We start from the raw sequence: 72089 nt of genomic DNA, 5'->3' as shown, positions 1-72089 counted from the left end.
TAATTTTTCTTTTAAAACATTTATATTAATAAAAATGTCAAACTAATATTAGTTTTACATTATATCACTAATAGTACCTTTGAATATTTATAGTTATAGAACATAATTAATTATCTGTACTTCAGAGGTTACTTAGATATATTACTTTTGTTGTTAGTTAATTTTTTTTTGTTTTTTGTCTTAATTAAATTTTAATTTATATTTAGAACTTCATATTTTATTAATATAAAAGTTGTAAAAGGATAAATATATTTGATTTAATTTAACAAAACTTTATAGTAACCCTTTTAAACTTAAGTAATAGTAACTATTACTCTGTTAATATAACAAATTCAGCACAAGAAAAAATATCTTTAAAATTAAAAACAACTTTTAATTTTTAGTAATTATTCGTAAATTAATCCCAATGCCAACAAATTTAACTTTTCTGAATTGACATTTCAATTAAATTGCTAATTTCTAAAAACTTTATCAGTATGAATTAAAAGTATATATACTTATTAATTACTACTTAAACGTGTGGCGGGATGGTTCGAAGCATTACTATGTTGACTGCCACTCACGTAGAACGAGCACTCGTGGGTTCGAATCCCGCGAGCGTCAAATTGCGATCCTTCTTTGAACACAATTCTTAAATATAATGACGCTCGTTCATTTTTGACAAAATAAAGAACTTTACACACTTCAGACTTATTATCACGACTTCCACGAATGATGCTTAATACAGGCAACACCTTCTGTAGAGGTCAGATGCCATATAATTATAGTTTATTAAAAGTTGCAACCATATAGAACACAATTGTAAGACTTATTACAAAATATTCAACAAGCTGATGTTCAAGTTTAATTATTCAAAATATATTTTTGTTATAATCATTCAGCTTTTAAATCTTTTAAAACCTAACTTTTTAAAATCTTTATTAGCTTGTTATCGTTTACACTAAATTTTGCACTCCTGAGAGATAGTTTTTGAATTTATTTTACTTTTAAGCACTTTTAGTGTCGTAAAATATTAACGAAATGAATACATCTAAATTTCATATATTTAGGTTGTGTCAGATTTGGTTTAACAAAAAGCAAGGCATTGTAATATCTTTTTCAAATCTTAAGCATCATTTTCCATGTGAGAGAATGAAAAAAATTAAAAGTGAGATAGGTTATTGTATTACTGAAATGTTTCTTTTGATTCAATCAGAAACTTTTTTTTGAAAATTACATTTTTTTGTCTCACAAAAGAACAAACACACTTAAAATTAATTTATATAACAAGATTAAGTTTCAAAGTAGATGAGGTTCAAAGTAAACTTACAAAAAATATCATCTTTTGTTTTAAATTAAATTGGCTATCTGAGTTAAGTGTTGCATGATTGAAAACTTGTGGTTGACAAATATACAAAAAACTTTCTAAACTGTGATGATATAATTTTCTGAAGTAATATCAATAAGATTTAAATATATAAGATCAGAAAAAAATACACAATAAAACAAATAGTTTGTCACATGAAGAAAAGTTGAAAAGTATAATAATATGAATATATTATAAAATAAGATAAACAAATTATAGTTTTTTTATGTTGTATTTGAGAATTTTATTTTTTAGCTTAACTTTTGTGATTTGACATTTCAATTAAGTTGCTAATTTGTAAAAAATTGATCAAAATAAATTAAAAATATATATATACTAACTAATCACCACTCAAACGTGTGGCAGTATGGTTCGAAGCATTACTATGCTGACTGCCACAATCATCCAGAACGAATACTCGTGGGTTCGAATCCCGCGAGCGTTTAGTTACGATCTTTTGAACACAATTCTTAAATTAAATGATGCTCGTTCATTTTTTACAAAATACATACTATGGCTGAAGTTACCACGACTCTCACAGTGATGCTTAACACAATGCTCTATGTAGAAATGAGATACCGTAATTTTATTATTTGGTAAAAGCTACAAACAAATGAAACACAATGATAATATTTTTGTATAACAAAACTAGTTTACAAGCTAATGTTGAAGTTAAAACATTCAACATAGTTTTTAAGTAGTACTAATAAAAGCTGTTTGAACACAAACTTTTCACTACAGTTTAAAAAGTTTTTTTTAATTATATTAAAATCAAAAAAAATTAAAAATACAGTTTTAAATGAAATAAATATTTATTTGTAGTTTTAAAATTTGTTTTATTTGTAATTATAATCTAAACAAGTCCTTTTATTTTTATAATCTTTTAGTTGGGCTTATAAACTAACAAGCTTTAAATTCTAAAAGTTTAACAATTAAAGTTTAACTGGTTTGTTAAAAAATACTTGAGGACTATTTTGAAAAACAAAATTTTAACAGACCAATGCAAAATGAACCTTTAGATAAAATATAAACTATATTACTGGCCACTGTACTATTGACTAACATATAAAAGAAAAATATTAGTTAAAGATTATACAAACCTAATAGTTTAAAAGTACTTAATTAAAAAACATACAACAATGCAGTGTACTCTTTTATTGAATAATATTTTTGTTCAGTAATCTAAATTGTTTTTTCTAGTATCTACTGCTCTGCTTCTGTTCCTTGGCCGCTTCCATGATCATGTTCTTCAGTTGTGTCTTCACCCATCTCCTGTCGTGGAAGGAGTACCTTCCTTCGCTCTGCCTCACCATGATCTTCAGCTCCCGGTACCTGTCGCAGAACTTGAGCAGTTGCTCCGACGTGTAAGCGACTTTCTGGCCTTTCGGCGTCTTGGCTTTGGTTTCTTCCTCAAAGAAGCTTTGCAGAGCTGTTTGTAATAAAAAATAGTTTGTTACAGATGTTTTGATTTTATATATTTGTTGTCCTTGAAGTAGCTTTAATGAAATATGTTATTTTTAACTTAAAATGAAAATTTATCGTTCAAGTTTGTACTTTTGCTTTTTAGAATACGAGTTTTTACTACTCTCAAAAAGTTTTAAATCTATTGTTATTCAACTTAAACGTTTATTTATATCGTGAATTTTATTGAATTAATTCTTTTAAAGTTTAAAATTTAAAGAACAAAATTTTTTTTTCACACATTTTTTATTAATTTTTACTGTTGTTTAGCTTTATGTTATATATTTTTTTTATGGTAGAAAAACATCAGACTTCCTCTTCCCTCTACAACGATAAACGTTTTTTGAAGGTCAGGCAAGCAATTTGTCGTCAACAGTAATTCTACCTCCCCTTTAAAGATAACCCTAAACTAACAAAACTATAAAAAAAATTAACTATATATTTGAATGAAAAAAATCCCTTGGTGATACATCATTTGGCAAACACTCACAAAGTTAAAATCTCAACACTAAAAATTACAAAGTGTGGGAAAATGATGAAGCTCAGATCACCAAGCAAGTATTTGTCGACACTGCATCAATAATATATCAACGATCTAATTGTAAAATCACAATCAGCCGTTTTAAATTTTAAGTAAAATAATTTCTAACATTACTATCAAGCTCTATAAAAAAATGTAGAAAATACAAAAAAAAAACATGTATATATGTGTAATATTTAAGAATATATATACAAACAATAAAAACAAATTGTAAAGTAATCTTCCTTTATTGCACCAATAACAATTAATGAGTTATCTTTCCCATTAAAAAACCCAGTTGAAGTGTGTTGACTCGTTAACACACAGAAACATTTGTTGGTGCAATAAAGGAAGATTACTGTACAATTTGTTTTTATTTATATTCCAGTGAAGTTACTTCACTAGGATCTTTTATTAGCAAACTATTTAAACCTATATTTTGAACATTTCTAACATATATAATATAAAAGTGAAAAATTTGTAAATTAAAAAAAAATATATTATAAAATGTTGTTACCAATATCTTAACAAAAACTTAGGAAAAAATATTAAAATTGATTAATCAAAATTAAATTTGAATCAGCATTTTACTTTTACCTTTAACTTGTAAAAAAATATTTTTTTTATATTTATAAACAAATAAACAAAAAATAAAATCAACTATCTCAAAGTGTAACACAGTAACAAAAACAAAATAATTAAAACATAGTATAATTTATTAATTTAATCTGTTTTAACAATTTTTTAACAATCATCCTTTTATTAAGCAGAAAACCACAAAGTAAAAAGCATAAATTTGTGTACATATAAATGCATCAAATTTTAGTACACATTTAACATACATTTAAAGCACTCTAGATCTACTCCTTGTAGTGATTTAATAAAAGTAATTTATATTTAAAAGTATCTTTATCAAAGCTTCTAAAAGTTTCTTGGACACCAGACCGAAACTTTGTACCCAAATACTAATAGCAGTTTCGACCAAGTCTTATTCTAGGTCTTTTAGTTATAAAAATTAGTTTCTTTGAAAACCTTGTGTTGTTTGAGTGAACAGAGCTAGCAAGTGTAAATGTATTGTGCTCCACATAAAACTCTGTTATAGTATAACGCATCAATTTACAAATAAGCAATTTATACATATCATTTAATTTGAGGCACACCAGTTTTTTTTCTAACAAAGGGTTTGTTTTGGTCAAGGCAGGCACACGACAAACATACCTGATTACTCTTTTTTGCATACAAACAATTGGTTTTAAGTAACAGTCAGCAGCACCACGCCAAGCAAATATACAGTATTGGATGTGCAGATAAAACAAACTTTAATATAACATTTGAGTGTAATTGTGTCCAAATAACATCTCAATTTTGACATAAAATAGCAACTCAAGAAATTTTTTGATTTGAGAGTTCAAAAGATAAAATTTCTTCCTTTTCAGCTTATCATCCAAAACCACAACTAAGTGTTTTATACTATCGCTCAACAAGAAAACTATTAATCTTAACAATAAATTCGAAATTATTTTAAGTTTATTAAAAAACAAAAATTTTGTTTCTGAATAGTTAATAGGAAATTTATTACAACGAAACCATTTATCAACTTAAACCTATCTCTAAACAACAACTGTATTTAAATACTCAGGATCACCATGTTGATAGCTTAAGCAGACATCATGAGCAATCAATCTAATATTAATCTCAACAGAGAAAAAGTATCATTAATATAAACAAGAAACAACAAAGTACCAAACCAAGAACCGAAATTCCAACATTCACAAATTCTAGCTCAGACACAATATTATTTATAACAGTTAATTGCCTTCTATATTTTAAAAGTATTTTGGTAAATTTGACATTGAATTTATTTTATATTTTGATTTTTTGAAAACAACTTCTAGAGGAGAAAAAATACACTTTTTTAATTCTTTCAATACTTTTTAATGCAAACTCAGTTACGGTAAAAGACCTCGTCAGTAGCTCATATATAAGCACTTTTAACTGAGCCTTTTGTATTAGAGGTTTTAAGTTTTGATGCTAAAATTTTTAACCTCATTGTTTGCCTTGGCAAAATCCAAAAGTACAGACAAACTTATCAATTGTTTCTCACCAGCGTCAATTAACTTATCAGCAATCTGATTCACAGCTAGTTCAGTTGTACTATTTTCCCTAAACCATATTGTTTCTTATATATATATAGTAATATAATCAAAATAATGAATTTTTTCAATTTCTCAAACACTAAAAACTCAAAAAGTTTCGAAAATGGGGATAAAAGAGAAATATTTCGGTAGTTTTTAATGTTATTTTTTTACCTGAATTATAAATTGAAGTTACCGCAGCAAATTTAAGCGACTTAGTAGCACACCATACTCAACAAATTTATCATATAGTTTAGAAAGATACAATAAAATTATTTTTGCTTTAAGCTTCTCATAACGAATACTAAGGACTAGGGAAATCAAAACGCACACTTTTATTTGGATTCATAGTTTTAATCTAGTTCTGAATCTCACTATCAGAAGTTTTGTTAAAAACAAAATTTATTTTTTTCTGAGCCAGAAAAATACTCATCATTCTTTACATCAACAACATTTTTTCTCTCGTTTAACAATTTGGCAGCACCTCCGAATTTTGGGTCAGTCACAATTAACAACACTCATCAAGCACACCTTTAATTCTATTACTAGAAGTTGGTTTAGGATAAACGATATTATTCAAAATTTTCTATATTTTTTTTTTACTATTTTCTTGATTTTTTAAAATACTTGTTTATAATAAAGTCTCTTGCAGCATTCTATTACTCTTTCGATACTTTTGAAAAGAAACAATTTTATCTTGTTTTGTCTTCAATGGCAAACTTAAACGTTAAGTTTTTTAAATTAATTGAGTTAATTATACTTTTTTATTCATGGTCTAGCTTTTAGTTTTTGTTCTTTTTTACTTAAAATTTTGATTGGAGCATGATGAACACCGTCTCTCAAAAATACCCTCAAATTCATCCCAACACTTATTAACATCTTCACAATTTTCAGCACACAAACTCATATTATGCAATTTCTCATTGTTGTTCAAAGCTCTTGCTTATAAAACTCTTAAAGTTTTTTTTGTATGAAGTTTTAAAAAACTTGTAAGAAATATTTAAACTCTAAACTTTGAACTGTATTAAACAACATCTATGAGAAGTATTTTAGAAATAACTAATAATCATTAGTTTATATAAAAAGTATCCAAACTTATGTGTTAAGCTAATAAAAATATAATGTTTATCTTATTACGCAAATTATAAGTTAAGTGTATATAATTTGTTAAGACTTTTCAGAGTGTTTCCTCTAAATCTTTGTATGAATTAAGAACAACCATTTTAGATCAAACACTACTATGAAATTATTATACATAAAAATACACTTTGACAACAGTCATGTTTTAATTGAATTTTGCTTTTTAATATCTTAAATGTAGTAATAAAAGCAAAAATAATAATCAGTATAGTTCAACTATTACATATGTTCCCAAACTAAAGAAACATTTTTCAAAAGAATTTTCATAAAAAGTTTACAGATTTTAAGTTATATATTAGAAATCAAACATTTATTAAGACAGATATTGTAAACAACTCTTTTTAGTATTAATTTAACTTCAGTTAAATCAACATAATATTCTATGTGTAAGTAAAACTTAATGTTGTTTAAATATTTTTTATTATGCTCTTGTGTTTAAAATACAAAGCACGACTTACTAGATAAAGCAGTTTTTACATCAGGAAATTCCAAATAGCTTTGACTTTCTTGAGACTGGTTTGTCTTTAGGAGCATTATTGCAGAATCTGCTTTTTTAGGAGCCTCCATTTTTCTGAAACTAGATGTCGTTTAGGATAATTCAAAAATAGATTACTGGGCACAAAAAAAGTTTTGCTTATTGATAACACATTTAAAATAAGTATATATTCTTTCTTTTCAAAAGAAGTCTGAAACACATTACATACGAACAAATTAAACAAAACTATAAAACAAGCAGTTTTTGTACTAAAAAACTATAATTTAACGATCTTATGTCCATTTTTTTCTTTTGTTGTTTACTTTGCAAAACCTTTGAAAAAATATTGAAAACTGCTGCTTAAAATGAATGTTTCAATAAGAATAGCTAAAACTCACAAGTTTTGTTGATTTTCCAAACGTTAAATTTTTAAACTGAAATTTCGTTTAAAAAGAATTAATGTACAAATATTACAGTTTTATGACGTAATAATTGTTTTGTACATATTTTATGTTTTATTTAAGTTTTAGAACCGATTAGAATTGACAACTTTTGAAACTGAAAGTCTTGAGTTTAGATTAAATTGCTTGTAGATCTTTTATTGTTTTGAGGTAGCTAACTTGATAAAAAACTAATGAACAATAAAGCAAGTAAAATTTTTAAATGCAATCGATCTTTAAGCATTAATTATGCAATTATTAGTTTTATAAGACAAGTTTAAAGTCTTAGGTTATTTATAAAAAATACTTAAACACATCAAATGCTAAACAGAACATAAGAAACAAAATAAATCCAAGTTGACTGTTTTTTGAGAGCTTATTTTGATATAGAACTATGAACGGTTAAAATTTTAGGCATTTTTAACTTTAGTTTAAACTTTCTTAACATCGATGAACTTTACCACTACTTTATACAAGAATTGAAAAAACTAAATGTATCCACATTGTTCGGACTTGTTTTTAAATCATCAAAAAAATTAATTGGTATCAAAAGGTGTATTTATACTTCAACTTAATCCACTTGTCGTTCAAAATCTTTATTAAGACTTTCTATAAGTAATACTTAGTAAGCTTTATTATTTTTTGAAGATTTAAAACTTTATGAAGCTAATAGTATGGAAATAAATTATTAGTAAAAAAAAGGTATACTAGTTATATCAAACTTTATTCTTGCTTACTTTGTAACTTTTGAGAAATTGAAGTTAACTTATTTTCCAAACAGTTATACTCTCCCCTCTTTTACAATAAACATTATGTAAAAGTCAAGCAAGTTTATCTTTTTTACGTTTTACCCTTTACTATTCAAAAGTAAACAAAAAAAAACTTTTTTTCTTTAATAAATAAAAAAGTGGCCCTATAACTGAATTTTGGTGATTCTTTTAGTTGTATAATTCAGTTAGTGAACATGGTGTGGGAATTCAAGCTTTATAAGATGTTAAGTGACTAAAGCTGGGTCATTGACTAAACTATAATTTGAAACTTATACTGGAAATTGTGGTGTTCTAAGAAAGAAAGAAAAGTGTGAACGCTCACAACTATGGTCAATGGACTGGTGTGGAGAAAAACCTTTCGGTCATCGAGCCTCACACCATACACGTTATAACTTTTTTGAGCAGTTTTAATTAAAACAATAAACAATCAATGTTATTTATTAATTGTTTTTTTTTAAGTATTACTAGTTAAATAAACTCAAACCAAAATTATTTTTAAAAGAAAAAATTGGTGTGCACTCTTTTTTATACCCATTTCTGCCAGTATTGACTATGGAAACCATAGTCTACCACGGGCACCACACCGTCTCCTCCCAAAGATTTCGATTTTTACGATCATGTACGCTCACATTTTTCTTGTTGCGCTTTTTACAAGTACAACTACGAAAAATAGTTTGCTTATATGTTTAAGGAACGCTGCTGTCAAAGTTTCCACAGAGCTCTTATTTAAAGTTTATGTTTGAAAAGTTAAACAAACTGAGTAAAACACAAACTGGCAGTAGGCTGGTTACTTTTGGGGTAAGAGTATCATCACAAAATCAGTCAAATAGAACAAAAGCATACAGCCGATCAAAACTGAATAAGATCAAATCTAAGTTAATTCTTAGCTTATTATTAGTTTTAACAATTTTCCGTGTCCGGATATATGCAATTAGTTTTCAAGACTAGTCTCAATGTTCATTTGAAACAACAAAATTTTCAATTAATTTTTAGTGACTTAACTTCTTTTAACTGTCCAAACATGTTCTGTTTTTTTAATATTTTCTAACTAAGTATGAAACTTGTACATTGTAGCTTTCTATTCAGTAAAAGTTTTTTTTTTCTAATGGGTAAATTTGAAATCTTGTATAAATAGTACTTGAATAAAAAAAATAAGTTGAAATTTATACCTGATTTATTTTCCTATTTAAAAAAAATTATTTAGGCTAATTTTACAAACCTGACTTAAAGTTTACAACCAACAAAAAATATTTAAGGATTATTTGGTTTTCCAATAAACAGTTTTCAATGGAAATTCTGTTTTTTTTCATATATATAAAAACTTACAAACACATAATTATAAAGTTCGTAGGAGTTAGTAGATTAAAACTAAGTTTGTACGTTTAAGATATTTTACATTGTATTGTTTTGAATAAATTTGAAAAGTAATATAAATTACAACATTAATATGCAAATTTATCAAAATACTGTTTTCGCACTCTTTAGAAAATTCCCACTTGTAGAAATTAAAACTAGTCGGAAAACCCAAATGCTAAAGAGCATAGTATACTTAGAATAAAAACTTGCATCACCAATATCCGATTGTTATTTTCCCTTTTTCAAAACTAGTGAAGCGAATAATCGATGCTAATTTTTTAATTTGAAAAGAAAAACTTAGTAGCGGAAATATGTAAAAGAAAATCGCTTTTTAGTCGGTAGTAAATATAGTGCGTTTTTTTATTTTTATTTATGTCTTTAAAGCAGTCATGTTATAATCAAGATGCCAGTTAATTACAGCTGTTAATATCAGCTGTTTACTATAGCAACTAAAATGCTAAAGTAACAATTTGTAGCTAACTTTTTCACATTTTTTACCTTATATTAAAATTTCTTTAGTTATTTTTTTTTTTACTTTTGTTTTAATAAAATTAGTAAATGTTAACTTTTAAAATTTTTAATTTACATTGTACTTTATTATTATAACATTTTGTTTGTAAAATTAAAACAGTATATCATATTAATTTTATACATAAGCTCTTTCTTTTATAACAAAAATAAAGTTCTTTAGCTTAATGCTTTAAAAAAAAAAAAACTTATAAAGTACAAAAAAAAATTTTCTGTGATTTTAAGTTTTAATTAACATTTTTGTTTATTGACTATAATTTTTTGTATCATGTGTTTAAAAAAAATACATAAGTTCTTCAAGGTACCACAAATTTAAATGTTTCAACATCTTAATATATTTATAAAAGTTTTTAAATTTTAAATTTTAAAAATTTTCAGGAAAAGTTCTTTGAAATATTAATGATATGGTTATACTTAATAGAAAAAACAAATTAATATCAAAATGTTAAAAAATATATTCATCCTCCTATGATCTTAAAAATCTTTTTTTTTTTCTTTTATTTCTCATTAACAACAATTTTTAATGTGCCATAATAATTTTGGTTAAATTCAATCTATAAAAATAGAACAATTAAACCAACGCCAGGCTTTAAAAACAAGTTTATTGTTAATGAAAAATTGTTTTTAGATTTTTAAATGTAGTTAAAATTTAATAATATATATTATTTTTATAAATAAAATTTTCAATATAATGGTGAAACTATTTTTCATCCTTGTTATTAGTGCAACATAAACCTTGGCAAATTATTAATTTTAAATTTAAATTAATTTATTTTTAAACTACATTTTAAAATCTAGAACAGTTCTATTTATTAGAGAAAAGATTAAACATTGCATGTAACATATTGAGGTGAATATTTTACCCTTATATATGTAAAAATATTAAAAGACAGCTATTCTAGAATATACTATAAATAATTAAACTTAACTATGAAATTCACCTCTTTTATAATTTTTTTTTAAATATAAACAATTTTGAAAAAATTATAAACAGGTAAATTATACACATAAACTTATTACCCAAAACACTAAACCTAGTGTTAAATTAAAATGAAATAATTCATTCACCTAAAAAAAACAATTAAATTTTAAAATATGCTAGATAAACTTATGTGTATTATCATTGTTTTACTAAGAAATGCTACAGATTATCAAACTGCATACAAAAACTGCTTGTTCAAGTAGGGTAGTTTTAGAATATTTTAATAGAAACATTTAGCAGTTTTATAAAGGATATCAATTTAATTTTACACGATGAAGGCATTGATAATTAAGTAATTTTGTAAAATTCTTGTAAATTTTTTCAATTTTAATCACACTTTAAAGAATTTTAATTAATTCTTTACCATTCAAAGACTTGTTTTTGAATATAAGGAATTCAGTAAATTTAAACTGACAAAATCTGGTATTTTTTAATATTTAGTTAAACTTCCTGATTGTTAAAAAAAAACCTTACTATTCTTGTTATTTGTCTTTTTTTTCTGCTTTTCCTGAGTTTTCTGACTTTTCCTGACCTTGTTTCAACTCTGCTTAATTTACAAAACTAGTTGTAAAAACCTTGAGTTGTACACTAAAACTTTCAGGTATAATTTTTTTTTAGATAAATTACCTAATTATAATAAAAAAAGACTCAATAAATTTGCCACATTAACAATTTTAAATAGATTTCTACTTAGCAAATAGTAGTTTCAAGTTTGTAAACAAAAATAATAAATTATATTCAAATTACTTTTAAGTGAAATCTATGTCTTAATAAAATAATTTATAATGAATCTTAAAAAATTATAATAATCAAACTTTATTTTCAAGTTTAAAAATTCAAATAATTTGATAAAAGTAGGATATAAGAAAAAAAAAATTGTCTATTTCATCTAATTTTTGGAAAAAAAAATCAAATAATAAATTAACTTAACATCAATTAGTTCCAAAGCTACAATGTTTTTAGTTTATTAACCATTTAAATAAGTGGAAGATACTTTTCTTTAATTTTTCTAACCAAACATTACCTACAACTATAAGGTTAAAAGGTAGTTATGATTAAATTAACAATAAAGTGACTAAAATTAACCTTAGGAAAATAAAAAACATAAACTTACATTTAAGGCATTCATATTTATAAAAACAATATGGTTTTAAATATGTTGGTGTAATTGAATATATGAAACTTTTATGTTCTCAACTTGTAAAATACAGCTTTTTCTTTCATAAGAAATTTTAATTCTATTGCCGGGGATTTTATTTTTTTATTCTACTGCGGGGATTTTGTGCTCTGCGATTTAACATCTCTGCTTTAAAGTTTCGTAAACGGATATAAATTAATGTTAAAATATTATTTAAGTCTGTACGTAATAAAAAATAAATGTTCTTTGCTTTTTATATAAAACGGACGACGTTTTGAAAACATTGGCATTTAGGTTAAAGTTTTTTAACTTAAATATTTCAAACGTTTGTTTTTAAGATGTAGCCTGTTCGTTATCTTAAGGTTCAATTGTGTGCTTATTTGTTATCGAACTGTATATTTGTGATCATTTATGTTTGTTTTCAATTTGTAAATAAAAACAATGAGTCTTTTGATTTGTATACTAATTTAATCTTCTATAAACAATACACATCTCCATCTATCTAACCCGTAAGTACTAGTTCACGTATTACTAGAATGAAAAGGTTGAAGAAGTTTCTGAATGATTTGATGTCTTGGCAAAATATATTTCTTATCATGCTTAAGGTGATAGGAACACAAAAATGAATCATTTTTTTAACTTTTTTACAGTTAATTACTGTAGTACTGTTAAAGTTTAATAAATACTTTTAGTTTTTGCTAGTAAAGCTAATCTTGTGAAAGTTTTATAATTTTATATACATTTAAATGCAAAACATACTACATTTTAAATGGGAATTATTTTTTACAACTCATCTAAATTTAGTTAAAACATCTATGTCCAAATACTTTAAGAACACTTTATGAAGTAAAAGATACATAAATTGCACAAGTTAATAAATAATTTACTTATATAATATTCAAGTTAGTCAGTTTAACTTGAATACACATAAGTACTTTAATGATAAAAATAACTTTGTAAACTTACAGTTAAAATAAGATACACACTTTTTTACCAAACGGGTCAAAAATTTATTCTTACGAATTAAAAATTTAAAAAGGTCAAAGTTAAAATGAATAAAAACAAAAACAACATGCTTTTTTTATTTTATTTATGAACTAAACTAAATAAATCTTCTAAAGTTCCTTACATGCTTTATGCAGAGGTCAATTAAATCAAAAAATTGTAAAAAAAAACGCTTTTAGTGGTAGGCAAAAAGAACTCTTAAAAATAAACTTTGAACAATTTAAAACAAAATAGAACAAATACAAAAAATAACTTATAATATATATATATAGTAGTAGAGTTAGATATACCTTAGTTATGTATGCAGAAGAGAAAAGAAGTTAGAAAAATATGCATAATGGTTCGTATAGCCCCCTATAGTATTTCGAATTTTGGAGTTCATTGTTATTCGTGCTTTGTGGAAGTTAAATTGTGACGTAACACAGCTCAGTAAATGGTGAACATAAATATATAAGAAGTGACATGAAAAATTAATAGTGCTTCACAAAAACTGCATTATGAATTGACGGTGTTTTTTTTCATTCAATTTTTCTGTAGCGACGAAAATAAGCGAAAAGTTGGAGTTATTTTGGGGTCAATTTAAGACTAAATTTTTAATTACAAAGGTTTTTATCTAATGTACTGAAGTTTTAATATATTTGTAGCTGAAATAGAATGAAAGTGTAACATTGAAAAGATTGTGCGTCAAGAAAGTGTATTTTGTTTTTGTGAGCTTGAAAGTCGTTAAAGCTGGTGAATTAGAAGAAAAAATTAAACACTCGAAAATGAAATAGCACACTTAAAAAATCTCAACAATAAAAAGTTAAATAAAACACTCTGTCGAAAAAACAACGAAAATTTTTGAGGTTTTGGACAAAATTCAAGCTGTTTTTCCGAAAAGCATCTTTGTAGACAAAAATAAAAAACTGCGCATCAATAAAATAAAACTTGAGTCAAAAAAGCTGTATAAGTGGTAACATTGAGAGTAAATCTATTTTTAAACTATGTATAAAATTGTGTAACCTAATAAAATGGCACAATATTTCTTTTACTTAAAATGGGACTAAAAATTGATGATTCTATAGTTTCATAAGAAGGGGTGACTTTGTAATTTAACTAAACAAATATAAGAAATTTCACTTTTTTAAAACAATTTACCATCCCAATACTTTGAATTTATATTTTTTCGCGCCGGAAACACAAAACGCCCGCCAACACATTTGAAACGCCAAAATTCTTCGAAAAATCTTCAAAAAACTTCAAAGTCCTCCCAAGTTGTGTTAATTGTGACGTCACTGCTTGTTGTTCGTGACGATTTCGTCGTCGTCGTCGAGGGGGCCGGACTTTTGGGGTTGGAAGCGGTGGATGTTGTTGACGGTGGACTTGTTGCGGTTCGAAGACATCTCGTACAGCGACGATCTGAACGCGTTGACCACTCGGATCTGTTGGAATTAATATTTTAATTAATTTGATTATTAGAGAAATTATAATTGCAAAGTTTTTATATCTAAATGTAATTAATTTTATTACAGTTTTGTGCACATTAGAGTTTTTTTATTTTTTCAAGTCTAAATACTTTAACTTATATACACATTTATATGGGCGGCTGTAAACTTTGAAATCAAAAGAAAAACTGTTGTTAGGTTAAGATTTTTTAGATTTTTTTTTCTCTAATTCGCTAAGCTGCTTTTTAAAGCTTAGATTTGCCCAAATTATTTTATTTTGTAAACTACTTACAACAACAAACTTATACAATTATTACAACAATAAGTGTTAGAACTTTACATTAGTTAACTTTGGTGTTACTGTAAGTTTTACAGTAAAAAATAAAAAGCTGTACACAAATTATTAAATTTTTAGTTTCTTTTTACCTTTTATAAATGTCTAACTATTTTTATAAGACTGTGACCTTATGTAACAAGTTTAATGACTTAAACAACATTTTTAGTAAAAACAATAACTTAATAACAGCTGCAATTTATAAATATTAGTTATCAAATTTAATTATGTAACTCCCCTGAGTAATTTTCACTTAATATTACATAATATATTATAGTCAGTTAAAAAAAAACATAAGAAGAAAAAATTAAGAGATAGTTTTAAATTAATATTTAAAAAAAGTGTAGCATAAAAAAGTTAAAACCAGAATTTTTTTTCACTTCATAATAAAAAATAAAAAGAAAGCAGGAAAAGATATAAAATAGTTCAAGATTAAAAAGTAAAGAAACTTCAAGATTGCTGTCGGAGGTTTTTGAATTTTCTGACGTGTTGAGGACTTCCTTGTGGAGATGGCTGCGGTGTTACGTCTGGTGTTATTAATTGCTGGAGTTGCAACCAGTTGTGGTGCGAAACCTACGGGGAGACAACTAAGAGAAGAAATTATAAGGATGAATAGAAAGCTGTGTGAATGAAAACAAGCTTGGCGAAAATATTGAACAAGTTGTAAAAATCTCTGGCAGTAAAGTCTTCAGAGGAAAAATAAATATAATATAAAGAAAGTTAAAAAAAATAATGAGTTTGCAACCAATTGTAGTGTGATACCTTTGAAGTTTCACTAAAAAGTAATTGATAGTTGTAAAACTCAAGTTTCAAGCACAGAGAGTGTTAAAAGGTATGAAAAAGCAAACTCAAAGTGAATTATTTAGAATCATGACAATTCGAAAAGTCAAGTCACAAGAAAAACGAACAATCCTCACATGAAAACAGTTGAAGAAAAGTTTTAAAACTTAAAAAGTGCTAAAAGTACAAAGAAACAGTGTAACATTTCAGGTTGTGAAAAATTCTATCTAAAAAGCAGTAACACAAAATTTAAAAGTGTATTGAAAGAAACTCTTATTGAAAGTAGGAGAGAAAGTAGACTCGAAAAGCATCACAACAATTTTTTATTAAAAATATAAAACATCAACAGTTGAACTCTAAGCACCACTTGCTGAAATATAAAGCTAGGAAATTTATAAGAGAACTAAAAAGCCATCAGAGTAAAATCAAAACACACAACAAATAGACTTTAAAAATATATTATTTTTATTTCATTTAAAAACTGTTAATTAGAATTTTTTTAACCCATTATAAAGTAAACTATAAAGAACAAGAAATGATAAAAACTCATAACAGAATTTTAAGAGTAAAAAAAAAAAATTTTGTAAAGAACACACATAGTAAAATAGAACAAATTGTTATTAATAAAACTTAACTTATTTGACTATTATGGTATGAAATCTATGTATAAACTTCTTACTATTTTCTAACTTCTCTTTGAAACCCTAAGTGAAAAATTCCTCAAGCTTCGAAGAAAAAGTTAAAATATTCACAGTGTAATATTTTAAATACTAATACACTGTTATGCACTTTTAATACCATCTTACAATAAAGAAATTTTATACATCAAGTTTGAGTATAAGCAAACTTAGCTTGCTTTAAAAAACAACAACAAGTCATATAAAAACACGTAATAAAAAAGAAAATTAAATTGATTAAAATAAACCTACCATTTTATTTATAATTCATAGCCTAAACTACATGTTAGCATTAAATTTAGAAGGAAGTTATTAATATGAAACACACAATTTGTTAGTTTGTTGATAAATCAAACACAAAGATGCGGTTAGTACTTTGAACAAACGAGCTACAAGAAAGATAACATGAAAGGAGGAATCTGAACAAAAACCAGTTTTCAAATTTTTGAGTATTGTGGAATTGACTCTTTAACATAGTATTTATTTTTTATAAATAAACACTAACATACTTTCAGTTTATTTATTGTAATCATTTTTGTCTTTAATCTTTTATATCTAAGCAACGTAGTCAAAACTGACTTTACTTTTGTTGATTATTTTTATAAAGCAAATTGCTTCAAGTATTTATTTAGTTACATGGTCTAAAAAGTTCCCTTTGCAACATACATTTAAGCCTGTGACCACCCCAAATTTTCAGCAATGGAAAAAAAGTTTACAACCCTAAGAAAAAGTGTCAATTGACAAAACTAGAACCAAAAAAATTTGTTTCTAATCAGATTCCGAAATGACAATAAAAATGACACACACATGAGACACATAGAGACACCCAGGCAAAACAACAAACAGATAGAAATATATTACATCTGAGGTGTTCTTCTTCAAAGTTCCGGATCTGATTTCAGACGTGTGCTTGAAAGCTTCCACTACATTTATCTGTTGCAAGTAAGAAAATAATAAGAAGTAGGAGAACAGAAAAGATGAATGTAAGTGTAAAAGAGTGATAGATAAAGTAATGCGAAAAAAATCAGATATGTAAAATTGAAAAGAAATTCCATCACAATAGCAATATTTAGCCAATACTTTTCAATAAAGTATAAAATGTTTTTAAAGACAAAATATTAATCATTAAGATATATACTGACTGAATATTATTACATCATTGCTCAACTGTATAAAGCACTCTAACACTTGTCTGGTTGGTAAACTGTTTATAAAAGAAAATAAAATTTTAAAAACTTTAAAAACTATAAATATGTTAATTACTACATATTAAAATTATAAACTTATTCTCAACATCTTGTCAAACATTAAAAAGTTCATTGAACTCTGAGAACAAAGAAGTTTAAACTAAAACAAACAATTTCCGCGAAATTGCAATTATAAAGCTTTTTTAGTAGAGGAATAATTAATATAACAACAAAATCTTCCTTGGTTGTCTTACACAAGTTATTCAAATAAACTGTATTTCGGCTATATGCAATTGCAACCTTAGTAAAGTTCACCTTTATAAATATTTAAAAACTTTTCAAAATTGATCATATTTAAAGTAAATCTGAAAAGCTTTTGTCAAACACATAGTTGATTGATTATGAAAAAAAAAATTAACTAAACAAACTGTAGGACAGTTTAAGTAAAACTCAATTTTTTTGAACAAACAGAGTTGAATAAAACAAATGTGCGCACTTTAAATAAGATTACAACTTTTAAATTTTAATCTTAAACTTTTTTAACAGTTTGAAAAGTTTTAAAACAATACTAAAATTAGACTAGTCAACTGAGAAGTTATTCTAATACTGAGGTATTTTGATATCAATGTTGAAAAACTTGCAAATATAGAATTTCGTGAGTGTCTAATCCTGTCTGATTAGTGGGTGAATGACGCAATTTGATATATGACGGGCAAATCTCTATTCTTTTAATCTTGTAATTTTATCTTAATTTTAGACGGCCCTGTCGGAAATGCTACTGTTTGTAATTAGATTTGTAAACTTTTTGTCAAAAAAAATGTTTTACAGAAAAATTATTATTGACACAAAAAAAAAATAAAATAAACTAAATGACGTTTGTTTTAATGAATGTATACAAAATTTTACTTAGATGTTTAGAATTATCATTTTTTTGTTTAGAGTTAGCGCGTTTATATAAAAATGTTTTAGTTGAAACTAGCTAGTTTTTACAAATTTTCAAACGAAAATAGTATTAAAACCAGCTATCATTTATTTTTGCTTAAATTTTATAAAGACTTACACACTAAAACTAAACTAGAAATATATTCAATTTTAGTTTGTAATTAAAATAAAAGAGAATATTTATTTAAACTATTTTTTATGTTCATTTTTTTAAAGTTTTTCTTTATATATAAAACATTTATATAAAAAATTAAAAAGAAATACTCTTAACAAATAAATTTAACAAAGTAAAGCTAAGCTGTACACATGATCTAAGGACAAAACGTTCGAAGAGGACAGACTATAAGAAGTTTTACAAAAGATAGGAGAATCTACAAAGGCTGATTTTCTCACAGACTTGTCATCAAAATTCAATTTTTTGATGACGTCACGAAACTATGACGTAACTAGAAGCGACTTTGTTTAAAATTTATATTTTATTTTAAAACAACGCATCAACTGGTGGAAGGCTAAATAAAAGAAGCTAAATAAAATAAAAAGAAGTTATTTAGTTACACTACCTAAACTTAAAAAACAAAAAAAAAATTTTTTTTTTGAATTTTCATAGATAGCATAGAGTTGAAAATAAGATTTCTTGTAACATGGTAGCCTCACACCAGTTGACGCAAAACTTCCACAACAACACGACAATTATGACGCCATACCTGCTGCTGTATCCTGTTGAGGCCGCGGAACCACAGAATCTGTCCCCTCCTGATGGAGTCCTCCGTGAAGTCGTGAGCCGGCTCGTTGAGGCCGTCGTCCGACGATGACGAGTCGTCTTTCTTCTTCTTGAACTGTTGACGAAATTTTAAATATTTTTTACATTCCCATCATGAGTAAGTCTTAAGTTCGTTTTTTGCATCAATAAAATCTTCATTTAGATTAAAAATTTTACTTTTTGCTTTGTTGACAGAATACAAGATATAAACTGTTGATTATTTTACTTTTAAATTACATCCCTATTATAAGTAAGTCTTAAGTTTATTTGTTTGCATTACAATGAAAACTTTTTTTAGGTAAAAAATTTTACTTTTTGCTTTGTTGACAGAATACAAGATGTATTGATACAATTGAGTTTATAAAAAAAAAATTTGCAATACTCAATAAAACTATCAAAACAAAAAACAGAAAAAGCTATCTAATACGCAGGGTAAATTTTGAAGCCTCCGTTTGACATTAGCAATGAAGTAAAAACAACTTTCGGTAACTTACAACGGACGTGGTGGAATCTTGTTTGGGAATTACGCTCAACCTTGTTCGACACTTGTACAAATTTATTATTTTAATCTTAGTGTACTGCACTCAATAGTTTAAAACTTACTAAAAAATATAAAAACACTTAAAACGACTAAAAATAAACTTAATCGGTGGAAGGTTTTTGGAACAATGAATTCGGCTACTAAGTTTAAATTTGTATGACACTTTTACAAATACCTTAGTTAACAAAACTTAATAAGTTGATGCAGGTAAACGTAAAAAAAAATATTTCCGAAATCGGTCCAAGACACAGTTGAATTGTTTTTATAATAAAAATTATTTTGTTTAACTTTTTAAATGTCGAAACCAATTTAAGTTTAATAAAATTGCCACTAACAAGGTTCTTGGGAACGACAGAGTTGGGGATGGATGAAACGAGCTGACCCCACAGCAATTCCATCATGCCGAGGAAAATGCACCACAGCCACTGCGATAAAGTCAACGGGGTTGTGGTGAAAGCAACTCCTCCGAACTGCACTATCAGCACCTGTGTGGAGAACAAATATAGAGTTAAGACTTTAAAACATTCAGGTTTTATCCTGTGTGGAGAACAAATATAGAGTTGTACTAAGATTTTCAAAAATGAAAGTTTTATTTTAAAACTTCCAACAACTTTTAATGACCTAAGAAGAAACCCAACTTTTTGAAATCCGGTGAAACTCACCAGGGTTGCCAATCTTTTTTGATAATTCTCTTCCAGGTTTTTGAAAGTACATGTTTTTGGGTCTATTTTTAGTTTAAAGTTAATTTTAAGGTAAAAGACTGTGTTAAATAGTATAAAAACATTTAAAAGATACTTTATATGTGTTTTTTAATAGAATAAAATTTGATGATAACAAAATTTTTTAATCTATATGATAGATTTTTTTGTGTCAAATCAAAATTTTTCTACTTTACATGTAAAAACTGTTTCTAATTCCAGGTTTCTCCAGGTTTTTTAGCAAATTTTGTTCAAAATTCCAGTTTTTATTTCAAAATTTCTCATCTTTCCAGGTTTTTTTTTTGCCTAAACTTTCAAATTCCAAGTTTCCAGGTAAAGTGGAAACCCTGAATATAGTTATGAAAAAAAAAAGTTTACAAACTAATAATTTAAAAGAAAAATATATACTAATATATATATGTTATACCTGAGCAACGAAAGTTCCGACCAGTATGGAGCAGAAGACGGGGTTGGTCCAGATGCCGCCGAAAACGTCCCTCTCGCCGTGTATCTTCCTGGCGTTGATCTCGTTGAATATCTGCATCATGACGAACGTGTTGAAGATGATGGTGAAGTGCTGGGTGGGGGCGGCGTGAAGGGTAAGCCCCCTGCCGTTGTCTATATCGAACAGCTTCTCACCTGTATTTTGTTGAAGATATAAATATGTGTAGACTTATATTTGAGGTTCTAAATTTAACAAAAACAGTTCTCTAACTATTTAAAAATAAGAGGACAAATATACAAGATAAGTTATTCAAGATTTTTACTTGCAAAACTGAGTTTGACCTTTTAAAGAATGATCAGTTACAATTTGGCCTATTTGAATAAGATTTAAATTGTAACTGAATATCCCTTAAAGGGTGAAACTTAGTTTTGCAAATAAAAATCTTGAATAATTAATCTTGTATATAAATATGTATAGTTGTTTAAACATAATTTACTTGATCAAACATATTTTGTTTTATAACATAATTAGAACCGGTAAAACCTTAAGTGTTGGTAAATTATGTTTTGCTTCATAGCTTTAATATCATATATATATATGTATATACAAATTGTTCACAATTGTAAAAATGTTTTGAAATTCAATCAATTATAAAATTGCTCAGAACTTAAATTACTATGAGTTAGAAAGGCAAGCCTGTATACAACACATAAAATATGTCCTAAAGTAAAATCGTGTTATAAGCTAAAACTATATCAGTTAACTTTTCACCAATTGATGATTTAAACCAAATTTACAAATTTAGAGTTTTAACGTTGTCTATATCAAACAATTTCTCAATATATTAGTTATCAAAAATTACTTCTAACTTTTTAAAATAATTTGCTAAACTATAATCGCTCAACTTAACATCTATATCCATCTATATTGTTGAAAGGTAAGTATTTTTTAAACTAGGCTCAATATTCTGTTATGTTTATAACAAATATGATGACGTAAATTATGCGCATGTGTCTTGGAATTATTTTTTATTCAAAGCTACTTAATACTTTTGTTAAAGCTCATAAAAGTTTCTAATGTATGAAAAACTTTCTCACTTTAAAGAAAAATTTCCAAGAAAATATAAGCTAGAAAGACTAAATAGTGTGTAACAGATTAAATTTTGTCTTGGTCAAAAAATGTTTCCTAAACTAAAATTAAAGGGTTTCAGTCAGTGATTTAAATTTTATTTATACAATTTTATTATAACTTTTATCTTTTTTACAAACAAATGGAAAAATAGCTCGAACGAAATTATCTCGAATGAGTTCATAAAACAATTGTTTAATTCAACAAAATGCAAAGACAACTTCTTAGCAAATTAATTTCAACTAGAAGTATTACATCAAATTTTGCAAGACTTCCAGTTAATCAAGTCCATGCAAATTTTCTTGGACATGAAAAAAAATTGCAGCACAGAATCCAATTAAAAATTAATTTGCGTGTTCGAGAAAAATTGGAACGCTGAAACACAGAGAGGGCAATAAAAATGGATCGATACTTGTGCAATTATTCGCGGGCAGAATTTGATCAACTGCGGCTTGATGACGCGCTTTGAGAGGAGATAATTATCCAAGAATACATTTTACAATTACCCAAGAATACATTTTATAGTTATTCAAGAATACATTTTATAATTATCTAAGAATACATCTTATAATTATTCAAGAATACATTTTATAATTATTCAAAAATATATTTCATAATTATTCAAGAATTTATTTTATAAATATTCAAAAATACATTTTATAATTATAAAAGAATAAATTTTATAATTATTCAAGAATATATTTAACAATCATTCAAGAATATACGCACTGACACTCAGTAATTAAGTGCAGATGTTAGGTTAAATAAATGATAAAAAATAAGAAAAAATTCATTTGTTTGGTTTAAAATATTTACATGGCTAAAAATATAAGCAGCAGGTTTTTTGTTACTTTTTTAACAGAAGCCCAAAGTTAAAAACCGAGTACAAGTTAATGACTATAAACAGTACAAAAAAAATAAATTGTTTAACTTTAATTGCAACTTAAAAAAAAGCTGCCAAAAAATTATTTTTGTTATTTAAATAAAATTAGGCGATTCAACGATTGGCATTTAGAATGGAACTGTTTTATTCTGAACATGCGCATTCACCGTCGTTAATTCGATTTTTAATGGCATTAAAAGTATTTTTAGAAGAAATGTTACTAAAAATGAACAACATCCTACTGTGCTGCGCAGGTTCGCATTAAAAATAACCTCAAAAACAAAAATAGCTGAAAAGTTACTGACGGCAAAATTGGTTTTTATTTGTTTTTATCAAAATTCGAATAAAATTCGTAGTTTAATTCTGTTCAACGATCAACTACAAACCAACACAAGCGAATGAGTTGAGAGTATATTTAAACGAAACTTACATAACAATTTCACTTACTTTTAAAAACATTACTGGCCTCAGTAAAAACATCAAAAGAAATTCGTTTTTTATTTCAAAAAAGGCTGAATAAAGTAACTTTTTGTGTTTTGCTTCATACGCAGTGTAGTCGGAAAATCAATGCAACGTAAAAACATTGATGAGATTATTGCATGGCGCAACGCATAAAAATTCTCGAACACATTTTCCTGTTGTTTTATGTAAAAAATATATTTATCTCAGTTTTATTGTTTCAATTGAAAATTCGGTTATAACCATGCGTCCTGAATCACTACAAAATGTTGAAAGCATCAAATACTTATCTTTCCTGCAAAAAAATCATAGAAAGGGCTGCAAATAAAAAATATCAAGTGGTTTTCTGCATTCAAATTTTGATCATCATCAATCGTTTTTGTAGGTTACATCTTGAATGACGTTTATATTTGTAATCAGGTGTCTGGCCACCAAACAGCCGATTCACAGCTATTTAAGCTTTTAACATTGAACTTTCACGCGCTAATTTTTTAGTAAATAAGAAAACAAAAAGTGGCATTCACAGTGAGACTTAACATTTGTGTGCTTGTTTACGATACAGAAAATTTCCGTTTGAACTTTGAAAAAAGCCGATCCCAAGGATGCGTCGAATTATGACGTCACAAAGCACCAGCTTTTGCGTACGCTGCTGTGACGTCATAAATTGAAATGACGAAACAAACAAATTTGGGCTTTTCTTTCTTTTATGCAGGACAATTCGGTACGACGCACAAAAACGTAGCCTGGTCAAATTTTTTTGAACAAGAAAAATTTATGTTGAAAAAGATTGACTTCTTTAACTTTAATTTGTAAGATTTTTCCTCACTTCAGTAAAACTACATTCGTAATTAAAACAGTTTTTACATTTCTGCTTCAATTACACATCCAAAAGTACTTTTTTATATTCTTTGATATTAGCTTTTTCTGATGATTCGGAAGATTAGATTCTTGCAAATTCCCAGATGTTTACAGCGTTGCAACGTACCTTCTAACACAAAGTAACGTTGTTTCACGTTTTCTCCAGTATTCATAAAACTTCATATGAAACCGTAGCGACGCAAATGCCACGGTAAAATCAATAAACTCGCAGCATATGTTGAAAATATTTGGAAACTTTTTGTTTCACCACTTTGCGGTGGCTGTAAAAGTTGAGTTTTCATGATTTTCTTCAAATTAAATTTTTGCTCGAATACGTGAATTTATGGAATATTTTTTATTTCTCTGTCGAATTTTCGATTTCAGCTTTTTACAGCAACCAAAAACCTCTGGTTTTTAAATACAATTTGGTGAGTTATAGCAACTTATTATTAGAGATATATACTAGCTTTTGGAGGAAAATTTTTGCATCCCATAAATAACGTTAATAATCAACAAACTTGAGACTTCAAACAAATATAGAAAGAAAAAATCAACACAAACTAAAATTTTGTTTTAACAACTACAAATTTGTCACTTTTGACAACCAATTCAAAGTTAGCTGACGTTCAAAGCGAAAATGAAAACTTGGTGTTTTCGGACGACGAGTTTAAGTGGCCATCGCGGATTATCTGTCGCGTCACAATGCTTTAGCGGCAAATCAATAAAAATTATCAACTGAAAGTTTTCGGAAAAGTCAGTTTGAAAGATAAGCAAGAAACTTGTTTGGAAAAACGATGATTTAAAACAAATATGAGCAGAGTTTAAATTTTGCAAATCGGCATGAGAAAGCTGCGGGTTTTTGTAAAGTTCTTAAAAAGTTTTTTGACAACTAATTAATATTTCATGGTAAGCGTGGTGAAATCCCAGCTAAACTCGGTAATACCGCTTGAAGTTTCAACTTTTAAATTTAAAAACGTTGGAAACAGTTTTGTTTGATTTTTTTTTCATTGTGAAATTGCTGTTAGTGTCTCAAAACAGATACAAACAAACTTAACAATTGTTTTTAACATAGATAAAAGATACACTTTGCTAAACTTAGAAAAAATATAACTTATCAGACATTAAAAAAAACAACAGCTTCATAAAATAGTCATTAAACTGCTTGGTTATATTTTGCATTTAACAAAAAACTGCAGTTTCTAGTACGAACAAGATAAAATAACTTGGAAAACTGTCAAAGAACTTTTGTTTACAGTTGAAATGTCGCATTTAATGTCACACCAAACATTAGATATTGCACCACGAATATGAAAGTTTTGAAACAATTTATATAAAACAAAAAGGTGTAACTTGAGTTTACATTCAAATAACAAACTTTTAAACTATGCGGAAACAAACAAAATACATTTGATAAATTCACATCAAAACACTTTAGTCAATAAATAAGTATTTTCAAAAGAAAAAAAATCATCTCGGTGCTAAATGTAATCACAAGTTTGTTTTATTTAATTATTTATTTACAACAAAGCAACAAATTATTCAACCTGCGATCAGAGTTACATTTAAAGTTTTGCCACTAAACGGAGAATGAAAAGCTACATTAAACACGGTTAAATGGCCAAAAACCAGTTTCGCCGTAAACTTTACTTATAAACTGCAACTGTGAAAACTTTTTCCTATTTTAGCGCTTTTTGTTTCAGGCAATATTGATTTATATTAAATATAAAGCCATATGGGGCGGGTACGTGTCTGTTTGCTTACAAATCAACTTTCGGGCTTTTAAAAGCGACTCAAATGTAATTACAGTGTTACTGTGTATAACTGGAAACACTGAAAGTAGAAAAGGTATATATATATATATACTTGTATTGATATTAAAAGAAAAAACTTAATAGTTTGAATTATTAAGTTATACGGGGCATATAAACAACTTTTGATCAGATATATGACCAAGAAACAAACAAAACTTGTTTTTAAATCTTAGTTTAAAGCAGTACCTACTTTTATGACTTTGTACAAAATAAATTAAGCAAGTCGTGGCTTTAATTGATGCTAAATTTCCTTTTAGTAAATTTACTCCAATGATTTTCAAAAAAAAAAGCAACAAACCGTTTCGGTTATAAAACACTTAAATTTCTTACAACACTAAAAAATTCACAACAATTCAAAAAGTAAATGCCGACTGTGAAAAATGAAAAGAACAAAAGCGACCTCAGATAGCAGTTGATCCGTACAACCTTTCAGTTTCAAAACTTCGCAAAACTCGAATCTCACTGCGTTGTTTTCCACACATTAGAGCGAAAAAAGCTTTCATAACTTTTTCCATAAACCTTCCGACTTTTCGATAAAAACTTTGTGCGCGCACACAGGTAAATGGAATTGAACTTTTGCATTTTGTTTTTATCGACCACCCTCTCAGAGCCGCGCTGTAATTTTTCCCCTTTTCGCGTTTTCCTCTGAAACACGCTAATTAAAATAAAAGTTTCAAAGTTTTCGCATGCCCGAGATTGGAAACTTTTTATTTTTCTTCTTATTATGACTGCAGCCGCAGTTTTTTTTATCTTCATTTTTTTTACTTGCATGAAACTTGGTTAACATTCGAAATATTTTTCTTTGAAAGGATTTTCAGTAAATTCACTTAAGGTAAAAATAAAATCGATGCTAAGTAAAAGCCGTGCTTATAATTGCTTGTTTTAATAAAACTATCAGCTAAATAAAGTTGTCAATTAAAAAAAAATTGTTGGATGTGCAATTGTTATACAATGCATGTGTATTTTCCAATCTATCAAACTTCAGTTTTATTAAAAATACAAGTAAAACGTAAAATTCTACGTTGGATTCAACTGAAAAACTTTTTTTTTGTGCTCTAACATAACACTATTATCAAAGTTGATCTGATTAAGTTTTTGTTTCCTGTTTTGAAAACAAACAAATAAAAATCTTCAAAACAACATTGTTTACTGTTTTAATTAATTCAATACTTGCAGAAACACAACATAAACTACTATATTATTTCCCATGATATTTTTATGCACTGTAATTAATTAACTAAATAAATAGTAACTATTAAAAAATCGTTTTTGATGATACTTTTTACAAATTGTAACTATCTTAATTAAAAGAATATTAAAGTAGAATGTTAAATCAAAAGAGTTATTTAAATAACAATCAAAATAAAAAACAAACCAGCAAACAGAAGGACGAATATGACAATCAGTTGGTACACAGCGTGACCCAGTATGTTCTTGGCCATGGTCCTGCTTATCAACGCCTTGTTCCTCCCGTACGGTTTCCTTAGCAACAGCTCCTCGGTGGGCTGCTCGGTTGCCAGGGCGAGGGAGGCGAAGGTGTCCATGATCAGGTTCACCCACAACATCTGGACCGCTTTCAGTGGACTGTCCTGTTGAGCCAACATGTATAAAATATCATTTTTGAACTTATCATAAGCAATCTGTCCTGTCAGAGATTGGTTGGGCAATTTGGATGAACTTGTTGTAGATTTAATATCTTTACATACCTTTATGATAAAAACTCCTGAAATGTTAAAATATCAAATAATTTATACTTATATGTTTTTAAATTATAACTAATTACAGTGGACTGTCCTTAAGAGTGGTGGTTTGTTTATTTTGACAGAATTTGTAAAAAATTCTACACTACCATAACTAATTTACTTTTAGTGGACAAAAGCGGTGAATTTATTTAATAATTTTAACTATTTAAGTTTAAATTTACTTGTATACATTCTAAAAACTCATAACTTAAAATAAACAAACAAATTGCTTTTTTAATTGTGTTTGTCGTTTTGCTTTCTTTGTAAACTGTTTATTTATTTTTGTAATTCATTTCGATTTTTCACGGTTTTGTTTGAAAGTTTAAAAAGTTTTTTTGATGCTTAATTAATATTTAGTTATAAGATATTATATATTATAAAACACATCAAGATTGAAGAAAAATATTCACTTATATATAGTCTTTTTTGTTTTTAAAGGATATAAACAACTTCTAATGCTTTCGACACATTTGCTGATGTAGGTGAAAGTTAGATTGATTTATTTGTTTTTGTTTTTAATATAAATAAATAAGTTTTAAAATGTTTACTTCGAAATAAACTAAAATAAGAATAACCTCTGCACTATTTAAAAAAACAATTAAATCAATTTAAAATAAAAAAAGCTTTTTTAACTGCAGAATCAAATTAATTCCAATATAATATTTTCATTGTGTTCTTTGAAAATTTATTAAAAACAACAAAGACTTGTTCATTTGAATTCATTTAAACAATAAAGATTTGCTCATTTGAATTTATTTAAAACAATAAAGACTTTCCCATTAAAAAGCACTTAATCCTTTGAACCCCTTGCATTTATAATGACCGTCAATAATTTATTAATGACACTCTTTTATTGACAGTTAACTTTAGTTAGGTCATTTTGTTTGGTTTGGTGGCTTTTGAAGTTGTGTTAAAAACCGCATAAATTTATTTTTTGATCATCATTTTTATTATTTAGTTAAAATTCAGGTATATTTCACACTGTTTTCATCAAACATAAATATAATAGATAGATTATACACAATATAATTTATAACATAAACTTATTAAGTCTAGGTCATCAAATTTCGTTTTAAAACTTTAGTTATATTTTTTTTATATTATTCAATTGAAAATAGATTTAAAGTATAAGATGTTTTGCAGAAATAAAATACTTTTTTACTTATATATTTACATACATTTAGTTACACAGTACAATTTTTATAAATAAGTTATACTTTTTTTGAAAAAATACAGGTATATTTCAAGCTATTTTCATCAGTGGATACATAGCAATAAGCAAATGTTAAATTTAACTTATATAGTGACATAGATTTTTGCTATGTATCTACTAATGAAAATAGTGTGAAATATATTTGGATTTTGCGGAATAAACTAAATAAATAAAACTTATTTAAAAAATTGTATTATGTAATTAAATGTATGTAAATACGTGTTCGACATAAAATTTTTCATTTTAAATCTACTAATACTATAATATTAACAAAAAAATAGATAAACTAATGTTTTAAAGGTAAAATTGAAGGCTTGGACTTTATAAATCTATGTTTTAATTTAGTATATAAATAGTATTTGTAGCATTTGTAAACTAAGTCATACAACAACAGTTCAAGTTAAATTTTGAGCTAGTTTTAAACTTTCCAATCAACAAATTATAAAAGTTCCAACCTTTACACCTAATAAAAACAAACTTTTATCAAACAAGTTTTGGACCGCAACGAACCGAATTTGATAAGTTTAATAGATAAAAATAAACAGTGAAAAGTTGTACAAAAATAACAGATAAAATTCGATAAGATGCCCTGAAAATCTGATGAGATAAATAGAAAAATTGTCCTTAATGTTAAAAAAAATTTTTGATTTCTATTTTTTAGTACCGTGTAGTTTAAAGTTCATTTACATAAACTCATTAATTTAATTGTTTAAATGCTATTTTCCATGACTGTCACATATCTTTTTTTAGATTTATTTAAGCACTGACGAGGTCTTTGACCGAAACTTAGTTTGTAAAATAAATTTTTGAAAGAATAAATTTATTACATAAACTCATTTAAGTTTTATTTTTGCTGTGTATAAGTGTATAAAACATGTGAACTTCAGCAAACTCCTACAAATAAACGGTCGATTTAAAGTGAATAGATCGATTTTACTTTATAACTCATGCTAAACAAAACAATGCACAAAACTTTTAAAATTTTATTTTTCAAATGATACCGCAGTGTACAAAAGTGCAACGTATTTAGAAAAATCCCTAAATGCTGAAATCACTTATTGATTGTGAATTCATGTTTATTTGCTTTCAATTGACGTAGGTGCTTTATTATTGTGTAAATACAAATTCTATTTATAGAAACCGGCTATTGCTGCAACAATTTAATATTTACGACTTTTTTTTGATGTTTTTGTTGAGTTATTTGGTGGAAAAACAAACAAGGAAATGGGAAAATTTTTTAGTTTACTTTATCTAAAAATCAGCTGAACTTTAGATCAAGTAATGTTTTTTTCACAAAAAAATAAATTTTCTATTATCAATTTGCAATCTTTTTACTTTGAAACATTTGATATTTACCAGGTCATTACTTTAATTCAGTCTAAAAATTATTTTAAAACTGCTATATAATATATGAAACTTATTTTATTGTTTTTTGCTATTTTTGATGTTCTTTAGTTTGGTTAGTTTAGTAAAAAACAATGCTACAAAATAAACTTATACTTTTTAAAATTTCTTTCAATTAAAATCAAATCAAAAAATTATTTTTTTCCGATCAACCGACCCTGACGAACCGACAATTTATGAAGGTAATTTTGTTGTTTTTTGCTATTTTTTGATAATTTAAAAACTATTTTTAATAGATTTTTATATACTTAATTTACATTTAACAAAATTATTTTTAAACCAAAATTTTTCCGATCAACCGACCCTGATGATGCAGGCGCCGAGGAAGGCGACGGTGACGGCCACCACGTTGACGGTTAATTGAAACTGGAGGAACTTGGAGATGGAGTCGTACACGTTCCTGCCCCACATGACCGCCTTCACAATAGACGAGAAGTTGTCGTCCGTCAGAATGATGTCGCTCGCTTCCTTCGCCACGTCCGTTCCCGCTATTCCCTGTTGACAGTTATCATTAGAAACATTATGCTTCATTTATGTAGGTAGCTTTTATAGAATTCGCCCAGCTACTTAAAAAGTGTAAAATAAAAGTAACTAGCTTTAAAATTTATCACCAACATCCGTTCCCGCTGTTCCCTGTTGAGAGTTATTATTAGCGGATAAAGTTTATTTATACTTTTTAATAAGTTAAGTAGGCAGAGTTACTAGTTCTATATACTCTTAATTGTTTTTTTTTTTTTAATAAATTTGAAACTTAAAATGATATTTTAAAATGTATTTCTTAGTTGAATTTAATAAAAAAATATTCCGTTAGAAAATTTTTGTTTTCAATTATTTTCTTATTGATCACATGGTTATTATACATTTATTTTTGCTCTTCCTGATTTTATATTTTATACAAAAATATAATTTTTGCAAATATCTAAATTTTTTTGAAATGCACCCGTTTATACCAGACTAGACTTTGTATTATAAATAAAATAAATTAGGTGTGTAAACAACTTATCAAAAAGCAAATAAAAGAACAAACAAATTTATCAATTAGTTGCACGGTTTACTTAATGACGTAAATTATTATGATAAATATTGAGTTCATTAACATATGTTTGTTTTTGCTGATTATTATAATTTAATGCATGAAATAAAATATACACAACCAACTATTGAGATTAATTTTTGCATAAACTTAAAATTAACAAATATAATTAATACCTACGTGCTTAATTGAAAAATAAAAATATATAAACATCATAAAAGTATCTAACTCGCTAATATTTTCTGATCATTACTTAACATTTTAAAACTTTTCACAAAACAGGAAAAGCCTTATTAGCAGTGATTAGAAGTAATGAGGCCCGCTGAAGTACAAAAACTCTCAAAACTTTTCGCAACGTTTCAACACAGCATTATGAATAATTCACTGGTGAAACACTGCAGCGTAGTTACATGTAACACCTCACTCACTGTGTGTGGAAAACTTTTGTGTACTTTGTCGCGAAATTCCGTGTTCGTTTGACAATGGAGCATGGATTTGTGATTCTGACATTTCCAAATTGAGAGTTTATTACTATTATATTATTTCGAAATTAGCTGCTAAAATGGATAAAAATTGCAATATTCTAAATTATTGCGATGTTTAAAAAATATTTTTACTGTGATTTTTAACCAAGCTCTTTTTTAAACCAGTTCAATTTTGAGGAGACATAAAATTTTCAGCTGCATTTGAATAAAATACAACCAAATGAAAACTTACTTACATTACAAACATCCTTACACAAAGTACCAACTATCATTTTAGTTTTTTTTTGTCATTTTTTAAAAATATACATTTCTATTATAAACTTTTTAGGTAATATAACAAAATATTCAAGTTCTAAACACGTCATTTTATATGCTAATAAGTTTCAAAATTTCCTTTCACTTGTCATTTAACTTTATACGGTTGTTAATATTAGATTAAGTTTTTTTATTGCATATATTAAATTTCTAGTTGTTGTACGAAAAACCCTTTAATTGAATTTGAAATTTATTTCAACAACAAATTTCCAGAAAAAAATATAAAAAATTACACCATGATATGCAAATATTTCAAAATCTCCCGTTTTTCGTTTTAAGTTTGTCAATCAAACACCCTTTTTCAAATTCGTTCCAAAAATGCTTTTATCTAACACCTAAAAATACCCATAATTCTAAACATGTTTTTTAAACAGTTGTTTTTTTAAACAAACATTTATTCTACAACAACTTAAACATAACATCTACTTAAAAAAACTTTTCAAAGTCTGCTATTTACAAAACATCCATAATTTTTTTCAGAAAAATGCATTAATTCAAGTAAATGTAAACTAGCTATAAATAAGTTAAAAATATTTTTAACTTATTTATAGCTAAATTACATATACTTTTACCTAAACTAATGCATTTTTTTATTAAATTTACTTTGACGTTTAGTAAACAGTTGGCTTTGGAAAGTAACAGTATTATACTTTTAGTGGTATGAGCCATATTTATACTGTACACAGATACCTTTGAAAGTTTTTGTAACGGCTTATTTCAAAACTACCGAATAACATGTAGTTTTGTAAAACAATAAAAACTAAATATTTTTTCATATATACCTTACTTAATTTTTTTTTACTTACACCACTCTTACAAACTTTATCACTAAGAAAGAAACCAACTCAATATTAAACAAATCCACCACAACTAAACAACCGTCTTCGTCTTTTACATTATTTAAAGCACTCACCATAGCAAAGCCGATATCTGCCTTCTTCAGCGCGGGCCCGTCGTTGGTACCGTCGCCCGTCACTGCCACCACTTCTCTCTTGGTGTTGATCTCGCTGTCAATAATACCTTTCACTAAAGTGTGCTTGTCGGTGGGCGAACTGCGCGCCAGCACCCGCAACCTCGGCCATATCTCGTCGATGCGACGTTGCTCGATCTGTTGAGCAATTTGTTTTATTCGATGTATTTTTTATTATCATATCACATCAATACAAAGTTGTATATATTAAGTTAGTTTTAATTTAGTTTTATTATACTAACCTTGTTCTTTCTGTGATACACATTTTTTTAACATGGTAATGTTGTGTCATTTCAATGTATAAAGTATTACTGACTGGTGAAAGTTTAATAAAAGTACAAATTTCTCTACTAAAGTTTTAAGTATTTTTAACGAATTTGAGATGAGAAAAAAACTTTACTAAAACCGTATTTTCATTATACTGTACAATGCCTTAGCAATGTCAAGTTAGGCCTTTTATTTATTGAAAAAGTTGTCATAATCCGGTGCTAAGTAAACCATTCAGCTATTGCCACAACTCAACAATGCAATTGTGCGCGGATTACAAAAGATTTTCACATAATTCACCACATTAAAAATAATTCGGCAATACAAAAGTGGTGAATGAAAAGATTAAACATGTGCGCCCTAATAAAACACCCATGCTAAAATTTTTTACCACAGATGAGTAGAATAAAAGATTAAATAATATTTTTTAACCTAGTTTTAGCATGCCATTTCCTATTTCAGCGACTTAAAATAGTTTGGTTTGTTTAAAATTAAAAAAGGTGTATTGAGATTAAAAAGAACAAAAAAAAAAACAAACGCACATTTTTATAAACAAACTTTTTTAACAAATAATAACAGGCGCGCTGACACAAAACACAGCAAAACATCAACATAAAAGGAAGAATATAGTGGCTACAAAGAAGTTCAGCCACTTTATCAATTATGACGTAACAGACGTTGTAAGAACGCAACTGACGCAAATCGATACATTCTGCTGCTGTGCGCTGTATATAGTATATGTTGTTTGTTTATTCTACAAGTGTTTTTAAACATACTGTTCTTGCGCAATTGTTCACACATCTATTCTGGAGTGTACAATACATGTAAGTTGTTTTGAATTACAAGTTTGTATTAAATTTAGTATGATAAACTGTTGAACACAATTTATATAATACATTAAAATATAATTTCATGTACATATATATTAAACTAAATAATAGACTGCAGTTTCATACAGCTGTTTCATATATGAGGTACTTCTCATATAATTCTCAGTAAAGCTTTAGTTTACTAAACATTTTTTTACTGTGTAATCAAATATTTAGCTCGAATTTTACTTGTCGAGCACTTTTTAAAAAACCATGAATAAATAAACATATATATATGTTTATATATATTTATATAATTTATATATATATTTATACATGTGTGTATGTAGCTGCTGCATGACACACTTAGTTTTAAACTTACATGCTGCAACTATTCATGATGATGTTTAGTTTTTCTGCAAGAGTACACATTTTAAAACGACTGTAAATAAAATTCTCACTAATAATTTGCCGTTGTTTTTAACAACTGCTTTAAGATGCAGTTAAACTTACATTTCGTTTGATCTAACTTAGTTTTAGATTTTTTTACCTAATAAACACGAAACTTTTTAAATGTGTTTTAGAATTAAACTTTGCAAACGTGTTTTGAAATCGTGTTGCAATTAATTTTTGCTATCTGTTGAACTATACATGACGTTATGGCTTAAGAACTTGAAAGTATTTCAAATTAATAACTGACATTAAGTCTTTTTTGCAAAAAAAATCAAATACTTGTGAACTACTTTTACCTGGTAACTCTCAACGTGTATATTGTCGGCAGACTTTGTTGAAGAGTCATCACTTCGACTTTTAATAAACGTAGGAGTAAATTTTTTTAAGAATGAAACAAAAATGTTAGATATACATAGCGTAACTCAGCTTACTTAGAATTGAATTTTTTGAACACTTTCAAATTTAAACATACTACATAAATAAATAAAAACATCCAACAACCGCCAACCTCCTGATCATATATTAACATTAATTGAAAATGTCATTGCTTATAAACTAAACTAAATCAATCCAACAACTACCGACATCCATTACTATTCCTGACCCTCTAGGTATAGACCAACTTAACTATAAACTATGTAAACTACCATATACTAACAAAACTACAAAGCAACCAAGTTTTACCTCCCCTATTGACTATTACTTCTTTTTACTTAAAATAGACTAATTTAACTACAAAATTCTATCTCCATAAACTACTATATAAACCACCTACATCCCCCTTACTATTCCTGACCCTCCAGATATAGACTAACTTAAATGTAAACCTTATAAACCTCAATATACTAACAAAACAACCAAGTTTTACCTCCCCCTTGCTGTTTCTGATCCTCCTGTTGAACTCCTTGCCGTCGAGCACGAGCATGTCCTTGTGTGGCTCAATGATCCCGCACTTTGCCGCGATGCTCCGCGCCGTGTTCACGTTGTCCCCCGTCACCATCCGCACCGTGATCCCCGCCCGCTGGCACTTCTTGATCGCTCCCGGCACCTGTGTGGGGTTGAAACATACTGTATTGTATTACATATATACTTATATAAATATGATTACAAATTGCTATTAGGTTGTGATAACAGAATTAGGCTGAACCAGTAATTTAAAGATAATGTTAAGGAAATTATTAATCTTGATTGCTCCCGGTACCTGTATAATTGGAGGGGTTGTGATTAGAACGTCACAAACTTGTTTATTGTGTCTCAAAGTGAGCTGTACAGGGTGGCCACTGTTTATTTAGAAGTCTCTTCCAGGTTTTTGAAAGTACACGTTTTTGAGTTTATTTTTAGTTAAAAGGTAAGTTTAAGGGAAAAAAACTGATTTGAGTGGTTAAATACATTGTTTAGATACTGTAAAGCTACTTTAATTGTGTTTTTAAATTGAAAAAATTTTTGATGATGACAAAAAATTTCCATTTTTTAAAAAAACTTTTGTGCCAAATAAAAACTTTAATACTTAAAATGTAAAAATTGTTTTAATTTCAGGTTTTTTAGTGATTTTTGTCCAAAATTTTATGAAATTTTAGCTTAAATTTTCAAATTCCTTTTTTTTCTAGAATTCCAGGTTTAGTGGGCACCCTGATTGTATTTAAATGCTAAATAATAGATGACAAAATGTTAACAATTGGTATGTATTGTAAACTGTAATTTAAGGACTAGCAGATTTAAGTTTCAATATGCTAAACCATTAACTTAAAGATGATGTTAAGGGTAATATTTTATGCAGTAATATAGTTTCAGACATCTGGAATTCAAAGAAAATTAGAAGCTGAATTATAGACTAGGTATTTAAGAACACTTGGTTTTTACACAATTCACCTCAAAAGCGTTATATTTAAGCCTTTATAGAACCGTTTAGATTGAAAATACAAAGCAAAACAAAACTTAATGTAATAATATGCATATATATATATATAGATATAATACGTATTTGATGTTGGTCGAACGTCAACGGAAATGGAACATTAAAACGTACAAAACAAAATATTACGAGTGATTAATCTTATTTTTAGATGTGTCGACACTTTGAATGAACAAAACTACAGTTTCAAGCAAACTATTGATTTAAACTGAGAAACAACTCTTTTTTTTTTTTGCTTAAAACTGCCGATGTTTTAATTTTGGTGCTCACATAAATTTAACATTTTGAAAAACTTTCTAAACTTTATTTTTGTTTCTAATAATATTTTTAAGAAGTGTACAGATTGTAAAATAAGAATTAAAGTCAAACATTACAACATTTTTCATGTTATTTAACAAACAATTAACTCAAGCTCAAGCACAAATTAAAAACTTTGGCAAAGGTAAAACTTCACAGCTATAACTTGTGGTTTATGGCAATTAATACTATTTGCAAAACAATTCTACAAGTGCTTATAGACAGCAGTTGAAATCATATAATACGAAATTTAATAAAAGTTGCATTTTAGTTAAATATTTTGTTTAAAAATTCTATTAACAGAAAATTACTGCTACACATGACAAAAACTTAAAAATTTTAAACCATTCATTTTTTAAACAACTATGAAAATAAATAGACGCACAATCTATTTATTATTAGATACTGATATTTAACAATTACAAATAATTCACAAAATCGAACAGTTGACAAAAACTTAAAAAGTTAAAACTACTCATTTTTTAAAACACATTTAAAAGAAATATATCCACAATTTATTAGTTTTAAACACAAGTTTGCTCAGTTAATCATATTAATTTGCACAAAAAAAATCTAACCTAATCTTTTGGGATCCTCGACACCAAGTAAAGAATAATTAATTTTCAACAACCTACACAAACCATTAAAAAGCTTATAAAATATATGATAAAATTTAAAACGAAAAACAGACTTACGCTTACATATAAACAACTTACATTCATATAAAAACTTATATTCAAATTATAAATTACAAAATATACCGCATCTCTGACGGGATCCTCGATATGAGTGAAAAATTATTCAAACTTTAAATACATAAAGACAAATCTAAAAACTATTCCAACCCAATAACTTTTAAAAATACGTGAAGAATACTCTATAAGTTTTCAAATATTATCTAAAAATATTTTAATATATATATTATTTCATTTCTCACTACATTTTTCATTTCTCACTACACAAAACAATCCTCACCTCATCCCTGACGGGATCCTCGATGCCCGTGATGCCGATGCACGTCAGGTCCCTGATGATCTCGTTCTCCGCGTCCCAGTCACTTACCTCGTCCTTCCCGATGTCCTTGTACGCCAGCGCGATCGTTCTCAACCCGTTTCCCGCCATCGGCTGGATGACCGAGTTGACCACGTCCTGCCGGTCGTACGCCGTGAACTGCTTCGGCTCCCCGTCCTCGCCTATGATGGACGTGCATCTGTTTTGATATTTCACATTAAATTATTTTTATTTCACAAGATATTTATAGATGTGCTGTGCATCTGTTTGATTGAGTAGTCTCAATCAGTAGTGTTCATATCAGTAGTATCTGTTTGATTCTATGATCGACGTGCACCTGTTTTGAATGATATACTCAAACAGAAAAATTATTATTTCATAAGATATTTATATTCTTTTTATATGAGTTTTCAGTTTCATCTATAATAACTTAATCTATAAGCACTGGTGAAGGTATACAGTAATACTATTTCACTTTAGATTTTGACCTCTATTTGAATCAAACTATTGTTCAAATGCATTTAAATAAACCGTCCTCTCCAATGATAGACGTGCACCTGTTTGAGTTTGAGTGGTTTTTATGTGAGTTTATGGTTTCAAAAAGTCAGAGCACATAAAGTCTTCTCAAACAGGGTTTTAATAAGTAGTGTTGTGGAGATGATGATGCATAAAAAACTTATATGCATCTGTAAAAATTTCTTTTAAAATCATAATACTACTTCCCACGATTGACGTGCACCTGTTTGAAAGTTGTTTAGAATAAAAAAAACTAAAATAAATTGTACATATTATTTAAAACTTTTTTGGACTAGCATGCTGTTGAAAAATAATTTTTTGGGCGTTACTGAGTTTTTAATTTGGTAGAAAAAAATGAAAAATATTAAATTCCTCGTCTACGATAGACGTGCACCTGTTTGATTTGACTTGTGTTATTGATATTAACAACGTAATGTTTAGATGATAGTTAGTTATATGAGTTTTCAGTTTCAAAAGGTTAGAATGGATAAAGATTTCTCAGACAGGGTTTGAGTAAGTAGTGGGTAAATTTGGTAATAACCCTTTAAAAAAAGGTAAAATATGAAAAAAAAAGTTAAGAATAACTGGTTTAGATAATGTTATTTAGGGCGCTTTTGCACCGGTTTGATTTGAGAAGTGTAAAATATTATGATAAGTTATTTGAAAAAAATTAAAAAGTTAAGTTTGGATAAAAAATAAATTAGTGGAGGAATCAAGTTTCATTCTAATCATAACAAGTTTCCCTTGTTTGAAATGAAATAAGAAACGAACTGAATTCAGTTAAACACATTTATTAGCAAAAACATAAAAAGTAAATATAACAATTTAAAACTATATTGTTTAATAGAAGTGAAAAAAATGAGTAGAACATTATTTTAATTAGCATTCAGTTTGTTGATAGTACTCACAAAGCTGTAACAATTAAATGTGTAAAATGAAAAATTGAGAGTGAGATATAAGTTTATTATTAATATGTAGTATTAATATGTTTATGAATTACAAAAAAATAATTTTGTTATTTTTTACAATACTATCAATTTAAATTCACTAAAATATTTAGTTTTTTTTTTTAATTCAATTTGTTATGGCAGTAAGAGGTTTTTTAACTCAGAGAAGTAGAAGTTAACATAGTTCTGAACTATTTCGGTATTTTTAATATGATAAAAAAAAGTTTTTAAAACATTTGTATGATATCAACATTTTATTTTAAAAAATGTTGCATCTTAAATTAGCAAGTAAATATGGTTTAAAACAGGGTTTCACAAAGTTGGTCAAGCGGCCCCCTTGGGACCATAACAGATATTCAAAAGGTCATGAGCCGCCAAGGGGCTAAAGGGGGGGGGCATGAGGTCATAATTTGAAACAAACACTAGATATTCTAGAGTTAATGATAAAGAGCAAAAAAGGTCTTAGGTGTTTTTAAAGGTAGTTTATTAAATACTTATGTTGGAGGGGGTCAAAGCTTTTCTAATTTTTTTAAAGGGGGCCATTTGAAAAAAAGTTTGGGGAAACCTGGTTTAAATAAATATACTGTACAAAAAACTGAAATCAAGCATATATACAAGCAGTTATGAATTACACTTGTAGTATTAATTACACATACTACTCCACACTAAAGTTTGATTTAAATTTAATATTGTTCTAATATTTAGATTCATATCTAAATTAACAACAAATGCTGGTGATTTTTTGATTGAAAAGCTTTGAAAATATTTTAAATTTTAAAAAAATTATTCAAAATTTAGGTTTTTTTTTTTGAAAATAAAAAAATAATTAAAATTGAAACGTTTTTAAAACTTATAACATTTTTGAAACCTACTAACATTTAAATTATGAAACACACTTAAACATACTTTAAAAAATTTAACAAAATTATGTTCAGTTATGAATCATGCTTGTAGTAATAATTACACATGTTACTTTACACTAAAGTTTGACTTAAATTTAACATAGTTTCAATATATAAATGCACATCATAACAAAATAAAAAGTTTACATTTTATTATTAAAGTATAAAATTAAACAGTATTTAAACTTTAAAACGTTTTAATCCAGAAATCGTTTTAAACTAACATTTAAATCAAGAAAAACACATTTATTTTTTTTTAGAATAAAATTATGTTCAAAGTTTATGTTGCAAAACATATTTAACATTCAAACAAGATGATCAAACAAACTCGTAAAACCATTCAAATGCATATAATTCCAACAATGGAAGTTGTAACAAAAGTGATAACAAAAATTTTTTAAACATTTTCAACACCACACCCGTTAGGTGTATGCAACAAATGTTTGCTGTAAATCAGTTTAAAAATAAACGTAAAATAATAGTGGAGACATCTTATTTTATTAAAAATAGTTGTCAATAGTATAGGTATAAATAATGTTGATAAGTAGGTTCTTTATAATATAACATAAAAAAGGTTTAAAGAAAAAAAAGCTGAATAAACCGCAATTTTGTTTTATATAATTTTTGGCATAACTTTGCAACAACTATAATTCAGTTTATTGTATAAAAGGTAAAATAATAAAAAAAAAGCATATTTGAGTTTATAAACATAATGTTAACAATCAGGTTGAACATTAAAAAAAAAATTAGGAAAAAATTAGACTGAATACACAGAAAATTTATGAAAGTATTTTTGGCATAACAATTTCAAGAGTTTAATTTCTGTAATTACGTGTAAAGTTTTAGTAATTAAATATTGTAAAGTTTGTGGATGAGTGGTTTTGACAACTAAATTAAGCAATTAAAAAAGTTTAAGCTCCAAAGTAGAAAATTAAACAATTATAGATTTTACCAAGCTTTTAAATGTAATTAATATTTCATAGCTAGATCTTGTTACAAAGTTAATAAAAATTATAAATTTATAATAAACTAAAAACTGTTAGATTTGTAATACCTAAAAGTAAGATTAAAAGGTTTTTAATCAAAATTCTATTAAATTAAGACTTTTTTTAATTTTTGTAGTAAACTATTAACGTAAACCAAGTGTACCTACATACACAAAAACTACAAAACTATAACTCAATTTTACCATACATATACGGCAAATTAGTGTCTTTATTTGAAAAATAAAGCCATTGATTTATTGTTTATTAATATAGTTACAGATTTTTAAACTATTTATTGTTTTATTATGAGATTTTGATCAATCCATAAAAAGCAGAAGAAAAATTGGCATCTTATTTCACGACTTCTAACTTGTTTAAAATGGAAAATATCTAAAAAATGTCACTTTATTAAAAGTTATTCTTTTTATCATTGAAATGCATTTACCTTTCCTAAATTTTGGAAGACTTTCAAGTTAGACTGAAGAAAATAATTATAAACCGCAGATGAACAAAAGACTCTTGCAAAATGAATTTACAGGAAAAATAATATTGATAAGAAAATAAAAATCCAATAAACTCACAAAAGTTCACCGTTTCACAAAGGTAAAGTTACAAAATAAATTATAAAACATCCATTTTTTTTTATCGAATATTAAAACGCATTATTTTATAAACAAAAGAAAAGTCAAACAATGCGTTCAGAGTTGTGTGAAATTTTCTAAAAATGTTCCAACTTTTTTGCACAATTTTCATATATTGATTTTCAGCACTGCTGATAAGAGAATTGGGAAAAAAGAGGTCAAAAAGTTTTCAGTGTTTGCTAGGCAAGTAGGCAATAAAATTGATTAATTACAAAAAGTTTTTTATTTGTTTATAATGAAGTGTCTTGTTAATTTCATGAGGGTTAGCTCAAAAGCTTGACTTTTATGTTTTAAATAAAAACCAGACGTTTAATCTAAAGTTTTTGAAATAACTGCAATAATAAGTTTTTTTCTTTTTTAATTTACTTCATAACTACTTTAAATCATAAATAAGTAATAACAGTTGGACACACATTAATTATTTGAACTTAATACGTTTAATAATATACACTGTTTAAAATACTTTATAACATTCATGCTTATTAGAGCTTGATATGCTGAAGATTATTAATAAAAGCTATTGATAACTTCAAAGCAGAAACTTATATTACGTGAAAGGTTAATCTCAATTTAATTTCAAATAGCAATAAACTGAACAAATATGTCTACTTTTTTTTTGGTAACCTTTGAAATAGTATACATATTTTAGCTATTTTTTTATACTTTTTATATTTTTATAAAGTTTTGTTTCTACCCTAAAACTAATTGTAGAATGGCACACTTTATAAATTTTACAAAATGAACCCATGAGTCTTTTATTAAAAAATCAAATCAAATGTATTGGGATCAGAATGAACTAAATTTTATCATTTACTTATTTGAGCATCTTTCAAAGAAAAAAATTTAAATACTTCGTAGATTTCGGGTGAAAACTTTAGGAGTTAACATGACGATCTTAACTCTAGCACCTAACATTTTGGTGATAAATATTAATATGTCAAATAATACGTTGTCAGTTTATACTCTATTGACACACGTAAAAACACCTTGTATAAGTGTAACATCCACGCCACGTATGCTTAAGTTAATCAAAGTACATAGCTGCAATTCAAAAATCAATAAAAAAATTGTCAGTTCAAACGACCTTAACACGAGTTCAAATGTCCATCGTGACAACAAGCGCATGTTTCAACAACAAAAATGTTGATAAGTGCCAACAAAAGAGGCACCTTTCAACAAGGTACAATGAAATTATACTGCATTTTATGATGTGGTCAAGTCCCATGTGTGAAAGTTATTTGATTTGAGCGACGTCTCAGAGTTCAAATTTGTAAATCGAATCATTCAGGCTCCCTTGAGATTAAGTTAAGTTTAAAAGTTTTTCAAGGTTTTACACGCGTAGTCTCTGAATAAAAAGCTTTTATGCACTTATTGGGTTGGAGTTAGTCTGCTTTATGTAAGTAATTGAGTTGGAAACTTCTTAGTATTTTCTTTATTAAGCTTACTAAAACAAGTTTTCTAAATTATTTGTACAAAACGCTTGTATTTTTTAGGTACTATATGTTTAATGAAGTATCATAATATCTAATTTATATCTAATAATTAAAGTTATAATTTTAAGTACAATTACAATGTAAACTTTAAACATAACACTAAATATGTTTTTATTTATTCAAAATAAAAAACATAATGACTCATAAAAAAACTCAATAGAAATTTTTTGGCAAACAATGTTTTTCCAAACCAGAATCAAAAATTTTGGTGTAAAAAAATCCGAATCCAGCTCTAAATAAAGCACTGAAACAAAAAATACCGATTCAAACCGAATCAATGTAAAGCGAATAAACCAGATTTGCATCGGAACGTGCAACATATGTTATCAGACCGCAGAGAAATCAAATAACAAATCGCAATTGTTGACGAAAGTTTAAGCTCATACAATTAGTGGCACAAATTTATTTACTACAAGTATTAGCAGACAAATTTGTGCAAATTTTGTTTTATTTTGTGTATTGTTTTTTTTTATTTGAGATTAGATGCACATAACCTTTGAATCTCATTATTTTTAAACGGTGTTTTTTTCTATATGCAAATAAGTAGATTTTGTTGCATTATTTTTGTCATTGTTTTATAATATTTTTCAAATGGCACCTTGAATGTGATGGTAATTTACATTTTAGTGATTTAAATATTAAACTATACGTTTCAGACAGTTATAAAACAACATATAACATATTAGTAAGTAGAAGATTACATCAACGAACGAACTTTTTGAGTACGATTTCCGAGGCTCCTTTAGTGTACAACCTGAAACTACCGTCGGGATTTTCCAGTACTGTGCTCATTGACTTGCGAACTGAATTGAACGTGTACACCTGAAACATGTATAAACACATTATTGAAAACATTATTTAAAACAGTTTCTTAAAAGATAAAAAAAAATACGTTATGGTACAAACTAGTAAAAAAAAATATTGAAGAATCTAGTTTAAACAAAAATAATCAAACATATGTATAAATAAATACGTATACCTGAAATGTTTTATTAAACTTATGTTTTTAGATTAAAAAATAAACTTTAAAAAAAATAACTTTAATTATAAATTAATAAATAAACTTAAGACGCAAAAAAAAGGTTATATAACTATACATTAAAAACCTGAACAATATAAGCACAATGTTTATTGCTTATACTTTTTTTTAATCTAAAAGATATTAGAAGACAACTGTACTAATGACATTAAAATACATTTAATACACATCCGAAATAATCATCATAAAAATTTCTGTATAATCTGAAGGGATAAAAACAAAACGTATATTTATTATTAAATTTATTGTTAAGCTATCAATGAACTCTTTCAACAGATGTTGTTAAATTTTAATGTTAAATAAGTTCATTTGATGTGTAGAAGTTGCAGATTTGAAAGTTTAGAGGTTTTTTAGAGGAAACAAAAAACAAAACGATAAACATTTCTATTACCTATATTCATCTTTAATCAACTTTAAAAGTTGTTTTTTAAAATCATTTTAACAAAAAAAACAAGTACATACAAAATCGAAAAATTAAAAAGGAAGTTTAATTAATTTGACTGTTTTTTATTATTCCTTTAGGAATTAGAATTTAACTTGGTTTGTTATTTTAATATTGCACAAATTAATTTAAGAATTTTTAACAACTGTTTACAACTTTTATGACCTTAAATAAACTTGATTTTTGTGATGTTAACTTGTTACGGTGAAATTAATAAACTTGGAAAAACTAAACTTCTGAGCTACCAGAAGTAAGATGAACGTAATAAATTTTAATATATCTCAAGTTATTTCTGTTATATAATAGTTTTTTTTTTGAAAAATTAAAACTGCATTTTACAAAGACCTCAAAAACCTTTTAATTTACTTTTAAGCAAAGTTAAAAAACAAATTTAATGAAAAGTTTGATGCGCAAGAAAGTTGGCAACGTGACAACTTATTATGACGTCACACATGTTGGCGTTGTGACACTGCAACATCATCTAGGGGTGGTCAAGTACAATTCCCCTGAAAGGCATGGATCGATATTACAAGACACGCACTCTGTGTTCAGGTGTCACTCAGTGCAAGTTAATTAACTTCAATGTGTTGCAAGGAATGTTGTAAGAAATTTTCTTTTTATTCATTTACATGTACTCGAGTTACTCAAACACATTAGTTAAATGGTAATTAGTGTCAACCAGTGAAGTTTGGTGAATTCGCAGACTTTTGGTGTTAGATTGACTTTAAAAGTTTTTCTTAGAATAGTTTTAAAGCTGTTCTTATCGGAACTTCTATGTGATGAAAACAGAAAATTTTACTGATTTTTGTGTAGTTTATTACTATAACTATTATGTATTTTGTTTGATAACCACATCAATCTGTCTTGCAACTTTAAGTATCATTAAAATATTAACAAATTCATTAGTAGTTTATATCAAAATGACTCTATTTGCAATTTCACGACTACCAGCTTAACCAAACAAACCTGGTTAAAAGCAAGTAAATCAACTTGACCAATTGCTGGTAAACTCAATTTAAACTTGAAAGATCAACAAAAGCATTGGTGTTATTTTTAGGCTGCAAACACAAGGAGTTTTACTTGAAACACAAAAGTCACTTTTCAGTTCTTTTCGTATGCAGTAGTTAATGTGTATGCATATTATGGAAATTTTTAAATAATTTCGTGTGGCAGTTTTTGCTTAAAAACAAGAGTTTTTCTTGGAGAATTACAATGAGCTTAATGAACTCGTATGCGAAAAATACAAGGCTATTCGTCATACTTTCAATTAACTCCTTGCCAATGTCAAAGCAGGGTGGAACTCTCGCGAGTTTTCATTAACCAACACAGCATTGTGCTTTTAACTCAATGTGATCTATATGGGCAAAATTTTAACCAGTAATGGGTAGATTAAACACAATACTATTTGTAAGTTATCAATTAATTTTAATTACATGCTAATATTACATACAGACCTAAACGTACATTCTAAATTCGTGCGGTTGAATTTTAAGACAATATTAAATAAGAAAAATGTGTCTACCACAACACAAAACTTAAAAATTTTGAATTCATAAAACTTATTTTTAAAGATTGTTTAAAATTCAAAAAAACACTAATAAGCTTAAGAACTCAAAACAAACAATTATCTTATATAAATAAACAAATTTTACGCTAAAACACTCATCAACCAATCAAACCTTGTACAAGCTCTCCTCGCTTATTTCCCGCCTGACGTCATCGTAATCTCGACCAATGGTGTGCACGAAACCCAGCAACGCGCACTCCGTCTTGTTGCCCACCTGCGTCGGTTGGCCGCCCTCCATCTCCGACGGCTGTTGTTATATTATTGTTGTTTTTAAGATATATATTATTATGTTGTTATATTATTATTATGTTATTTGTTATCACATAACTATTTATCCAATGCTCAATCTCTGACAAATGTCGTTATATGTTAGTTATGTTATTTGTTATAACATAATTATTTAAATGTTTATCCAATGCTCACTCTCTGATGGCTGTTGTTATGTATTAATAATTATTTATTTTTATATCTAATTGGTTCAACTGTTACTATGAATTGCGTCAGCTGTATGACGTAAAATATTGACTGTGATGTCATAATGTATGAAACGCTATGTTTATTTGAATTGTTTATTACAATTTGTTTTAAGTTATTTTTAATTTTTCTAGCTACTGTATTAATTAGTTGTTTTTTAATTTTAGTTTAATTGTTTATCATTATATAAGACCCCACCGTCTTATTCTGATGGCTGTGACGTCATAATTTTTATTTATTATTTTAATTATTAATCAAAATGTTTTATTATTCAGTTATTTTCAGTTTATATTTATTTTAATTTAATAAATTAGGATGATCTGCCAACAATGATGTTAGTAATTACGTCATACGTAATTACGTCAGTTTATAGTCATCTTACGTTATAATACTTTAGATTACTTCAAACAAAATATTTAGATGTTAATAAGATTGACTGCTTCTCAATAGGGTTGTGTTGTAAAAATCGATTTTTATTTTAATAAATTAAATTAACCGATAATTTATCATTTTATTTTATCATATGTGTCATTATGCAACAACCTTTATTAAACTATTGCATGAAAAACTGTTAAAACACGTTTTGTAACAACTGCATAAAGTTGACAAGATAATAAAAATTAACTAAATAAATTAATATTATATAACTATAAAGTATTTTAAATATCAAGTAAATGCTACTTTTATTTATTAATAAAAAAACAAGAATACTAACAAAAATAGTTTAATCAAAAAGTAACTTGATATCGGTGTTTTTACGTTTCAATTTACTTTAAAAATTCCGAATTATCTTAAAACTAATACTACAAAAATACAAAAGTTGTAAAATTTTATATAATAAGATAACACTACGCAACTTGGTATTTTTGAAATGTTTCCTGTAACATTTTTTTTACAATATGTAATTTAGCACATTAAACAAAAAAACCGTAAATTTTCTTTGATTTAAAAAAACAACTGTTGCATAAAAAAATTCCAGGAGTTTAGCTACACAACCGAGTTATTCCCAATTTTAAAGTTAAAACTTCATTTAATAAGACAATAAACTAAATTTTAAACTTAAATTGTCCAAGTCAAATACTTTTATTAGAAACATGTTTTTATATAATTGCACAACTTTCTCTATATGGTCGCCTTACGTTGTGAATAGAACTTAATAAAAAATTTAGACAAAATTTTCACTTTTTAAATACAGCGTATAGAGAAAAACTAGGTCAAAATCACCTATTAGCAGTTGTTTTTGCGCGTCTATATTTAAACTTTTTTAATTTTGGATTTTCCGAAATAACGTGGTTTTCCATTCGATTATTTTCAAAACAAACACAAAAACATTGAAATTGTTCGTTGAGAACTTAAACTACTTTTTTTTTTGTTTTAAAACTAAGTATATATTATGTAACTGTTTTCATACTCAAAAAATATGTTTTGTGGTATTGTTATTAAAATTGGAAAAGCATAAGTTGTTAAAATCTCTATTAATTTTGAATAGTTGTGTAATATAACAGCCGAAGAATAAGTATTTTGATTGTTCAGAATTAATTCATACTTAAATCCTTCAAATTAGTTTAAATTTATAACAATAAATTTTTGGTGCGTCAATATATACTTAATAAATTTAATTTAAAACAAAAAGTTGTCTCTCTGAATATTTTTTTTAATTGTCTTGTGTTGAATTGCTTTTAATGAGCTTATAAATTAAATTCAACTTGATTTAGTCGATATGCACTAATAGAAAAAATGTCATCTAAAAAGTGGAAATTAATTACTCCTTTTAAAAATTATAATCTATAGTTGCTAGAATCTTACATGAGTAATTTTATGAGAAACAACATAGAAACATGCTTAATTTTCAGCAAACTTCTGTTGTACATAAGGTGTACATAAGATGTACAAAACATCACAAATTTCTATAAAAATATATGTTACACTGTATACTGAAAAGCTAAATAATCGTGTTTTTTGAAAAGCTAAATAATTTCACAACTAAAAGAAAATAAAAATATGGAATCAAATTAATCACTTTAAGTTCTAACTACTAAATAATGTAGAGAACTTTTGAACTTTTTTTTACATATTTTCAACTTGAAACAATGTTACTTTCTTAGAAACTGACACTTTAATGTTAACACAAAATTCTACCATTTAAATTTATTTGTGTGATTTGTATTTAGTATTTGTGATAACTAATTAATTTAAATTTGCATGACTTTAAAAACTAAAGCATTTAAAGGACAATAGTTGTCTTGAATATTAAAACAGTAGCTCTAAAAGCTAAAACAAATGGAAGAGGACTAAACTAATCAGCTAATATTTAAATATTTCAACCATCTAATCATAAGAAGCTGATCCAAGTAGGTATTAGAGTGCAGACAGAATACACAGTAGACTAATTAGAAGTTGAAACTTGTTCGAAAGATTAATTACGAGTTTCAACATGTACACTTTGCTATTATAAAAACTTAACGCTGAAAAACTTGTATTAAAAATTTAACATTTCAAATTTTATTAAAAGTGGACTTTTTTAATATCGCAAATAAACCGCAGAGCTGGCAGATTATAAAACCGAGTAAAAACAGTGAACTTTAAAAAGTTGAAAGATTTACTGTTTAAAAATTATTTTTTTAATAAAATTTTTCTTGACCTTTTGTAATGTTGAACGTGACTAAATAAAAGTGCAAATTTTATACAAAATTTTATTTAAAATAACTTCAACGCCAACGCTATAAAAGACGTTTTTTTATCGAAATCAGCAGCATATTACAGGAATTTGTGTTTCATAAATACTCGGTAAGTGTGAAAATTGTATAAATATAAACAATTGATTAACGTGTATACTCGTGCGTTTTTATTATAAATTATAGTATTCACAATACTAAATACAAATTTTTTTTTTAGATTATTTATAAAATTTTAATAATTTTTTTGTTAAAGAAGCACTTTAGTAATTTTTTGCTCAAGTTGTTGATACATTCTACAAATTGAAGTTTATGATGTTCCTTATGATTGTACCGATTAAAAAACAGCTAATTTTAATTTGTATTTATAAACAAGTACTACAGAATACTTTAATTTATTTTTAGGTACGCATGTGAGTGCTGTGACAATTATTACTGATGTTAAACAGATATTTCAAATCTATCAATGGACAAGGTCAACGTCAAGTAGTAATTATTTATCATGTTACAACATTACCACAATTGTGCTCGTGTTTAAATGTGTGTTGACTTTCTATTCATTTTGATTAGGTACTATATTTTGTCTTTTAATTAAAAACATTGTAGAGGCCACAAATTTAAAGCTATAGCTAATACTTCTGCCTTTTTTTACCTAGAAATCTATTAAAAAGTTATGTATTTAGTTATACAAAATAGACATCTTATTTTTATAGCAAGAACAAGAAACTTTTTATTTTTAAGTATTAAAAAAACCCTAACTACATATTCTTCTTTACACTTAGGAAATTTATAGAGTTAGAATAGTTTAGAAGTTAAGTTATTTATACAAAGTAAGTTAATTTAATTTTTAGAAAACTTTTACAAGTTTTTACTTAATTAAATGTTAGTAAATTTACACTATTTCTACTTATAGGCGTTTGTACCAAAACTTTGGCTTTTAATACATGAGCTATATCAATTCTTTATATTTTTTCAGGTAAAGTAATTTGAACATTTGTGTTTGTTTTACATCAACAAAGCTTAAGCAAGTTAAAGCATAGTAAGCCAGACAATAAACAATATTTGAACGGCAAAGGTGACGTTTGTGGCAATATGCAGTCATATTTATTAATAGCTTACACCGGCTACGCTGGTATTTCAAATATTACTAGATCAAACATTTAAACTTAGTGAAAGAGTCAAACTGTTAAAACTGTTAATATATGTAATTAACATTTTTTAAAATATTCATAATGTAAAAAACGCAAAGTATTGAAAATTAATGCACGAAACTCGATCAACGTTACAAAGTAAATATTTCATAGGTGTGATGATTGCAAACGCAATAGTTTATTTGGTTACATAAGCGTGATGATAATGTTATTTTTCAATTTATTTACAATATTTTAGTTTTATTTTCTCTGAACATTTCATTGCCGCAATTCGATTTTCGTGAGAATATTTTGTGGATTTTCGATGAAGATCAAAAACGTTATTTTTCATGGAAGCACAAAAAACTTCGAATGAACTTTTAGACCAGACAGCATTATTACAACAGTTTATAATTATACACAAACTGTAATGAGAAAACAAGTAAAATATTTATGGATATATGTTAAAAGTAATATTTATAACTACTAGATTCTTTGTGGAGTACAAATTAATTTCAAATTTTAACAACCAACCATAACTTTGGAGGTGTAAGCGCTGTTGACGGAAATACCGGTGACGAGCTTCTGCACCAAGTTGGCGGGAAGTTGTTCGGCTTTTGGGAGTTTCGCGTTGAAGTACTTTCCCGCCAAAAAGCACTGGACCACCGTCATCCTATTCGTTGTTAGTGTACCTGGATTTTTTTCAATTTGATTATTTTTAAATAAATTTCAAACAATCACACCAATTGGCTTGGAAATGACATTAAATTTAATTTAGATTTATTTATTTTACTCGTTTCAAATCTGGAGATTCATCCTATTCGTTGATAGGGTACCTGAAGTTAGTGGATTGTATAAATTTAATGTCTAATAAATGTAATAAAAGATTATAACACAAATAAACAACTAAAACAAACTGCATGATGTTTGTACATAAAATGGTAAGATACAAGCATCAAAAAAACTATAGTTTAATAAAGGTATTCGTTGTTAGTGTGCCTGAAATTGGTGTTTTTTATTTGATGAAAATAATTTGTTATTAAAGTATATATTTCAAACAATTATGAAAACAATTTTGATTTAATTAGCATGAAAATAACATTAAACTTATTTTATATGTATAACTTTTATTAAACTTGTTTCAAATCTGGGCATTCATGATATATAAGTAAAATTAAATATTAAAAAACTAAGAACTTTTTTTGAACTTTTGTAACAGAGTTTCCAATTCAACTGCTAAAGTTTTTAAAAATTGAAAAATTACTTGTTAAAAGTAAGTGGTTAAAAATTTTATGAAAAAGTTATATAACCAATCGTTTTATTAAAGTATCATATAATAGACATTTATAAGATTAAATAGAAATTACAAGAAAAAAAATTGTTAAATGGAAATATAAAAACGTATTTTGTAAAATTACAGTGATAATTTTCATATTAAACGACATTATAAAAGACCAACTTAATGCATTTAAATATCAAAAGATGCAGAGAATAAAGTAATCTGTATGTGGTGATCTATGATAAAGATCTCAAACATACAAATAATGATGTACTTATGCAGTAAGTAGAAAATTGCTACTAAGGTACAATTTTTAGTAGAAAACTGAAAAATATACATAATACTTGTTTTATTTTTACTAACTCGATTAAACTTTCATTACTATTCATTAGTGTTTTATTTCTTACTTTAAACTTACTTGTTTATTTTCCTTTAAAAGTAAGTTTTGATAAGAACTACCAACTTTTATAAAGCATCAAAACAAAACGATCAACATTGCAAACTATTATATTTATAGCTGCATTTCCTTAAACACTGCGTTTTAAGTTTATTTTTGGAATGCATAATTTTAGACTAATAAGCAATTAGTTCATACAGGAAGTTAGTCAAGGCAATTAAAATCAAATTTTAATTAATAAAAAGCCTAGACTATATAAAATAACAAGTTATACTTGGTAATTTATTTTAGTGTAATAACTTATGGTTTAATACTTACTAAATCTGTAGTATTTTAAAATCATTGGCTAAAAACTAACAGCATTATATTCAAACATTCAAAAAGCACTGAAAATCGTTTTTTGTCAACTTAAAAAAAAATTGTCATAAAGTGATTGATTACATTACATCCAAACACTTGGCTGAACAAATGTATCTTTGTTCGGTTATTATTATTATTATTATTATTATTATTATTGGAGTTTATTGTGAAAAGATGGACTCGGGCTTTAAAACCTGAGCCGCTTAAACACACGAAAAAAAAACAAACAAATTACATTCAATGAAAATTAAAATCTAAAAATACCATAGTAAAAAAAATACAAACAAATAGTCCTGTATGATAAAATAAATATTAAACGGATTTCACCCGCATTTCAACACTTCGCGTGATTGACACCGGGCGAATTTGTTGTAATAACCCAACAAAACTGCTTGGGTGATATTTTTGTTTGCTTTGCACGAATTTCTCAACAAAATAGAAACTTTTCATTGATGAAACTTGCGTTTGTAAGGGAAGTTTGTGTAACTTTCACAGTTTAGCTATTATGTATTTATATTTCAAAGCACTTTTTTGTAAACTTTTCAAACTTTAAAAGTTATTTTTTAGATGTTTCTAACAAACAACTTATTTTTTAATTTTTTTTCATCACTTTTTATTTAATTCTGATCAAATTATTTATTATTTAAAACTATATAGCATGCTTCTTAACTTTTTTTTTTATTTTGTTTTTAGAGTAAATAATTAAGTGCTGTTAATTTTCCAAGTATTCAGCTGTTTTATTTTTATATTTTAATAACAGGTATACAACTTATTTTGTAAACTTTATACCTAGTTTTTAAAATGACGCATTAGCTATTACGATAGTTTTTACTTGTTTTATTTCATCACGGTTGTCTTCCAGTATTAAAATTTATACATGAAGCAACTTATTTGCATATAAATAGGAACGTAAATATTTTGCGGTTATATCTTTGCATGAGTGGTCACTACAGAAAACTTTTCATTCTTAAAATGGTCAAACATGTTTTATAAGCATTATCTCAAGGTATTTAATTTTTAAGTTAATTACTAGAAATTACAATAAAGATTAGTTTGTATTTGCATTGTATGTAAAACTTTACATATATATATATATATATATATATATATATATTTAGTAAGTACATTTAATAAAAAGTTATAAACTTACTTTATTTCAGAATTAAGTTTTTAACACAAACTTAAGCTAAAGAACAACCTTAATACTTAGTGAATTTATTAAAAATTATGTTTATTAGTCCTCGTCGTTACAACACTAACATAATATTATCAATGATTTTAGCTAATACTGATCCATAAAAAACCGATTCAGCGTACTATTTCTAAACACAACTTAAAACCAACTTCTATTATGATTGATAAGTTTAGTTTAACGAACTGACCGGTTTTATTGGAAAAGATAGACGTAGCTAAAGCCTTACACCTTAAAGATATTTATGGATATCCTAAGGCTGATGAATACTTAACCATTTGAACCGGTCTCATTTAAGCTCCATTTGAACCGGTCTCATTTAAGCTCCATTTAAATCAATTTTTTCAACACTTAGGTAATAGATTATTTTAATAATTTATAGAAATAAAAATAACAAACTGACCAGTTTTATCTGAACAGATAGACGTGGCACTGCCCATGGTTTCGCAAGCGTCCAAATGACGCACTAAATTGTTGTCCTTCATCATTTTCTTTGTAAATAAAAAATTATTATTATTTCATGTATTAATTATACATGTATATAATTACAAGTTAGTAGCATTAAAAAATAATTATGACATACAAAACAGTAGCACAACCATAAATAATAAAAGACAGTGTTTTTTTACTTGAATCTGTAAACAGAAGGTTGCACACTGGATTTTGAAAACGCTGTTGGTGATACAACTGCTAATATGTATTTTCAAAATAAAAGTTTCAAACGCAAAAAGCTCGGATTTTTACTGTTCTCTAATGAACTCAATTACACTTACTAAGATACGCGTTGTATTTAAATTATATTGTCAATAACCATCTACATCAAAGGATCTCATGATCAAATAACATATTTGAAGACAAAGAAATAAAAGTGTCCAATAAAGTATCTATCATTTTTGGTTTTACTGAAGCTTGTATGTTAATTTATTCAAAAAATCACAAGGTTTAAATTGGTGACGTTAGACTGTTGTGATGTTGAAAAACGAAAACTAAGCAAGTTAAATATTTTCGCTAAAATAATTAGAAATTTTTTCAAAAACCATACGTTTCTCAGGACATTGTGACTTTGCACTAAAATAAAAACTACTCATGATAGCTAATGACGTCAACACTTTAGAATCATAAATATTCAACAAATATAAAATAAAATGTGTTATCACAAGATTCAAGCTTTTAATTTGTACAGGTTAAAAATTAACAGTAAAAGAAAAACAAAACAAAATGAGACAGTTCTGAAGGAAAACATGTTAAAAACAATGGTTATTACAACGAATAAAACTAATAGATGCAGTTTTATTAGAAACAGTTATCGGAATTATCAGATATGGGAACTACCAGGCATTACATCCTGTAACAACGCACATCCTATTACGTCACAAAATTCAATTGTTATAAACTTAAACCACTTTTGATACACGCAGATCAGGCTTGGAAGAAACGACCAAGCTGTGAAAACTGGGACACGAATAGCAGAATTACGAAAATTCTAAAGACCAAGTCGTATATGTGTCAACATTAAACACGAAAAAAAAAATAACAAAATGAGAATCACGCGATATAATGAATAACGTAAATGGTATGACGCAATGAATAACAACATTTGAATTTAGATATCAACGTAGTTTTGATACATTTACATGGTGAATGTTGCAACATATAATTTGTTTATTTGAGAATCTAACTGCAAATGCGTGTTTTGTGTTTATTTTCTCAAAGCGCCGAGTTAAATTTAAACAGTATGAAAATAATTGTACGCAATATAAAAGGATTTTATTGAGAAATTTGTTAAAACAGTTTTATTGAGTATCAACTTCTTGGAATCTTTATTTTGAGCAGACCTTATACAACGTTTTTTTTTTGGTTTTGCTTCAATATCTTGTGATGTTTTATGCATACTTTAATAAACTTATAACAAAGACATTAACCCAAACGTTGTAGATATTTCATTATTTAACTATTGAGTTCTATTTGAATAAGATTAACAATTTGAAAATCCGCTTTGCGGTGAAACAGTGTAATTGTGTTTCTTAAATAATAAACTGTTATATTTCACTATAACTTAAAACAAATTGATACAAAGCTAAAACCGTTAAATTTATTTTTACATTAAATAATATTACCCTTAACAAATTACTAAGTATTATATGATGTGTAATACTGATAAGGTGAACTTAAGCTGTATTGCTGTTGATAACTTAATTCAAAGATACAAAATCATTATTCAAAGAAAAATGTCACCTAAAAATAACGTCATTATTCCAATTCAAGTTTAGCTGTATTTCTTCAAACATAAAAACTTAAAATACTGAAAAATGATTACAAAAGACTAATTAGAAAACAAACAGGTATAAAAGTTTCAAGGGTGTAGTAACTGTGTAAATATTTACTTTATGCTAATAGTTGAAAGCTTTGTGTCTTACATGTGAATGCTTTATTTATAAAATTACTTTATTTAAACACTTTGTTAAGGAATTAGTTTGCTTTTGTGAACTATCATTTTTTTGAATTATATTTCACTTTTTATTTTTAAACTAAACTCTACCTGCAACCACTAGGACTTTTTTATAAAACTTTATATCTATAGTTTAATGTTTTTATAAATTACTTTCTTTAGCAGTTAATTCTTTTAATTGTTAAAATTTTTAATTTGTTTAGGTTTCTTTTTAGTCAATTGAATTGTATACCGTTATTCAAACCATTCGAAGAAAATACATGTAAACTTAACTAAAAACAGGGTTACCAGTAAATATTTTCAAAAGCCCTTTTACCTACTTAAAATACATACATTCAATTAACATTTGAGTCGTAAAAATAACATAACTTCAAGAACTTTCGGATAATATTCATACACATTATTTAACATTCTGCGTATATGTTTTCGCAATCGATACTAATTAGTTACTTAACTTGAACTTTGTGGTTCATGTACTACGGATAGAGAATTAAAATAGAAAAGTATTCCTGGTTTTATAAATTTTTGTAGTTAATACTATAAATTTCAAATAATTGCATTATAAAAGCAGTATTTCAAAAATTAGTGGTGAAACACACATACTTTTAAAAGTTTTACTTGTGTTTAATGTGTAACAAGCTTATTCTTCTAATTCTTCTAAACACAGGTATTATTTCATATTAGTTGTGCATAAGTCTCATTGGCATATTGAAAAAAAAAACTATTGAACCCACCATTTAGTCATACCAACTAAAAAATCACAGCAAATAAAGTTTTATTGTACCGACTTAAAATAGGAAAACAATTTAAATTAAAACAATACATATACTTTAAACAGTTTAGCTTGTTTTGAAACGTTATAAGCTGATAATCAAACATAATTATTATTAATTGTACATAATTCTCATAATCGTATCAATAAACTACTAAGCCTCTTAACTGGATAAGCTAAAAAGTTACAGCAATATAAGTTTTTACTGCTCATTATACCGACTTAAAATGGGAAAAAAATTGAAACAAACGGCAGTCTGCTCAATTAGTGGGTGACCTCCGTTTAAATATTAATAAGCGTTTATTGCGTCACAGTGGTTTCTAAATCACCACTTTGCTTTGATCAATGAGCAGGTAAATAATTGTTGATTTGCTAAACTCGACTATTTAACATAACTACAGCGTTAAATACTGTTGACTGGGTTTTTGTTCTTACGTGTATATCATACTTTTATAACTTTTCAAACCAGCGTATTGGTTTTATTAAAAGAAATAAGTAAGTTGAGTATATGTATGTAGACATGCAATAAGACTTACACGATTTCGTTAGTGACACTAGTTTGAGTGTATGAGAATTATGTTGTCACAGTAGAGTATAAATTACATGGCTCTTAACAAAAAATAGAATGAAAAATACTTTGCAAAATATTTTTTGAAACAGATTTAATCCCTATGAATGTTTTTTAAATAATCTTTTAATTTTGATCATAATAAACAAAAATGCGCACTTTAAATTGTATCTAATTTGACAAGTGTTTCAAAAACCGACAAATCTCGACAGAGAAAGCTTGACAAACTGCTAATACTATTGTTTACAATTACTCTTCAAATAGTGAGCCCATAGTGGGCAATCTTTAACTTTTCAACTCTTAAAAACTATGATATAAATTTTCTAAAAAACAAACTCAATCACACGGACCTTGACGGAGAAGGCGGGCGAAATGGTGACTTAATTTCACTAACCTTCACAAAGATACTAAACAAACTATTGGATTGTTTATACTACTAACTGTATATGAATTAGTTTCGTAAATGTGCACAACTTTCTTTTCAGTCAAAACTGTGGTGAAAACCTTGAAACAATTAACAAACACGCGAACCTTGACGGCGAGCTTTGTGAGAACAAATAAACAGAAACTCAATACAGAAACTTTATAACAACCCAATAAATATAAACAACATTTTTGAAAAATAATTTTGTGATGATTACAAGTTAAAACATAGAATAACAGTTTATTTCAACCACTTATTATTTTCAGTTCAAACTGTTGTAAAAACCCTGAAATAAAAAACCAACGAACCTTGACGGAGAAGGCGAGGGAGATGGTGACGGCGAGGGGAAGCCCCTCGGGGACGGCGACGACGAGCACGGTGATGCCGATGATGAAGAACTTGACGAAGTACTGGACGTACACGGACGTGCACTCGCTCTTCCACGACATGCCCCCAGTGCCGAACACCTCCACGCAGAAGATGATGATCAGAATGAGCACCGTCACCAGTGATACCACGAATCCTGTTTGAAATTGATAATTTGTTTATGTTAGCAACAAAATATAAAATATTTAATCCGTTGTCATTAATTAATACTAAAAAAGGATGAGCGGTGTTACCAGTGATACCACGAATCCTGAAGTTTTGTTGTATAAAAATAAAGTAACCTTGAAATTCAAGGTAATTTCTGAAAAATTGTTTTTATCTTTTTTCATGAACCCTGTTTGAAAGTGTTGTTGTTATATAAAGTTAGGGTACCTCATTATGTTTTTGGTTAGGTTACTAATGATTTACTGATAAAATCATCAATTACTGATAAAAATAATAAATTTTAACCAACTTTTATCTATCTTCAAACAAAATTGTGAAACCTCATTAGGTTACTAATGATACAACGCATCCTGTTGGTATCTATGATGTGCTTTTATTTATTGGTATTACTATTGTTATCAGCAACAAAATATTAAATTAGTATTTTGTTGTTATTATTAAAAGCGTAATAAGGATGAGCACTGTTACAAGGGGTACCACGAATCCTGAAGTTGTTGTTGTAATATTAGGATAAACTACAGCTTATCAGGAAATTACGTTATTTTATCAGTCATGGAAGAATATAATGGTGAGGACTGTTACTAGTTATAACACGAATCCTGTGGAAAATGATAATAAAACCAGGTAATAAAAACTTTAAATTTTAGTATAAAAACTTTGTTCATAATAACTTACCACTAATCTTTTAAACTGTGTTTTTTTGTTCTTGTAATTGGGATCTTTTATATAACAATAAAAAACCGTATCCAAAATTTATTTTAAGCTTACATTAAAAACCATACAAAAAAAGCAGACAAACTAAGGTTTTAGGATTTCTTTCAAGATAAGATTTTTCAAACACTATCACTTTAAGAGAATACAAGTTTCATACTGATAAATACAATAAATTTCAAACAGCTTTTATCATCAAACAAAAAAAAATCAATGAATATTTTATCTTGAAAATTGTGAAACTGACCGAAATAACCGATCTGAACCGCGAGTTTCGACAATTTGGCCTGCAACACGGATTTCTCCTTCCTGCTGGACGACTTCTTCTTTTCACCGGACTTGTTTCCCTCGCCCCCCGCTTCCTCGTCGTTACCTAGCAACGAGCCCGTCTCGCTCGGTTCCGCTTGGTTGGTTTCGTCCTCTGTTGAGAAAAAATAATATTTAAACATTAGAAGTACACGCAGGTTGACAAAATCAAATAGAGTGTTTTGAATGCTCTTACCGTTATCTTTATTTTATTAAAATAATTTTTTTAATAACTAAACGTAGAGTCAATTGAAAAATACAATATTGATTTTTGGCAGCTAAGTAAAAACTGTGCACAAAGTAAATAATTTTAACAAAGTATATGAAAAATAATTCATTAACTTTTGACAAACTGAAATATTAACCAATAAGAGTTTTTTTTTATATTTTAAATAGAAAATCTGAAAAAAATAAATAAAAAAGATAAAAGCTTTTACATATAGATAACATGAAGGCATACTTTTAAAACAATTTTTTTTAAATATATAGAACTTTGTAATATAAAAACCTTAAAGCATACAAAACATATAAAAAACTTCCATAAATAAGACACAAAACATACAATTTAAACAGTATTTTACACAACACAATGTTTTATATGTCTTAAACATTAGATTATAACAAAGCAGTGTTGTTTAAATACTGAGAATTCCAAAGTGAGTACGTAAATATAATCTTGAAAAACACTCATTCATAACAACACCAGAAACTAATCTCATTATTCAAATATGTGGAAACTTTTTCGACAGTGTGAAATACGAGAAAATTTTAATTTGTCTTCTATCAAAAATTATCTATTAATTATTTGAGATTAACAATTATCACAACACTATGATAGTTTAAATAAAAAGTTCAACTTTAATAACTTTCATATGCAGACTAAACAGTACAATTAACCTCGATTAAAGAAAGTTTATACTTGGTTTATACTATTGCACTAGCAATTGACTTTATACACTATAAACTTATTAGAATTTTGGACAATTTCCAGGAAGTTTAAATTTTATCAGAAAAGTAAATTAAGTATGAAAACCAAACGCGTAAAAAATCAGAATATGACAATTTAGAAAAGTTCAAGATTATACTTTGGAGAACTTTGCTCCACACACCTAGTTTTAGTGCATTTAATTGCAAATGTTAGAAACCATTGTGTTGTGACGTCATAATTAATGGTTTGTGGAATTTAATACTTCATGTAGCATTATACAAAGTATGAATTATTTTTCTATTGTAACATGTTCTAAGAAGATTTCTACTTTATTTTTTTAGCTTCATTTAACCTTCACAAATTTTTTTAAACACTTATCTTTATGTTAAACTAGTAATTTTTTAATTAGCAAAACAAAAAACAGGTAGCAGCTTATAAAAAGTTTAAGCATTCTCATACTTTATGTTAAATTTTACTTTATATAAACGTAACAAAATTTCAACAACACTTTTTAGACAGCTCTGGACTGAAAATTTTACTGGGGCTTTTACCTTGAATAATTTTTTTTTTACAAACTTATGCAGCTTAACAAAATATTGCAGCATTCTTCTACAAATGCCAAAAATGGACTTATTCATATTCTCATTTGGTTTTTTATCTCATAAATCACACAAAATTTAACCGCAAAGCTATGAATGTTTCAACCACATTTTTTACAAAAGGCAACCTTCATTATAATTTTTCAAATCTGCGTTTGTATTTTGCAGTGAACTTTGTTGTTACTTGTTAAAATTCGTGTTTGGATTAACCAGGTACATGATAGTATCCATGTAGTTTCATGACTTAAAACCTTTTTCAACTGATTTGTTGTAAAGCTGTATGATCGAGTAAGAGCTTACACTTTTGTTTTAGTTTTATCAAAAAACATCTTATACTAAATCTTTAAAAGATTTTTAAATGACTTTTGGAAACGTTTAGTTTTAAACTTTACCTCACACTTTCTATTTGAAATTGAAGTTCTCATTGCAGGTTAAATCTTAGTTAAAGTATTCACAATTTTTTTTTGTACAACACAAAAACAGAAATATGTTTTATGAATACATTAGTATCTGCCTTTATGCAGATATATGCAAATAAGCTTGGTTAATAAAGTTTTATTATACTTTTTAATTTACGTGCACAGTTAAAATTTTATTGCTTTTCAATCAAGAGGGCATACTGCAAGTTCTAATTAATTTACCATACAATATGAAATAAAAGAAGGAAAATATTACACTGAATAAAAATTGAAATGTTTTTTTTGTACAGTTTTTTTATCACAATTCTAACCGACACAACAAATACAGTTAAGTTTTTTTTTTGAGCAAATATCACTGCAAAAAGTCAAAACACATCAAGTTACACAAAACATGTTTTCTCAATGAAATTAAAGCCATACCTCCAGCAGCACCGAGAAGTGATAGAATGATACCAGTTTGTGAATGGACACCAACAGCAGTGACCACACATCTACCGCTACCTTCCATAACATGAGTACCTGTGTCAATATAATATATGTATAAGTAAAAAGTTACTACAAATCTACAAATAAGTACAAAAAAAATACAAAATTATTACAAATCTACCCTCCATAACATGAGTACCTGTGTCAATATAATAAATATGTAAATGTTAAGTTAATACACATTTATCCTCCACAACATGAGTCCTTTTGTAAACATACATATAAAATTTTATATATAGAACTAAAATACACAAAATAAGCTTTTGCTTGGGACTAATTATATATAAATTTTAGTTATTTTACTTGATAAATCAAATCTTTCACACTGAGCCCACCTTAAGGGCTTTATTAATAAAAAGGTTTATATATATGTAAATGTAAAGTTGTTACACATTTATCACTTACTGCCTTGCATTTAGCGGGTACCAATACGTATATATTAAATATTTATGAGCAATAATGCAATTTGTTTATTCTTCTTTGATATTATATGCAACATATCTACACTACAAAGGTTCTGTCTTTTTTAAGAAAAATTACAGTTGTAATACAAGTAGGATTTAATTTTTATTGATCACTATAACAAATACATATTTAACACTGTGATAGACAGAGAAGTTATTTGTACTGTAGTGGACTAACTGTTATACTGTTATACCAGAGTTTCCCTTGGGGCGATAGTTAATAAAGAGATGAAAAAGTAAATAGGTAATAAACTAGAAAAAGGGTAGTATCTGATTAAGGAGGATTTTGTTTTTGTTTAGGGGGTAAGTATGAAAATGAGTTTGGAAACATTGTATTAAGCCAACAAGTCAAATTACTTAAACATAAAATGATTTATTTATAGGAGAGCAGTTTAAAAAAATCATATACGCATTCTGTTACTTGAATCATGCTAAACATAATTTTTTTAAACATGTTGAAATAGTGATTACGCACTTAATACACACATGACTTGCTACTTTCTCATATATATAAAACGTTGCGTTATGCGTGCAAAATAAAAATTAAAAAATTAAACTGAAATACTAATTTATTTTATAGTTTAGTTACTGTGTATTTTCTTAACCGGTTGAATATTTTATTTCCAACAGCAGATCTTAATTTGAATTGAAAAGAATAAAATAAACCTTATTACGTTTTGATTAAACTATAATTCGAGGTTCTTGTGTTACATACAACGAATAAATTCACTCTGTGCATTACCCTGTGTCTTCAGAACAATAAAAAACACAATTAGTAACAGTTTTATCATTACTAACCAGATAAAAAGTGACTAGTTTTACTTAGTTTAACAAAACTTTAGTTGATCATCACAGAAACTTCAAAACTTAAAACTTGTTATTTACTTTAGTTATTTTAAAGCTTGCTAAATAAAAAGTTATTAAACTTTTAAACTTTTTACTCAAAATCGACATTTTCTATGAACAATATACTGACAGGCAAAAAAAAAGTAAGGATCAAGCAGTTATTACAACCAAACTTTTCCATCAAACCTGGATACGACAATGTGTTGCCATGAAAACTTACACGAAAACGCACTTAATCACAAACAATATAAAAATGCTAATGAAGCTCACTGCAGCAAGAGAGCGAGTATTGAAAGCGTGTGGTGCAGAGAGCTAGCAGAGCGAAAGTTATGAATAATTAATCGACTCAGCGCCACGCTGAAAAGACAACATGTATATGTGTGTTTGATATTCGAGTGTTTGTTAATTACTGCAATCACTTTCGCTTGATTACAACTTTTTTGCATTTTGTTTTTTTATTTAAATAATAAGAATTGCACGTATGTTACAAGTGCTGGCACAAGGATGAACTTCAAATTTGACTAATTTGTCTTGCATCAGTTGCTGTAAATTTTTATTCATTTGTGCTGTCTTTTTAATCGTCATTTATTACGAGGCTTTAAATTTCAATTGGCACATACAATTAAATATTAGCACTGAGATAACTAGAAGGAAGCATAATATAATGCTTCTTTATATTATTCAAAATCGCATCTAAAATATATTTTTAGATTGCTACCAAAATATCATGACACTTCTTGTCAAGATAAAAATCTGATTGAATTGCAGATTCATTACAAAGAGATCTAAAATGTTAATAATAATCTCATACAGAAAGAGATAGGAAGTGTGTTGCTTTATATAGAAAATAATCAATGTGATTAACTCGTTGCTTTGGTTTCATTCATTAAATATTAATTAATTTGATTCCACTTATCTTTTGGTGCGAACTTGGTAAATTTGCAGAATTTATTTAAAGAATTCAAATTAAATTCAGCATGAAATATTTTGTGGTAGGGTTTTTACGCAAGTCTAGCCAACAAAAAATACTTGGCATTAAGTGTTTCGCGTAACTTTGAATTTGATTTCAAAGATATATTTATAATTTCACTACTTTATCTTTATAGTATACATTAAAAAAGAAATATATATAACTGTCTAAAATAGCGCACACATTGCTTGGTTATACAATAAGAATAAATAATAACTACCATTGTCATTCTTATCCTCTTAACCTCTTACACTTTTATTAGAATTAAACTTAACCTAATGCTAGACTTCTACTTTTAAAATAACGTCTTTTTTTTACTTCTATTAAAAGCTTAAAATAGTAAATAGATTAAATAACTTTGTAAAACCTTAGTTTATGTAACACATAGTAACAAATTACATTGTGCTGTCATGGAAAATTCTCAACTTTATTAAAAACTTATACATACCTGAGAGCAGGAAAACGTCTCTGTCCTGATCCTTCTTGACGAGATCGGACTCTCCGGTGAGCGAGGACTCGTCCACTTTAAGATCGTTGCTCTGAATCAAAACTCCGTCAGCGGGAAGCAAGTCACCTGTTGTTACGTCATAATAGTATAAAATTCGTATATAAGTCTGTTACTAACAATATTGAGTAGTAGTTGTATTAATATCTTAATACAAATGTGGTAATAAAACTTGAACAAAAACAGAGTTATACGTCCAACAAAAAGTAAACGCTGAGGTAATAATTTGCGACGCCATCCTGATGAAATAGTCTGTTTCGTCATAACAATATACAATTGTTTCACTTCCCAGCATAACTAACATGTACTACAAACATTGTGACAAGTAAACCAGAAAAGTGAACATGTAAAATAATAGTATTCAAATATGAAAACTATCATTTAAGTGTGCAAACAAGTACAATCACTATTAATAATATATCAAGAAAAAAAAAGTTTGATATAACAAAATAACTTTTAACAAATAAACTTTTATGATATCATAAAATCCTTTGGAAATAGACAATTTTATTATCTCAAAAAAACTTATGAGTATATCTATTGGCAGAGTGTAATATATCTAAAAGGGGTTAAGGAAGTTATAAGCAAAAAAAATAATTAAATTATTTAAAAGCAAAAAAGTTTAGCATTTTAAGTATTTTTTTACGTTGTATATATTCTTTATTAATTGAATTAAAATGTTATTAACTAGTTTTACGTAACAATTGATACAAGGGTTAATAAGGATACAAAATACAAGGATTATACTTAACATAGATGAATAAAAGTTTATGTAAACAATTTAGTAGCTTTATCACTTTTAATCTAAATGATGTACTCATGATATAACTATTGGCAAAAAGATTGTAACACAAATTACATCATAAACTTTACCTGTATTTTTTTATTACTAATCTTTAATACAGACTTTTAGTTTAGAATACTGAAAGTGATCAACACAGAAAAAATCAGTAAAAAGTATCAAAGAAATCAAAAATTGTTTTGGTCCAATTAGGTATATTTTTAATTTTAACAAATATAAAACAACAGCTTTTATGAGCAGAAAAAAAAAAATTAGTTATACATTTTTTAAAACATCGTATTAATAAAAAACTAAAATTATTAATTCATAAAAATGAAAACTGTATATCTGAAGGAAACTAAATTTAGTGTTTTCTTTTTTATATAAAAAAAAATATAAGCAAGCTTAGAATGGACAGGCACTTACTATGGGAATAATAAAATTAAAAATTTAAATGTTGATTTATAAGTTTAATGTGAACTTTGGTTAAATATAAACACATTTTCAAAACTTATAACAATTTTTTTAAACAAAAAGTTATCAGTTTTATCTAATGCATACACATATTTTGATTTTAATTGTAAAAAAAAAGAGCGTTAAAATAAATCTATAAAATTATGATTATCCCAAGCTAGCGAAAGTTAAGTGATTTTTTTTTTATTGTTAAAATACTGAAAACAGTAAAGAGTAGATAATATAATTTGAAAAAGACAAATTTTTTAAATAAAAGTGTAACCAATGAATGTAACACTAATTAAATGATGCTGATTTTAAATTGAATACATATATCTAAAATTAAACACACCAAGAAAAAGTTATCATATTTATTAAAAAGTTATTATATTGAAAATAACTTTCAGTACAACAATAATGACTTGATCTAAACAAAGTTTAGCAAACTTTTATACTGCAATACCATAACAAAAGTTAAAATAGATGAAAATTAAACAAAGTAAATTACACATAAATACAAAACATTTTTTTTTTTATCATTTTAAATTTTATTCGATGTTTATACAAAAATATTAAACGTCGGTATACAATACGTGCGCATAGATAATCAGTGTAAACAAAAGTAATGCTTGAAAAGCAAAAACAAATAAATACCAGCGTCAATACCATCACTGATCAGTGTAACGTTAAAACAAAACGAAATGCAAATATAAGAATAAAAATTCACAAAATATTTGCAAATACAGCTTAAAGTTATTAGTTTTGCTACATAAACAAATAATACTAGGGGAATTAAGTGAAATTAGATAATTTTAAAAGTTACATTTTTTGATTGTTTTTAAAAAAAGTAAGATGCACTAATTATTTGAATAATAAAATTAAAAATATATGCAATCCAAAATAAAAATAAAATGTGTAAGTATAAAACTGAATGCTGATGATTGCTTTTTTTTCCTTAAGTTTCTTTTGATTCCTTCTTACCATGTTTGACTTGCAACATCAACCAAAAAGTAATGTTCTACCCGGGACTTTAAAACTAGCTTGTAACCTACATAGGGCACAACTTTAAACAGCACAACGATCTAGTTTAATACAGCAATAAAGAAGTTTATATCAAAAATAATTAAATCAATTGTCTATATTTTACTTCAATAAGCAGAATTTTTGACGAAAATTTATATCTCAATTATTTAATATAGAAGCTTACATGAAACTTCTAAAATATTAACATAAACTCAACATACCATACTTAATTATTTAGCTTACCACTTATATAAATGATATTTAATAGCAAAACTTTATCTAAACTTAACAAAACAGTAGTATCAACTCAACATACCGTATTTAACTTGCAGCACATCACCGACCACGATATCGGCCACTGCAATCTCTATGGTGTTGCCGTTCCTGATGATGCTGATCTTGTGCTCCTTGTCGATCCTGCTCTGCAGCCCCCTGAACTGCTTCTCCTTGGTGAAGTCGTTGATGGCCGTTACCAGGACGACCACCACCACCGATATAAGGATGGCCGCCCCCTCGATCCACCCCGTGTCCCCTTCCTCCAGTTCCCCGCCCGCACCCGCGAACTCATCGGGAAAACACTGTGCTGTTGGGGAGAAAAGGGAAATTTTTACAGCTACTTTGAAATGATCAGGGATATATTGTTACAGTAAATAATAAAACTTAGAGAAAATGTAAAGTTGTGCAAAAAATTTTTGATATCACAAATATCTACTTCATTAAACTAACAAAAATATCTAGAGGTAGAAAATAATGCAATCTCAGGCTTAAGTTTTAAATGAATCCCAATTCTCTATGAGCAATCAAACAAATCATTTATACAACAATCCATATAACTTATTTACATTAGTAAGCTCAATAGTTCATATTTTCACCAATCAAACTTCAACAAACCAGAGCCACTGTCATCACCGGGCTTGTAGAAGCTCAGCGCGAGTGATATGACGGCTGCCACTTCCAATATGATCAGCGTGACGTCCTGCAACGCCTCCCATATCAGCTGCAGCAACGTCTTGGGCTTCTTGGGAGGGATGACGTTCGTTCCGTAAATCTGACGTCGCTTCTCCAACTCGCCCGGTTGCCCCGAGATACCTGTGGGTGGGAAAATGAAAATGTTAAAAACTAGTACAAAGTGGTAGTATTAAACAGTTCAAAAAACTTTAATTGTTATTTAATATCTAAAACTGACTAATAAATAACTAGAAATGAATTAATTTAACATTTTATTTCAATTTTAGTTAATGAAACTGTCAAGTTACTAAAACACTAAGGTTTTAAGACAAAAATATAAAATAGTTTTTGCAATTTAGGCTGTACTAATCTAGATGTAAATCAAGTTTTAATAGAATTTATAAAACAATTTTCTATAACTACTTTTATATTGACAATATACTTTATATCATAAATTGATTTTAAATAAAATAATATTGTTAAAACTTTTTCATCCCACAAAGTAATGCCTAAGGCCATATGGAGGTCCACCTTGAATTTTTTACAAGTTGGTCTTATTTTGTGGAGTTTTATGCAAGCTATCAGTTATTTCTAACCCTTAATAAAACTCAAAGTAATTTCTGAGATATAAGCTTTTGAAATTAGTAAGCTTATAGGTTCTTAAAAGAAGTTGCAAACCAAAAATACAAAACAAAGTGTTTCTGTTTAAATGTATATTTTTTTCATAAATAACCATTTTTCTTCATATTCTACTGCAAGCCCAGTACTAACATCAATATATAATGTTTTCAATGCATGACGTTTTTTATCTCTGAATAAAATTTTTTAATAAATAAACTTTTCTTTTTTGTCTTTTTTAACCTAAAACTTTTACTTGTCTAAAGTTACAAAATGCCAACATTCAGAGTATATTAAACTATATAAAAAAGTTTCTTGAAAAGTTGAGATCTCTAACTCAAAAATGAAAGAGAGGATAGATTTTTAGTAATTTTTTAAAATTAAAAGAAAACTACAAAAAAAATTGAAATCCATACCTTGAATAAGAATTTTTTTACAAAAATTAAAAAGTCTAAAATGTTAAATAACAATGTTAAATTCTATAAAAACTGGCTTAAAGCTTTTATATAAGCTTTGCAAACAAAAATGTTGCACCTCCCTATGCCCTTAAGGGGTATTTAAGTAACATTTGTTTAAAATTTTCTTAGTTTAAAAGAATCTAATTTGTGTTTTGTGTCCATAGTTTAGAATTATTGTATTTTCTACTAAGTTTTACCCAGGAGTAATTATCTATTTATTTTAAAATATTAAAAAAAAAATAATAACATAATTATAAACTAAATTATTATAAGTAATAAAAGATGTTGATAACAAAGTTAATAAACTAACTATAATTTGTACAACAGGATTAGTTATAAACTTTGAAAAGCGAGTAACTTTATAAAATGTTTTCAATACCTTATTATTACTTATAAAACTTATTAATAATACAATAAAAAGAGTGCTTACAACAAGTACAAACGAAATAGCTTCTGTTTTTTCAAAAACAAAAAACAAGTACAAAGTTTTTATTTTACCTTCTTAACTTATCAAAATGATTATTTTTTAATACATGATGTAAGATTACTAAAACATATTTTTAAAAGTATTCTAAACTTTTAAAAACCTATTGAAGTTTGACTAACTTAATTTTTAAATACTTTTCAACAACTATTGTAACTTCAAGTTAACTGTAAATAAAATGTATAAAAACTGTAAACAATTTCTTACTAAAAAATATTATTTTACTTGATTACATTATACTCAAAATTTAATTTGAAATATCATAGGATATTCTTATATGAAAACTCATATAAAAAATGTCAAAACTAAATAAAAAAGCATGTACAACAATACATAGAAGATATATAAAAATTTAGATAAAATTGTTAAATGCTTTTTTATTAAACTAAGCTGTACAATATTTATTAACTTACTGAAATGGACTTTAAATATATAAAAAACAGGATTTGATCATCACAATATATTTAGTTAAAATAACACACTAGGCTACTCAAAACCAAACCAGGGACAAAAAATAAAACATAAACTTCAAAGAAAACTTGATAAATGTATTAAACTTGAGTTACACCACTTACCTCTGGTGGGGGAAGTTTTCAAAAGTTTGCAGAGGCCATCAACATCACCGTACTTTTGCTGCATCTGAGTGACGGTGTCTTTGCCCCTGTTCTCCATCAAAGTCTTCAGGTCATGCAAGGGAACCTCGTACGCTGTTGAGGAGTTGACTCCGTTGCGCTGGTGGAGCGCAATCGTTTCTTTGTCATTTGCAGCCATTAGCTTTTCGTTAAGGCACAAACAACTTTTATTATTGGTCAGATAGGTTCTATTTGATGACTTCTAATTTTGATTTTATTTAGAATCCTGTTGAGTTTTTAATAGTTACAACTAATAGGCTTGAAATATATTTAGTTCTTTTTATTTCTAAATGAAAATACTCATGACAAAATTGTACCTAAAACATTGTATTTTTTTTTATTTAAAATGTCAATCAACTTTTACAGCTTGTAAATATATTACTTTTATAATCAACAGTATTTTTTTTCTTAATAGACATTACTTTTAGTTTATTACTACATTCATACTTTTATACACAAATTTATAATCAAAATTTTACTATACAATTAGCTTATTATTTAATTGACAAAAGTTTGCAGTTATGGAAATATTTAATTAGTTCATTTTAGTCTATAAAAAATCACCTAACTTTATCTAAAGGTGTATTTTGAAGTTTACATGTTTATTGTCACATTTAAATTAAGTTGCTTAAGTATATCTTTATTGTTTTTAATATAGTAAGTCTTAACTAGTACAATACATTCCTTATAAATCATAAATATTTATTTATAGGTTAATATATAGTTTTATAGTTTTAATGAACTTAACATGTACTTGTTATACTTTAATAATGTAAGTTTAAATAGTAGGTTTAAAGTATGTAATTGATAAGTATGTGTTAAGAAGTGCTAAGCTAAGTTAGATTCCAATTAAATCCATAGGCTCACAATGGCTTATTAAAGTATAAAGTGAGTATTATTAAAAAATGAAACTAAAGCTTAACTAAAATAAAAGCTTAAAACTAATAGAGCTTTCAATTAGTTAACTTACCTATTTTTATTTTGGAATTTAGGTTCTAATGTTTTTTGTGCACTACAATAAAAAAACTTACTTAATTAGTAAACTAAAATAGCTCTTTTCAAACCTAAAAATAAATTTATAACACCTATACAATTTGTAGTATGTTTCATATTAAATGTTTCTAGATATTTCATTTAAACTGCACTTTTGAAAATATAAATCTATGTAGTTTAAATCATTCTTTAAACTAAAAGGTAAATTGAGTAACTATTTTGAAATATTTGAGCTTCATGTCATACAAAAATCATACACTTTTCAAAAATATCTTAGCTTATTAAATTTCAAATAAAGTACTACAAATAAAATTTTATTTAAAAAACTGGGATAATATAACTAAACTCGTAAAAATAACTTTTTTTAAGCATATAAAATCATTAGAGTCTTACAATAGTTAAGATTGTCTTTATTTAAAAGTAAGTAGAAGCTAAAAAGTATTTTTCATTAATGATTAACCATGATTATTTAACAAGATAAAGAATGTTTTGTAAAATTTTAAATATGTGTGTATGATAATAAAAAT

The 72089-nt window shown here is 26.8% G+C and overlaps 1 protein-coding gene across 1 annotated transcript; it reads right to left on the bottom strand.

Annotated features, from left to right (window-relative positions):
- Positions 1 to 13283: 13283 nt before the first annotated feature.
- LOC145838684 (plasma membrane calcium-transporting ATPase 2-like) lies at positions 13284 to 70791 on the bottom strand. The gene is made up of 21 exons (XM_082946312.1): positions 70513 to 70791; positions 68321 to 68518; positions 67746 to 68012; positions 65116 to 65241; positions 62322 to 62420; positions 59897 to 60070; positions 58695 to 58909; positions 54577 to 54664; positions 51480 to 51637; positions 46779 to 46913; positions 44334 to 44440; positions 38098 to 38332; positions 35782 to 35961; positions 33328 to 33522; positions 30885 to 31076; positions 27598 to 27811; positions 21066 to 21277; positions 20276 to 20425; positions 19344 to 19475; positions 17372 to 17443; positions 13284 to 14716 (listed from the first exon to the last, which is right to left on the bottom strand). Exons 1-21 carry the CDS (start codon positions 70706 to 70708, stop codon positions 14567 to 14569), a joined length of 3495 nt encoding a protein of 1164 aa, XP_082802438.1. The 5' UTR covers positions 70709 to 70791; the 3' UTR covers positions 13284 to 14566.
- Between the last annotated feature and the right edge of the window lie 1298 nt (positions 70792 to 72089).

Source organism: Thalia democratica, chromosome 6 (assembly GCF_965202585.1).
Source record: "Thalia democratica chromosome 6, ktThaDemo2.hap1.1, whole genome shotgun sequence".
In the NCBI taxonomy this organism is placed as follows: Eukaryota; Metazoa; Chordata; class Thaliacea; order Salpida; family Salpidae; genus Thalia; species Thalia democratica.
Note: the sequence above shows the minus strand (reverse complement) of the source record. Positions and strands in the feature narration are given on the sequence as shown.

Coding starts and splice junctions, on each gene's coding strand:
- LOC145838684 (XM_082946312.1), bottom strand. CDS start 70,708: ATGGCTGCAAATGACAAAGAAACGATTGCGCTCCACCAGCGCAACGGA. Junction 68,013..68,320: donor CGGTGATGACAGTGGCTCTG/GTTTGTTGAAGT, acceptor TCTCCCCAACAG/CACAGTGTTTTCCCGATGAG. Junction 33,523..35,781: donor TCAGAAACAGCAAGGGGGAG/GTAAAACTTGGT, acceptor ATTGCTCAACAG/ATCGAGCAACGTCGCATCGA.